The sequence below is a fragment of the Dryobates pubescens genome, chromosome 6 (assembly GCF_014839835.1).
Source record: "Dryobates pubescens isolate bDryPub1 chromosome 6, bDryPub1.pri, whole genome shotgun sequence".
Taxonomy (NCBI): Eukaryota; Metazoa; Chordata; class Aves; order Piciformes; family Picidae; genus Dryobates; species Dryobates pubescens.
The window spans coordinates 29,950,216-30,022,304 of record NC_071617.1 but is presented as its reverse complement, the minus strand read 5'-3'; the positions used below and the strand labels follow the sequence as shown (position 1 = coordinate 30,022,304).

Sequence of the window (72,089 nt, the reverse complement as noted above, 5' to 3'; positions counted from 1 at the left end):
AAAAAAAATAAGGAAGAAAAAAAAAAAAGATTGCATGGCTTGATTTCACTCTGGTCATCCTTAAGAGTGGATTGCTACAATTACAGAGGAAACATTGTCTTTTGACTACAATTCCTTGCCCATTAAAGGATGAAAAGTCATGCTGCTTTGTAGACACAGCTGTCCTTCGAAAGCTGTACTGTGTAGAAGTTTATTCTTCTCACAGGTATGAACTGAATAGCCATCAGGTCACCAACAAATGTCATGGGTATGCCGTTAACCTGATGATGTGCCTATCTATATTCTGTGTAGCTTTTCTCCTTTCTCCATCTCTGGGTTTCTCCCTTCTTGGGGCTCCATTTTCCTATGTTTTCCTACATAACCCATGTCATTACCTTCCAGAGACAAGGCAAAATTGAATTCTTAATTCCATCTTCTCCTCTTACCCACTAATAGGTGTCTTTAAGTACTGTCTTCTCCAGGAAAACTTCTCAACTGTTTTTGCCTCCTGGACTACACTTGCTAGCAAAGTGGTACCTCAGGAACATACTGCCAGAATTACTCCCCACTCCCACAGACCACTAGTCTTAGCAATACTTAAAGAGCAGTATGTAAATTACATTTCTCTGGAATCTTGAACTTTGTAGTAGAATAGACATTTGCTGCAGGCAGCTGCAGTACAAGTCAAACCAATTTGTTTCACGTGGATTAATAATTCGATACAATTATTTTTCAAGGACACTTACTAGGGCTATTTTTGAATATTCACTCATTTCACAGCCTTAAATGCATGCATGATGAATGTAGCTGCACTTACATTTCTGAGTTGGCTTTGTTTAATTCCAACTCTGTTTTTTTGAGGCAGAGACTCTATAAAGATGAGCAGAGGTCAAATCATCAGCTGTTGGTTTCTCCCTTTACCTTAGTTCAGTGAGCTCAAATCCCATAAACCCTACTGCAAAAGCTGAAAGGAAAACCTCAGCATTTAGCTATTTAGCTGTGTTGGAAATGTATTTATATACACACACACACACACACACACACATATATATAGTACAAGGTTTATCTTGCAAATTTGTTAAATAGATCTGCTGGGCACCTTTCTTTTAGAAAGACTCTTTAGACACAATGAATAGCTAGCTGTTGACTGGACAAGTTGTTTCATCAGTGACAGCTAGCTCCAAGTGACTGGTTGTATGCCCACCAAGTTAATTAAAGTATCAGTGCTATCACTGGGTGACGGGTGTCAAGCTGCTTGACAGGCAGTGCCATATGGACATCCTGACCCAAGACAGGAGATGGGCCACATTGGTAGGCCCTCCATCAGAAGCAGAAGCATCCTTCTCTGGCATGAGCATGGAACCTCCTTTCCATGAAGGCTCTGGTGGGCAGAATTTCAGTTGTCTCCAGCACTGTCTTAAATTCTTCTGCATTAACTGGCAAGCAAAACTCACTCCTTTGATCAATGCATTTGCATAGTGCATCCATCCATATTTCTCTTTTTCTTTCTTTCCCTCCCTCCCTCCCTCCCTCCCTTCCTCCCTCCATTCCTTCCTTCCTTCCTTCTTTCTTTCTTTCTTTTTCTTTCTTTCTTTCTTTCTTTCTTTCTTTCTTTCTTTCTTTCTTTCTTTCTTTCTTTCTTTCTTTCTTTCTTTCTTTCTTTCTTTCTTTCTTTCTTTCTTTCTTTCTTTCTTTCTTTCTTTCTTTCTTTCTTTCTTTCTTTCTCTTTCTTTCTTTCTTTCTTTCTTTCTCTTTCTTTCTTTCTCTCTTTCTTTCTCTCTTTCTTTCTTTCTTTCTCTCTTCTTTCTCTCTTTCTTTCTTTCTTTCTCTTCTTTCTTTCTTCTTTCTTCTCTTTCTTTCTTTCTTTCTCTTTCTTTCTTTCTCTCTTTCTTTCTTTCTTTCTTTCTTCCTTTCTTTCTTCCTTCCTTTCTTTCTTCCTTTCTTTCTTTCTTCCTTTCTTTCTTCCTTTCTTCCTTTCTCTCTTCCTTACTTTCTTTCTTTTTCTTTCTTTCTTTTTCTCTTTCTTTCTTTCTTTCTCCCTTTCTTTTTCTCTATCTTTCTTTCTCTCTTTCTTTCTTTCTTTCTCTCTTTCTTTCTTTCTTTCTCTTTCTTTCTTTCTCTCTTTCTTTCTCTCTTTCTTTCTTTCTTTCTTTCTCTCTTTCTTTCTTTCTTTTTCTTTCTTTCTTTCCTTCCTTCTTTCCTTCTTTCCTTCTTTCTCTCCTCCTATTCCTGTTTTCCTGCTACCACAAGAAAGTCTATGACTTGTGGCTGTGATATTATGAAGCCAGAAGATACAGTGACATTTCTTCATCCCTCATGGTATTCTCAGCAATCTGCAAATGTTATTTTGATAACTGATTTCAAAAGCTGTTAATGTTTCAGTTTAGGTTATGACATATACACTAAAGGTATAAAGCTAATCATGATGTATTTTCAGTACATCTCCAGGAATTTCTGGGAAATGAGATGGAAAGATGAAAGATGAAAAAATGTAGCCATTCAGCACACATCTGCGGCAGGGAGCACTTCAGAAGAGCCCCAGTGCAGTCTCAGCAGACTGCAAAAGCAAGAGGTGAATGTCAGCAGCTGGTAGGAAAACTAGGCTGGTGTGTGATCAGCTCTGGCAATGCTGAGGCCCCCCAGTCCACCATAAAGAGACATTAGCTACAGGCTAAGGCATCCAGCAAGCCTGGATATTTCTGCTTCCCTTTCAGGGTGCCATGTCACTCTGCTAAAGGGGACATCCTCAGGCTAATATACATATATGTGTGTATACACACACACACACACACATATATATATATAAATATATATAAATAAATCAGACTCCTTTAGCATAGAGATAGATAGATAGATAGATAGATAGATAGATAGATAGATAGATAGATATGCTAAAGGAGTCTGATTTGGATACCAGGCTAGCCTGTGTGTTTAACTGAAGTCACAAACTTTCTGATACCTTGGAGTGCTAGATTCATACACACTACTATGAATGATGGTGACACAGCAGAGAAAATCTGCCTCCATCTCCTCCAGTGCCTGGGGTCAGATGCTGTGTCCAGAACAAGAAGATCCACTATACTACAAGAGGCCCTGAAGAAATTATGAAGTCTCTTGGGCCTCCATGAATTGGAGTGCATAAAATAAAATGCTAGACAAAGTCTAAGGTTCAAGGCTTTCTTTTCCTCCAGATGTTTCTGTTTCCACTGTGCTTGATACTTGAATCATGCCATGACTCCTTCTAAAATCACCTCTTTAACACCAACCTGATTTTCATATTCTGATTTCAGTCATCCTCTAAAATAACTAAAAGCTAGTGGCAACCAGTTCAGGAACTCACAATCCTAACTGCTATCCCTGATAGAGGAATTTGCTGGGGTTTTTTGCCACACAGAAGCACCTGGAAATCACAGCACACTTAACATGAATCAGTTATTATCTCCAAAGAGTACATCTCTCAACAAGTCGTGTCAAAGACTTAATCAATGTAAAAAATTGTTCTTCAGTGTGGCAAAAGTGTTTTCTAGATAACCCAGGGGAAAAAGTCAATTCAGGTAAGAGATGTATTAATATTTTTTTTTGCATGCTTACAGTTCTGAGTTCATTTATGGAATTTAATAGCTATTTACTTCACAGATCCAAAAGGTATGGGCCAAATGATCACTGATGTTAGTTCACTGCAGTAAAAGGAATTGAACCAGGGTGACTCATCTGTGACAGTCTAACAACTCAACAATTTAAAATATATATATATATATATATATATATATATATATATATATATATATATATATATATATATATATACTGTGGACAGTGTGTTTGGGTTTTAGAGGATGAGATGAAGTGTGGAGAAACTTCAAGCAACGATTCTGGGTGATGATGTAGACATGAACACAATGAACATGTTTTTTGAATCTAGAGTCTTATGAGGCTTATTGGATTGAACAAACAAATCAAAGGAGCATCGATGCATAGTGAGTATTATAATCCAGGCAATGTAGGGCAGAGTTAGAGAAGCAGTCTGCCCTGGGATTGCAAATGTTACGTAAAGTGTCTCATCTGATGCAAGTCCTGGAGAATGAATGCTAAAGGCTCTGAGGCAGCCTCCATATTCTACATCAGCCTGGTGATGCTGGCAGCCTGCTGCCGAAAACAAAGCCAAAAGGGCAAGGTTTGTAACTTGAATGAAAAGCTACAGATTCTGTCCAGGTGTCTGCATGCTCAGGACAGAATCCAGCACAGAGACAGCTGTGTAATGCAGGACCTACTCTCTTTGTCCTACCCAAAAAGTAAGAGGTGATCCACTCTAGAAGCCTTCTTAACCTGCCAAGTCTAACCTTAAAAATGGCAAGAACTGTCTTAGAGCAGGAGAGACTCGAACAGGTGGCTGAGCTGAGACAGCATGCATTTACTACACTGTCTTCAGTTCAAAACAGAACTGCTCCCAGAGATTTTACATGTCCTGACATAAGAGCACTTTCTCCTTGCTCTTCTTGAAGAATTTTAGAAGTTTTAAACCCTGCATTTGTCTTGTATCACCAACTACCCTTTATTTCCTTTCCTAACTGTCAGAAATATCTATAAATAAGAACAGAATACCATGAGGAGACTCCTGCAGGTGCTTCTTTGCTTTGTCCCCACTTCTTGTCCCATTCAATGCCACCCCACACCCTTCCTCCTTATATGGTGACAGAAGAGCAGAGCAGGCGGGCAGGAGCTGCATGGGGAGTGTGAGAAGGGAGAAAGACCTCCAATCCTCAGGCTTGCTAGCTCTGCTAACAGGATGAATTGTTTTTCAGGACAAGAGACACGTGAGCAAGAAAAACTGCTGGCTCAGGAGAGTGGCTATGCTTGACAGATCTTTTTAATGCCCTAGATATTTCTGGGTCTCTGGAAAAGGACTCTGCTCCTTTCATGTAAGATGTCCATAAACAGTCTTAGCTTGTAAAGGGAGAAGGAAAGGGATAGCAGGAAGGGGATATGATGTTCCAGTCCCTCCTGCTTGCTCCTTCCGAATCATGGTGGCATATGCTCCTCTGTTGTGGTTTACATGAGTGTAGTGGTTCACTGATCCCTGGAAAGCAGCCCTGCAAAACAAAATGTGCTCCCAAGCCTTAGCTGAACACATGGCTTCAGGGTACAGCAGTGCCCTGGAGACATGCAGCTCATCCTGATGAGCCTGGTCACTTCTGCAGATCTGAAGAAGAGATGCTAAGAGCTAATCAACCAGTAATTAGCACTTAGAAAAAATGCCTCTGTACTGAGCAGCCACCCTGCTCTCAGTGGGCACAATTATGCCAGCAGTGTGGCATACACCCACAGCATCAGGTGATCCATTTAGTACCCCAGCATTTATTTCTGCTTTACCCCAGCTTGCTGATCTGGTAACATGCACTCTCGCCTTGCTGTGCCATGCCACTCAAGGTAAACCTACAGGCAGCCATGCAGACATATTTTGGATCCTATGTAACAAGAGCAGCAAGTTAGCAAGCTGTTTGAGAACTGGGCTCCAGACCCAGCTGCTACCGGGTGGGATCCAGCACTTCATTTGGCCAGACTCATATATGTGTTTTTCACCAACACCATCTAGCACATCCCTCCCTGCCTCAGCCAAGACCATAGTCCTGCTGTGCTGTGTATTACAGCTTTGGGCACTGCAGGGATCACTCCCTTTCCAGCAAGTATTATATGGAAAAGCATGCTGAGGAGTGGTGCAGAGTCATAGGGAGCACTGTTCATGGCTCTGAACTCCTGTAAGTGCATGATCCTAGCTCATTGGGGGAGATGGTGTACAGGATAACAGGAAGGTACAAGAGATAACTATGGACTGACTGGCCTGCTGAGAATATTCTTTCTGATACTAGAAGTCTGTTTCTCTAGGCATAAATATCAATATCCTATATTTCCTTGATTTCAGTAAATCATTTGACACTGTCTCCCAAAACATCCTTGCAGCTAAGCTGAGGCAGTGGGGTCTGGATGATCAGGTAGTGAAGTGGATTGACAACTGGCTGAAGGGAAGAAGTCAGAGAGTCGTGGTCAATGGGACAGAGTCTAGTTGCAGGCCTGTATCTAGTGAAGTCCCTCAGGGGTCAGTACTGGAACCAGTGCTGTTCAATATATTCATCAACGACCTGGATCAGGGCATTGAGTGCACTGTCAGCAAGTTTGCTGATGACACCAAACTGGGTGGAGTGGCTGACACACCAGAGGGTTGTGCTGCCATTCAGCAGGACTTGGACAGGCTGGAGAGTTGGGCAGGGAGAAATTTAATGAAGTTCAACAAGGGCAAGGGTAGAGCCTTTCACCTGGGAAAGAACAACCCCATGGACCAGTATAGGTTGGGGACTGACCTGCTGGAGAGCAGTGAAGGGGAAAAGGACCTGGGGGCCCTGGTGGATGGGAGGTTGACCATGAGCCAGCAATGTGCTCTTGTGGCCAAGGTGGCCAATGCCATTCTGGGGTGTATTAGAAGGGGTGTGGTCAGTAGGTCGAGAGAGGTTCTCCTCCCTCTCTATTCTGCCCTGGTGAGGCCACATCTGGAATATTGTGTCCAGTTCTGGGCCCCTCAGTTCAAGAAGGACAGGGAGCTGCTGGAAAGATTCCAGTGCAGAGCCACAACACTGATTCAGGCAATGGAACATCTTCCTTCTGAGGAGAAACTGAGGGAGCTGGGGCTCTTCAGCTTGGAGAAGACGAAACTAAGAGGTGACCTCATTCATGCTTATAAATATGTAAATGGTGAGTGCCGAGAGGATGGAGCCAGGCTCTTCTCAGTGATGCCTAATGACAGGACAAAGGGCAAAGGGCAGAACTTGAGGCATAGGAAGTTCCATGGAAACAGGAAGAAGAAGTATTTCACTGTGAGGGTCACAGAACACTGGACCATGCTGCCCAAGGGGGTTGTGGTGTCTCCCTCTTTGGAGATATTCAAGACCCTCCTGGATGAGTTCCTGTGTGATTTGCTATAGGTGATCCTGTTCTGACAGGGGCGTTGGACTTGATGACCTTTCAAGGTTCCTTCTAGTCCCTAACATTCTGTGATTCTGTGAAAAGACTGCCTAATCTAAGTTCTGAATCTGTGTTTTTGTTAGGTTTGGTGTCACAAGGACCACATTTGTCTCACAGGCACAGCACATCCAGGCTTTTCAAGAGCATGAAAGTTTAGCTGCAGAGAGTACATGATGTGTTCATTTTTATTTTATTAATGGCAATTTGGTTTGAGACTTTAAAAATAGGCAGGATGTGTTGTTGCTTCTCTGCATAGAGTAAGAAGGAGGGAGACCTCTGCTCTATGTTTATTTCACTGGAAAGAGTAGAAAGGTTGTCATAGACCAAAATCTCCCACATACTCTCCTGGGAAGGCAGTACTACTTCTCCTGGGTCTATGGAGCTGCAAAAGCACCAGGCATACAGGTAAAGATAAATAATATATCATAATTACTTATGATTACATTCAGTATTCATTTGCACAGTATAAGCTAAACTCTCAACTGTCATCATACAGAGAGCAGAGTGCTGTTCAAAAATTCCTGCTGGAATAAACCCAAAATATCTATACACCCATTTCCCCTAAAAGTGTGATTTCCTTCCCTAAAAATTTCACAGAAGTATGCTGCTTTCTTTCACATGTTCAGTAGGGAGCAATCCTAAATAGCTTGGGTTTGTCTTGTCTTGATAATTCCATTCAGATTGCATTGGTTTCATGCACCCAATTTTGACTCATATTAAAATATTAATATGATGTCACACAGAATGCTATATTTATGAGTACATATACTAAATATATTCATAGTTTGTGTTTCAACATTATTGAAATGTTCCAGTAGAATCAGACTAAAGTATTTATCATTTCATCTATTTTCTGAATGGTAATTAAATTTCATTTTGATACAGAATACAATTTCTTTTTACATTTTCATATTACCTGTCAAAAGAAATTGAATTTCTGTCCAATTTTTATCACACATCTTTCCCACAGATGTTGGGAACTTTCTGAAAAACACTTCTTCCTCTGAATGTACATCTTTATGTTTAGGACCTTCATCTGCTGAGGAGCCTCTGCCTTTGGCAGAGAGGCCCCTTTTAGGCTGAAGCCTGTCATGGGTTCAGTTGAATCTGATGATGAGTATTCAGTACCACGCTGACATCATGTCAGCTTTATAATGAAACTGCTGTCTGGCGTGAAGTATCATGGGGCTTGTAGTTTGGATTGCAACATTGAGAGGCTTCTGGTTTCCTTTATCTGCTTTGGGTTTACGGTTTTGCGGTGTTGGTCTTTTCCAATGTCTCGGCTGCCGGCTTGGGGGTGTCAGACTTGTTTTATGGCTGGCTTCTGCTGCTGCTTCTGCTTTTGCTTGTCTGTGAAATAAGCTCAGGTAATTGTACATTGCATTATCCCATTAAACTGTTCTTATCTCAACCCACAGGGATTTTTGTGTGATTCTCTTGCCTCCCATCATGGGAGTGAGCCTTCTTAGAGCAGACTGTGTTAAACCAGGACAAACCACTTATAATAATAAAAGTTGTTAGCATTCCTTTGTAATGTATTGATTATTGATCTATTTGACTTGCACATCTATCAGTTTGAAGTCTGAGCTCAATTACATCTAATAATAAATAGGTGCATACTCATATACACCTACATCTGCCTCTCCCTCTCTTAACAATGGTAATATTTCCCACATTCCAAAAGTTACCATATTGTCATGGATTCAGTTGAACCTGCTGCTGTTATTCATACCATGCTGCAGTCATACCACTTACAAAAATGAAAGTGCTAACTGGAGCAAAGTATTATGGGGCTTGAAGTTCAGATTGCAACATGGGAGGCTTCTTGTTCTGGGTGCTGCTTCTGGGTTCTGGCTTCTTGGTGTTGGCTCTTTTCTGCAGGCATGGTGCTGGAAAGAGTGGGAGGTGGGTAGCACTGGTTATGATTTTCTGGTTTATGCCCTTTTTTTCCTGTATTTCACTGTGTTTCTTTTGCAAATAGGCTAAGATAAGGTAATCATGCATTATAAGATTAATTAGACTATTAGCTAAGGTAATTATGCATTGTGATTATGACATCTCATGTTACGTTAAGATCTTATATCTTTATCTCAACACTGAATTTTGTGTGCTACTTTTCCTCTCACTCTTGTGTTGGGGGAACAGGTAGGTTAGCCCTTGTGCTGAACCATGACACATTTGCCATACAAAAAAAGATCAGTTTTCCAATCCTTGGACCTTCTAAACCTGTTATTTTTGAAATTTCTTCCACTTCTATTCAATTTCAGATTGGACTACAACTAGACCTATTCTTTCCTCTTCTTCTCTACGCCTGTAATTGCAAATTAGAACTCCTCATTTCTTTGCTGAACTGAAAGCCAACATGAATGCTGAAACCTGAGATATTACAAATTGAATTGCAAATAAATTTCTGTATATGGTTACCTTATTTATCAGAGATTCAACTTTTTAATAATCCATCATGTAGTTAGAGAATTAAAGAGCAAGGAAAATCTGAAAAAGCAAACAAAAAGGATGGAGACCAATTACCAAAATAAAACAGACTAATGCACTCTAAGATGAATGATGTTTACTTAAAAATTATATTTTATTGAATCAGGCATAATTTGACCTGTATTGGAAACAGAATGAATTATGGTGGTTTTGCTGGGATAATGCCAGAAAGCAGCCTGGCTGTGTTACTGAGCTCAAATGAATCAGCAGTGCAGGTGTCCAGCTGCAGGGAGTGCCTTCTCCTGGTGCTTGTTTCAATGGGAGGCAGTGACACCGTCTGTCTGAGGTGTGAACAGATCAGTGATTTGCTCAGCCAGGTGGTGGAGCTGAAAGAGGAGGTGGTAAGGTTGAGAAGAATCAGAGAATTCAAGAGTGAAATGGATTGGTTGGGTCATATCATGCAAAGGCAGCAGGTCAAGGTTCTTTAAGAAGCAGAGAATCCTCTCCCTTCATGTCACCAGGCTGAAGGAAGTGGTCTAAGAAAAGGGGGAGAATTGAGACAGGTCCCTGCTTGGGGAGGCAGGTGAACCCCTTCCTAGCCCAATATACAGGGTTGACCTTCATCACAGGGAAGGCTGCAGTCTTCCTGGAGCCCAAATCAGGGATATCACTAGACAACTCCCCAGCATGATGCAGTCACCAGCCTACTATCTGTTACTGATATTCCAGTGGGGAGGAATCTTCATTCCGTAGACTGAGGAGAATGAAGAGAGATTTCAAGGCCTTGGGATGGGTGGTGAAAGAGTCTGGGGCACAAGTGTCTTTTTGCTTCCCTACTTCCAGTACCCAGCCGTGATACAGAAGGGAGTAGAAGAATCCAGTCCATAAATACCTGGCTCCAGGACTGGTGCTACAGGCAGGGCTTTGGGTTCTTGGATAATGGCTGGTTTTATAGGACACCAGGACCTAGTGTATAGCAGTACATGGGAAAGGCTTACCTCACAGGGGGAAAAGGATTCTAGGACAAGAATTATCAGGGCTCATTCATAGAGCTATAAATTAGATTCAAAGGGAGATGGGGTTGTTGCTGGGTCTGCACCAGTGGAGCAGTGTTCTGGTATTAATGAAGACCAGAAGGCCTCCCACCCTGCCAGGGTAGAATCATCATGCTCAGCTTTCTCCCTGCAATGCCTGTACACCAACACACACAGCATGGGGAAAGAACAGGAGGACTTAGAAATCCATGTGCAGCCAAGGGGTTGTGACCTGGTGGGAGTTACAGAGACATGGTGGGAAATGTAGGGATGCAACTAGAAAGGATAAGGCCTCCTCAGAATTCAGCCTTGCAAAGGAGGTCAAGGACAACAGAAAGGGCTTCAAATACATTGCAGGAAAAACTAGCACTAGAGACAATGTAGGTCCACTGCTAAATGAGGTGGATGCCTTGGTGACAGAGGACACAAAGAAGGCTGAGTTACTAAATGCCTTCTTTGTCTCCATCTATACTGCTGGAGACTGTCCTCAGGAGTCCCAGACCCCTGAGGCCCCAGAGGAAGACATGACAAAGGAGGAGTTTTCCTTGGTTGATGAGGACTGGATTGATGAGGACTGGGTTAGGGAACAGTTAAGTAATCTGGACATCCATAAATCCTTGGGTCCTCATGGCATGAACCAATAGGTGCTGAGGGAGCTGATGGAGGTCATTGGCAGACCACCCTCCACAATCTCTGGTAAGTCATGGCAGACAGGAGAGATGCCTGGGGACTGGAGGAAGGCAAACATCATTCCAGTCTTCAAAAATGGTAAAAAGGAGGACCCAGGTAATTACAGACTGGTCAGCCTCAACTCCATCACTGGAAAGGTAATGGAACAACTTATCCTTGGTGCTGTCCTTGGGCATATCAAGGACAACAGGGTCATTAAGAGCAGTCAACATGGTTTTGCTAAGGGGAATTCAGGTTTGACCAACCTGATGGCCTTTTATGAGGACATAAACAGGTGGATAGATGACAGCAGAGCAGTGGAAGTGGTTTACCTGGATTTCAGTAAAGCATTTGACACCACCTCCAACAGAATCCGAGCAGCTAAACTGAGGCAGTGGGGTCTGGATGATCAGGTAGTGAGGTGGATTGAGAACTGGCTGAAGGAAAAAAGTCAGATAGTTGTGGTCAATGGGACAGAGTCTAGTTGCAGGCCTGTAACTAGTGGAGTCCCTCAGGGGTCAGTACTGGGACCAGTGATGTTCAATATATTCATCAAAGACCTGGATGAGGGCACAGAGTGCACCAGAGGGTTGTGCCGCCCTTCAGCAGGACTTGGACAGGCTGGAGAGTTGGGCAAGAGTAGAGTCTTTCACCTGGGAAAGAACAACCCCATGGACCAGTATAGGTTGGGGACTGACCTGCTGGAGAGCAGTGAAGAGGAAAAGGACCTGGGGGCCCTGGTGGATGGGAGGTTGACCATGAGCCAGCAATGTGCTCTTGTGGCCAAGGTGGCCAATGCCATTCTGGGGTGTATTAGAAGGGGTGTCAGTAGGTTGAGAGAGGTTCTCCTCCCTCTCTATTCTGCCCTGGTGAGGCCACATCTGGAATATTGTGTCCAGTTCTGGGTCCCTCAGTTCAAGAAGGACAGGGAGCTGCTGGAAAGATTCCAGCACAAACACACAACACTGATTCAGGCAATGGAACATCTTCCTTCTGAGGAGAGACTGAGGGAGCTTGGGCTCTTCGTCTCAGAGGAGAGGAGATGAAGATTCATGTTTATAAATACATAAAGGGTGAATACCAAGTAACAAATTATAGAAAGTCAAGAGGCCATTTTGTCACTGTGTTGTCAGTGTGCAAGCACTGATCATCTGTCTTGCCAAGGACAGTCCCGGGAGGTGGGGAAGTACCTGCACACTCAGGAAACCAAATGCAGCCTTCGCACAAGACCACTATGGTAAGGAAGGTCTTGTGTTGTGTCTGTTTGCCATCTTGCAATTTCTAATGACAAATAGGTGAATGCAGGCATTGTCTCTTAAAGATGCTGAGAAAACAAATAACAAATATACTAGTTGCATAAGGTGCCAGGGTGAGAAAGGCAATTATGAATGGAGATTAATTTAGTCTTAGTTATGTCTTTCATACCTCTGTGATGCTAGCAGAGTTGCTGACTTCTGAGTAAAATTAGTTTTTCAGCCAAGAGAAATTAATTCTGCCTTGTATGCTGTAACAGGAACACATATGTGACTGTGTATATACCTGTGATATATGTGTCTGGATTTTATAGCTAGTGTTCTCAGGACCAAGAGATGCCTGGCCAATAAACAACAAAGGAAGAGCACAGCTTTTTGCTTCTAGAAGACAGGCCATCTTCTGGAAAGCTATAACTAGCTCTAGGGGGGTTTAGTGTGCCAAAGCATGTGAGGGGGTGGAAGTGACCTGATGTTACTTTGGAACGGAACATGGTTGAATGACACAAACTGATCTTGCAACTGCCAAGATAAGGATGTGCGTCAGCATAAGAATAGCTTGTTCTTAATGGGTCATGTTTAGTCAGTGAGAGGTCTTTTGGAGGCACTATAGACTATGACCATAAGTGCTAATATTTAATAGTAGAACTTGAGATTGGTCTTGAAGCTCTCAACTACAGAAATTTTCATGGTACTTATTTTTGCTGGAGGGATGAGAGCAGCCTGTAGAACTCACACTGGAATTTTTAGACCTTTATAGTGTTTTTATAAGCTACAGACCCATTCCTGTCTGTTCAGAGAGTCTCTCATGGCCTTGATTCACCATCTGTAATTTCCTTATGGTGCTGAACTTTAAGACATTGGTTTCTTTCACAACTTAATCAGGCTCTTTGGGGGGGAAAAAAAAAGGAAGAAAGTGCAAATGAATATCTTACTGTTTTGAAACTGTTGTTCTGGCTCACTTATGTACTACCTGTAGGTATATTCACCCAGGCTTTTCTAGGAAAAACAATGACAATTTAAAAATCAATGGTTTTTCTATAGACCCAGAAGTGAAATCCTGTTTGTTTAGTTGTTGTTATTGGTGTGTGTGTGGGTTGTTTGTTTGTTGGTTTGCTTTGAGTTTGGTTGGGCTTTGAGTTGTGGGTTTGGTTGGGCTTTGGGTTGTGGGTTTGGAGTTTTTTTGAGGGGGGAAGGGCAGGAGAAATTGAGTAAACAAAGAAATTAAAATGGTATCCTTTTTTTTGGGCAGGGGGGGATGGTGGTTTCAAAAGCTTTAAAATATTTCCACACATTTTTCACAATTATCATGACAACGGACTGCATTTCAGTATAAGAAAACTCTTTAGACCCAACATAAGTATGCTGACATTAGAAAATGAATTGTGTTGATGCATTTTGTGATCAATTGTGAAAATTTTTGGTGGGGAAAAAAAAAAATTGTCAGAACTAACACTTCTACAAGCAGTTTCATCTTGAATGAATCAACATTATTTGATAGGAAACCAGATTTTCTAAATGCAGATATTTTGAGTGATAAAAAACTCTATTATATATTCAATTTATATATATATATATTTATATTATATTATATATTTTTTTAAAATCTAATTCAAGTAAGCACAGTTTTGATCAAGTAATTTTGGGGAGTTTTCAATACTCAGCCCAGTCTGACTTTTTGGGGGTTTTTTAAAGTTTAATCACAATTTATTTGGCTGCCTGAATCCTTCAGCTATAAGTAATTTGAGATAAATCAGTTTAGAAATTAAAGCCATTAATTACTCAGCAGCGGATGAAAAGAACTTGCTTTTTTTGCACCTGGTTGAGTCCAAACATCTCTTTTCAAAGCTAAAGCTCTAAATCTACTCAGAGGAGAATTAGATCAGTTTTTGAAAATACCAGTAATTTTCAGTTTTCCTATTCACAAAAAGTTGTTTGTTTATGGGTTTAGATTGATCCACTGCCCAGTGAAATGTCTCTTTCAATGCAAAATGCTCCTGGGTTAACAGCAGCATGAAAGAAGATGAATGGTATGGAATACAGCCTCTGGAGGGGAGGGAGGTAGTCAGGAATCACAACCAGAGCTGGCGCATCTGCTGAATCTGGCACATCCAGGATCCCATCCTTGCTTATAAAGCCAGAAAAGCAGCATGATTTTTCTATTCCTTGGGTAGGTGGTGAGGTTAGTTTATGAACATTTCTTAAACATTTAGATTTTGCCCAGTGGAGGGACTGCTATAGCTCAATGTTTTATAAAATACTGAGATTAAGTGATTAAGGCTCTTGCAAGGTTACATAATCTTCATCAAGGGCAGTATTTAAAGAAAAACAGTTAATATTTTTAATGTCAAAATCAAGAAAATTACTTGCATTCACACACTTCTGTGTGTTTTACAGGTAGTATTTTTGTCAGATCATATATCTGTAAATGGAACATTTGAAACTTGCTTGCCTGTATTGACTTTTAATTGATCTCTCTGAGAGGTACCCATGTGTGGTGGTGAGAGGTTCAGTTCTCTCCCCCACACACAAAGAAACCACGTCTAACTCAGTTGGAGAAGCAAAATGGGTAAGAGCTATATTTACAAGCAGGATGAAGTGCAGATGATTATATACACAATATACAGTATTTACAATATATACAAAAATACATGGCAAAGAACGTAACACAGAAAAACCTTTCCCTCCTCCAAGAAGAGTGGTTCCCCCCAGCTATACCCCCTTCTCTCCCTACCTCCCTTTTTTCCCAAAAAGGGTTAGAAAGAGAAAAGGTAATTATTAAGGAGGAAATTCTGTTAGCTGGAAGCATATGCAAGAATTAGTTTCTTATCTGGTTAGTTGAAGTTCAGCACCCACGAGCACAGACAGAATACAGCTGTTGCTCAGAGAGACTGGAACAGACAGACTGAACTGACTGAGATTCAAACTGAACTAAAGCTAAAAATTTAAAGTTGCATTCTACCAATCTACCAATGAAATTCGTTTAGACTTAGCTTTGTTTTCATTATTACACCAAAACATTCAGCCAGAGTGTTCCAGGAACTGTCCCTTTCTTAAAGGCATAGCCTAAAATGGTCACACCATGTTGCATACTATAACATATTAAGTCAAAGCCACAGTGGAAGTGGCAATCTGTGATACTCTAGTGCATTGCTCAGGAATGTGTCAGAAAGTGTTGGCTGTTGCCTGTAAGTAAGGGAACAGTGTTGTGCTTGATTTACAATGAAACTGATTTTAGCTCCTGCAGATGTGGCCCACTGTTTTGAATGTCATGCTGTAAAAGGCAAGTGAGCTCTGCATTTCTGATTGTTCATCCTTGATGATCCTTATCATTTGCTGTAGCTGACCACTGTCCTGTCTATACCCCAAATATGCATTAAAGTCATTAGTATAGTGTGGTAGTTTCAGGCTGTGCCTAGAAAATTTTCTACAGGTCTTGAACAGAAAGTGATAGAACGTAAATAAATTGCCATTGGATGTAAAGGGGGAAATAATGATAAATTCTAAATAATCCCATTGGTCAGATAACTAACATAGTTTGGTAAACTAACTTTCTCTCTTTCCAGCTTCCTTGCTCTGGCAAATACTAAGTTGTGCTTCTGCTGGCTTTACTGACCCTGAATGCGTTCTTGTCGTGGTTAAGTAACTAACAGTAACTCTCCACTCTTTCTCTTGTCTGGTGTACCGGGGGGAAGGGAAGTGAGCAGGGAGGAGGAAGCTATTAGTAGCCTCCTGGTTTGCCCAGGGGGGTTCTTGTGTGGTTTATAAATTGTAAATATTGTATATTTTGTACATATTCATTGCATTTCATATTTAGATTGTAGTTTTGCTTGTAAATACAGCTTCATTTGCTTTCTAACTGAGCTGGTCTGGCAATTTTATGTTGGGGGTAATTTCAACCCACCACGTATAGACTATGGGGGAAAAAATGTGATTCAGTCAGTTTAAGATTAGAAAACTCTTCCTCCCTTCAAGATGCATTACAGAGGCAAAACTGGTTTCACCCTGGTTTGATGTTAGGCATGTCTGGCATGTCTGACATGTCTGTCAAAAGCACCTGTCATATTGCATTACTTTTGACTAAACTTTGCTCCTTCAGCTTCTCTCTTAATTCTTTGTGTTTAAGGAGAACATGAAGGAATAACTCAATTTACAGTTTTTCTAAATTCCTGGCTTCTAAGCTAGTTTGAGGGCTCCAAACTGGGGAAGGAAATTGATCATGCTGAGCTATAGACAATGCTTTTTTTTTTTTTTTTTCATTTGGAGAACCAAGAAATCTGTGGAAAAAACACCCCTGCAACAACTATTTGGCATTTGTTTGGCATCTGTCTGAAAAGATACTGATATGGTGAATGGATGAAAGGCATAACGGCATGGGGTGCATGGCAGGTGCATTTGATTGCATAACTTGGAGCTGTTTGTCAATAATTTCCTGCATGACAGAGATAGTGCTGGAAAATGTTAGAAGCTGAGTCATATTTGTCTCCTGCACACAGAGGCATCTTAGGCATTTCTGCTACAAGCTGATTTGAAAGCCACTGTTGCTCCCCTTCAGTCTACTGAACTAGCATGACTTATGCTTGGGATCAGCTCAAGCACAGTAAAGAACCAGCACCTTCCTGTAATGGCCATGAATGGACAACACAGTACACAATCTAAGGGCCCCTCCTGGGGAAGTGGTAATTTGGATACGTGTGTTTGTTAGCAGAGCTGCCGGTCCCAATGTCAGTGGTGACCCCAAAGTCTCCCCTGGCAAGTTTGCTATTGAAAACTGGGCTAGGTAATTCCAAAATAAATGCTGAAGAGGTATGTTTCTGGGTGCACAGAAAAGGCTGGATCCAGCAGCAAGTTCTGTGCCACTCAGTGGCCTCCATGGGGGTAGGAATCACAGAAACGCTCAGGCTGGAAAAGACTCTCAGGATCACCAAGTCCGACCACTAACCGCACCCTACAAGCCTCACCCCATAACCATATCCCCAAGCACTACATCTAAACAATCTTCTAAACACATCCAGGGTTGGTGACTCAACCATCTCCCTGGGCAGCACATTCCAATGCTTGACCACTATTTCTGTGAATTTTTTTTCCCCTACTGTCCAGTCTAAACCTACCCAGTCACAGCTTGAGGCTGTGCCCTCTTGCTCTATCACTAATTACCTGAGAGAAGAGACCAGCACCAACATCTCTACAACCTCCTTTCAGGTAGTCATGGTGAGCAATGAGGTCTCCCCTCAGCCTCCTCTTTTTCAAACTAGACAGTCCCAGCTTCTTCAATTGCTCTTCATAAGATTTATTCTCCAGGCCCTTCACCAGCTTCATTGCCCTCCTCTGCACTGGTTCCAGCATCTCCACATCTCTCCTGTATTGAGGTGCCCAAAACTGGATACAATACTCAAGGTGTGGCCTCACCAGTGCTGAGTACAAGGACACAATCACCTCCCTACTCCTGCTGGACACAGCATTTGTGATAGAAGCCAGGATGCCATTGGCTTTCTTGGCCACCTGGGCACACTGCTTGCTCATATTTGGTTGCTTGTCAATTAGAACCCCCAGGTCCCTTTCTGCCAGACAGCTTTCCAGCCACCCTTCCCTAAGCCTGTAGTGTTGCTTGGGGGTTTTTTTGGCCCAAGTGCAGGGCCTGGCATTTGGCCTTGTTGAAGCTCATCCCATTAACATTGGCCCATGGATTCAATCTATCCAAGTCCCTCTGTAGAGCCTCCCTACCCTCGTGCACATCAACACTCCCACCCAACTTGGTGTCATCTGCAAACTTACTGATGACACACTCTATGCCTTCATCAAGATCATCAATAAAGATGTTAAACAGATGTGGTCCCAACACTGAGCCCTGAGGAACTCCACTTGTGACCAGCTGCCAGCTGGATTTAACTCCATTGACCACCACTGGACCCATTTGCCCAGCCAGTGCTTTATCCATCAGAGCCTATGCTCACCCAACCCATGAGCAACCAGTTTGTCCACGAGGATTCTGTGGAGAACAGTGTCAAAGGCTTTTCAGAAGTCTAGGTAGACAATATTCACAACCTTTCCCTCATACAAGGACCATACCTATATATTCAATAGAGCCCAGAAAAATGCATGAGAGATGTTCCACAGTCTCAGAATTCACTTATTTGTACAAAGAGACTGAAATGATGAGCGAGCGATAATTACCAAAATCCAGATGCATTTTGACCTGTGTTACACAGATAATATTTGCTCCTTGTTCCTTGTACTCTTAGGAGATGTTGCTGCAGAAATATTAATATCAAAGTTAAATACTAACTGTATAGTGGAGTCACCATCCCAGGGGGTATTTAAAAGACATACAGTTGTGGTATTTAAGGACATGGTTTAGGAGTGACTTGGTAGTGCTAGGTTAACAATAACACTTGATGATCTGAAAGGTGTCTTCCAAGTAGGATAATTTGATAATTCTATGGCTTTACTGTGGCAAAAAATATTGGACAATATTGCTGAATGCGGCAGCTATGGTGGGGACAGTATTTCCCTATTGCTGAGGTAGCCATGGATGAGCTCAGTCCCCCACATAATTCAAAGCAGCTCATGGGCTGACATACCTTTCCTCTTCTTTGGATCATCCCAGTTTCATCCCATGGAGACTCCCTCTTCACTGACCAGCCCCAGCAGAGGCATCCCTGGCTGATGACAAACCCCTGGCCATCACAGGGGGAATGGCATGGCTTACTTCAGCGCTTCCTCCAGCCTGCTTTTCCCCGTTCCAAGGCCTCAGTTGGGCTGTGGTGGTTACAGCCCCTGGGATGCCATTACTGCCTTGTCTATCTTGTTGCCATTAGTGTGACTGTGAGGAATGACTGTAGCCAGAAAAAGGCATTAGCAGAGGTCATTAATGAAAGGTTCTGTGTATTCTTAGAAAATCACAGCATTAGTGGGGTGACTTAAAATATTTATTAACATGGGAAATTATGTCAATTTGCAGATTTCTCTCATTACTCTTTTTTTTTGGGGGGGTGGGGGTGGGTTAGCTTGTTGCAAGGCTACCAAGCAGCCCTGTGAGGAATCCAGCAGTGGTGTCTTCAGTCATGAAAAGTGCTTTAAAAAAACATTATGGTAATGCTCAGCAGTAAATGCTGTTTGTCCGCAAAAGTAGACAAAAATTGTGACAAAGAGAACAAGAAAGTAGCACAGAAAAGCATTTCTTCACTCCATCTGCAAATGTTCTTAAAATACAAAATCAAGATGGCTTCAAGCAGCAAAATTCAGATGGTGAACAGTCCCCAGGTACAAACACAGTAATGGGCTAGTCAAATGAGAAGATAAAATTGTTGTCATTAGCTTTCCTTTTGCTTGCCAGGGATGTTTCAAAAGAAATCAATCAAGCATGGTTAAGGAACAGATATTTGGGGCAAATTTTGAGCTAATTTTTACAATTAATATTTAATATTCATTTGCATTTCTCTGTAGGTACTGATGACTGGATGCCACCCTCTCTTAAGATAGTTTATTGACTTTCAAATGTCTTTGCTAACTACTTTCTTTAGCATCATTTGGAGTCATGGCAGATGGCCTCTGCAGATGCTACTGATGCCTATCTACAACCACAGGTTGGAAAAGTAGAGAATGTATAGAGTCATGTTGAAGGAGGGCCTTTCAATCTGTGTTCTCAAGGCCCATGTAGGATCTGCCTCATGTAGGATCAGGGTCGTGGGTTTGAGCCCCACGCTGGGCACCAAAAATGTGGTGGATTGAGAGAGGGCCTAGCTCTCCCTCCCCCACAGAGAAAGAAACCACAGCTAAACTCAGTTGGAGAAGCAAAGCTATATTTACAAGCATATATATAATGCAAGTTATATATAACACAGTATATACAGTATTTTACAATATATATATACAGAAATATACAGCAAAGAAAAATAACACAACAAAATTCCCTCCTCAAGAGGAGGAGGGTTTTCCTCCCTGTAACCCCCTCCCTCCCCACCTACCTCTCTTTTTTCCCAAAAAGGGGTTAGAGAGAGAAAGAAAGGCAGTTATTAAGGAAAAGAGATGTTATTAGGCTTCAAAAGAACGTGCAGGAATTAGTTTTGCTTATCTCAAGGTCAGCTCCGGCTAGTTTGCTGAGAAGAAGACAGGCTGAGAAGCAGAACAGGCTGGAACGGCAGAACAGGCTGAAACTCTAAAAAATTCCAACTGCCCTAAAACTTAAAGTTGCATTCTGCCCATCTACCAATGAAATTCATTTGGAATATCATGTTTTCATTTTGATACAAAAACATTCAGCCAGAGTGTTCCCAACACTGTCTCTTTCTTAAAGGCACAGCCTCAAACGGTCATAACTGCTACCAGAAAAATCCTCTTACACCCTCTCCCATGTCCACCTGAGCACAAGTGCCCACTCATAGTGAGTCTAGGTATTGATGGGCAAGTGCGCTTGTTTAATTTTGTTTAATTTTGGGGTTTGTTTGTTTTAATTAAAGCAATGCAGAAGTTGTTAAGAGTTATCTGATGAAAAGAAAAATAATGACAGTCTTCAGATTGGTGAGAACAATTTAGATGATTTGCAAAAATAGGCGAAAGAGCGTTTGTCATTTGTGTGTGAAGCCAAGCAGAAATTGCTAAGTGGTTGTGTAGCTTTGCATATGGTTTTTTTGTGGTAGTCTTAGCTTAAGTCAATAATTCTGTTGAGATAAGTACCTGAAATTCCAGAGGCAAATCAATGAAGTAAAAGGCAAGTATCTAAACTCCAAAACTGAAAGAAACCCTCAGTGTACTATCTGCAGGTTACAACCTATAAAGAAATTGGCAGTTAGTTCTGAGCAGAATTTGACTTACACTGAAAAACTACCAAAGTATAAGAATCTACTACACAATAAAAATGTTCAAAAGTATTAGATATTATTGCTGTTTTCCTCAATCAGCATAATGATGAATCATTTTCCTTTCCTGAATCTAAAAATACAAGGGTAATAGGGAGCAAACAGAGATGGAAATACTTGTATAAGCATGGACTTCAGACATCTTCTGTTAAACTAGTCACATCCATTGTTCTTTTCAATGGGGGACCACAATGAAGGAAGCACAGTATGTAATCATCATCATCATCACCTTAAAATGTAAAGTGAGGACCACAGAGCCTATAATACATACTGAGTCATTAAGGGAACCCAGGAGCTGAAGTCAGAGGGAAAATACAGACCCTGGATTATACCTCACAAATCCAATAGTACGTGGCAGGTTTCCACTAATGCAAGCAAAACCATTTCATTATTGATAAGCAGAATGCATTCTATATTAGTAGCTGGAGTCAACACAATGGCTAAATTAACAGGCATGTTTACCATACACACCCCAAAACTGGATCAAAACCAATAGAAGATGACAATCTTCACTTCAGAAAGTGTTTGCAAATCTGGATATGTGACTTATGTGCATCTTGGTCAACCATCTTCTTCAGTTAGAGAAAGGACAAAGACATCATCTGATAACATGTCTTCCCAAAGAAAAGTGTAATTATCTGTGGAGGTGCAGAAGTTCCACACTATTCTCTCATTCATTTAAGTAGAATTCCTCATGGGACTAAGTGCTCATCAGAAGGAATAAAGATTAATGAAGCCTGCCCCTGAGAGATCTTCATGCTATTGTCAGATGGATTTTATTCTTGTAGAATTTATTAAAAAGAAAAGATATCTGAAACTGGAGTATTGTTGCCTAGGTTTAATTAGATATTTAAGTAACACAGGAAGTGCATGGCCCTGGACTAGAAGTGTATCAGTTTTTGAATCAAATTGATAGAGAAATTATTCCTTTGCACAAATGGCATGGTTATTATTATTGTTGTTAATGAAAATGCTCTCCAGAAACTTTTTTTGATGATGTGTTCATGCACTATTACTTTTTTTTAAACAGAAACTTTCTGTGCTGTTTTTCCACTACAGATTTTATTGGGTTACAATGTATAAGGAATTAAAAATATTTTTGATGTTAAGCAGATTAAAAGGAGGCCCAAGAGACAGCATTGTAGTACAGTAGAGTAAAAATGAAGCTCACCACGTCTTTCAGGGAGTTCTGGAAATGAGCTGTTATGCTCTATGCAGCTGGAAATGTGAGACACCTCTCCTTTCTTTAAAGTGGTTAAAACTTTATTTTTTACACCTTATGCCAAAAAATTTCTTTCAGAACTGTTGCTCCTGTTGTCCTGCCCAAAATCCTGAGGCCTCAGGAAGACCTCTCTTCTGAGTGACCTCTAGGAATAACAGAGTACTCAAGTGTCTAAACTGAGTCGAACTGAAACCCATTTCAAAATGCCCATAACATCCAGTGAAAAACAATGTTTCCCCAGAATTTTAAAATGTTACACAAAGCTCATCAACACTTCTGAAAATCAGTACAGTTCCACCTTAAAGGGCTAGACAACAAGAACACCCAACATCCTGTATTAATCATTTCTGAAGCCCTGGATTGCAGTAATGCAATTTGAGAACCTGTCAGCCATTGAAAAGATGAAGTTGGACCCTGATCAGTTTGGTTTTTAAGCTGAGGAATGTGCATGGGTGCTGGAGTAGCTCTGTCTAAAAACTGCTGCTGCGTGTCCTGCTTTTAATGGCCTCCATGGCTTTCCGCATATGGCCAGTGGGATGCTGGTGGCATGGCAGGTTGTGCTTCCCAGAGCTTCATTAAGAGAAAAGAGACTTACAGCTGTGGTCATAAAATGAATATGCAGCTGAAACGAGAGGAAAAGTGCAGTGAAAAATGAGGACAAGTTTTAAGCCCTCAGAAACTAATTGGCACCACAGCTAACTTCATTCACTAACACATGGGCATAAAACCAAACTGCTTTATCATCATGACAGTACTGAGGGTTTTTAAATGCTGTCCTTTTAGGCTTTTATCCCTTTTATTATTTTTCCCCTACAGTTTTATTCTTGCCTTTTGTCTGAACATTGATTTTCATTTCCCCATTTTCTCTAAGTTCTAGCATTTTTGCTTTTCTCTGCCTTCTTATTTCAAACAATTAAAGCCACATTTATATTTTTTCCCTTTTAAATGCTGCCTTGGTTACCCACTGTTGCAAACACTGTTTTTCTCTCTGTCAGATTCTCACCTTCCACCTAGTTCACTAACTCTTACCCACCCAAATATAAAGCTTTGTTTTGCTGGGTTTTGGGTTTGGTGGGTGTTTGTTTGGTTTTGTTGGTTTTGTCTTTGGGTGTTGGGTTTTTTTGGTTGGGTTTTGTTGGGTGGGGTGTTTTTTTTGGGGGGGTGTGGGGGGTTGGTGGTGTGGGGTTTTTTGTTTGTTTGGTTGGTTGGTTGGTTGGTTGGTTGGTTGGTTGGTTGGTTGGTTGGTTGTTGTTGTTGTTTTCTGTTTTGGTGGGTTTTGTGGTTCAAAGCCGTCCCAAGGATAAATAACCATTCCAGATCTCTATGTTTCCCAGTAGGGATGAGAGGGCATTTGATGAGCAGCTGGACCAGAGCTTTCCATTTAGTTTTCCCTGAAGCAAATCCAGTTTCTCTACTCAGATGCCACTTGTGAAACAAACCAACAGGTGAAAAGTGGAGACAAATCATGGAATTCTCTTAAAAACCTCACTACTTGTCCAAATCAAAATGTTAGACACAGCGAAAGCAACTGCTGAGATTCATGGTTTTAAGCTAATAACCCTGTGAGAGTTCACAATAGTTTGAGAAGAAAAATATGTACACAAGGTACTAGTTCTGACATGGAAACGTTCCATTTCTTTGCCATCTGAAATTTAAGTTAAAGTCATCCAAACTGAAAGAGTCTTTGGCTGTCTGCATGGCATAGCACAAGTCATCACTAGCACAGCACATCAACATATTATAATGAGCTCTGTCTTTTCATGCAGGAAAAACAGTTCTTCAGTGATGGACCAGGTGCATTTCTGTGATGAAATAAGAGAAGGCTCTACAAAGAAATGCTAGCTCTTTCCCCTGTAATTCTGTTGATCATATAACAACACACATATGAGGATTTTTCTGACATGTTACTAAAGAACTGCTCCAGTCAAAAGAGTTTAAAAAAATAATTCTCAAGCTCCCTGTCAGCCATTACGTTGCTTCAAAGAGATCACATGGTATTTTTCTTTCCTTGCCTTTTAGAAATATATATTAACACTACACAAGGAGATGTTTGAGCAAATGGAAGTTGGGAGAATAACAATACCTTTGATTAAATACCACAATTTTATTACTGACAAGGACAATTTGGTGGCAGCAGGCTCCATGTGCCTTTACATAGATGGATTTGGCATGCAGCACATCCAAAAAGCCAAAGCTGGGGAATGAAAAGGTGTTCCAAATGACTCACAACTCCACATTTTTCTGAAATCAGTTTTCAAGCTCTCTCAAAATGATGTACTGTGTACAAATCAGCTGGGTCAGAGGTAAGCAGTGGCATAAAGAGAAAACAGAGCAGACTGAATGATAGATCTCACCAACCAGAAATTGTGGCTTCAGTCATCAGTATAAGCCCATCAGAAATGGAGGGATTTTTTCCTCCTATTCAGTCATTCTTTGCCTTCTCTGCTGGCAGCTCTCACCACTAACAAAGAAAACAGTTTGCTGTGGGACAAACTAAGATACCTACCTCTGCTACCTCTCTGAAGAGCTATTTCCCTTCTGAATTAATTGCCACCCAAAGAGGAACAGTTTCTAATATGGCATTTTAAGATGAAGTGCCAAGCTTGGTCATGAGAGCCAGCCCAGGGACGTAGTAGGTATCCAGAGTGTATTCTATGTTGTCCCCATTTGAATGACTAGCCCTCAAAAACAGAGATTCATACTGTACTCAGATGGGCCATAAGATGCTACTAAGACTTGATCTGGGCTGAACATTTAGCCTCTCCAGCCTGTTTTCTCTCAGCCATACCTAATGTAAGGTATCGCTAATATCTTCTCCATCTGTTTCGTTGTGGCCTTCAGCAGCTCTATATCTCTCTGGCTGACTCAGGTGTTTTACTGCTCTAATCTGAACCCCAAATATCAGAGGTCACCCCTGCACCATAGCTCCTTTATAAGGCTTCTATAAGTTTTAATAGAAAACTCTTAAATCAATACATTTATCATGACATGGAAAAGAAGGAAGTCATGTCATTAAAATCTGCTTATGACAAAGGGGAAAGAGGATAGGCATGAAGAGTCAATTTTCATAATGAAGGGAAATTCCCAACTTTAATTTCAAAGGTTGTGTGCTGGGACTTATGAAACAGTTACAGGTAACAGAAAATTAATGTGCATGTACAGATGCAAACTTTTTGTGATGATAAAAAATGCTTTGGTAAAATCAGTTCTAAAGCTGAATGCAAAACAGGGCTGAGGGATTTCACAATCCCACAACGAATAGCTGCAAGATAAGACGGCAGATGAAACATAAGGTCAGTTGTATCCCACAGAGGGAATACACTTCTAAGTATACAACAAAGTGAATGGACTAACATAGTTATTGACATTGGGGAAAAAGAATAAGAATCACAAATAGAAGCCATCATTAATTAGGCAAATAGACTATGTGCTCACATTATAGAATAGAATAGAATAGAATAAACCAGGTTGGAAGAGACCTTCGAGATCATCATGTCCAACCTATCATCCAACACTACCCAATCAACTAAACCATGGAACCAAGCATCCTGTCAAGCCTCGCCCTGAACACCCCCAGGGACGGCGACCCCACCACCTCCTCAGGCAGCCCATTCCAGTGGGCAATCACTCTCTCTGTGTAAAACTTCCTCCTAACCTCCAGCCTAAACCTCCCCTGACGCAGCCTGAGACTGTGTCCTCTTGTTCTGGTACTGGTTGCCTGGGAGAAGAGACCAACCTCCGCCTCACTACAATATCCCTTCAGGTAGTTGTAGAGAGCAATAAGGTCACCCCTGAGTCTCCTCCTCTCCAGACTAAGCAACCCCAGCTCCCTCAATCTCTCCTCATAGGGCTTGTGCTCCAAGCCCCTCACCAACCTTGTTGCCCTTTTCTGGACACGCTCCAGCAAGTCAACATCCTTCCTAAACTGAGGGGCCCAGAACTGGACACAGTACTCAAGGTGCAGCCTAACCAGTGCAGTGTACAGGGGCACAATGACCTCCCTGCTCCTGCTGGCCACACTGTTCCTGATGCAGGCCAGGATGCCATTGGCCCTCCTGGCTGCCTGGGCACACTGCAGGCTCATGTTCAGCCTACCATCAACCAGCACCCCGAGGTCCCTTTCCACCTGACTGCTCTCCAGCCACTCTGACCCCAGCCTGTAGCTCTGCATGGGGTTGCTGTGGCCAATGTGCAGAACCCGGCACTTGGATGTGTTAAATCTCATGCCGTTGGACTCTGCCCATCTGTCCAGCCTGTCGAGGTCCCTCTGCTTTTCAGATATTATTTTTTTTCCAGAAAAGATATGGACAAAGGAAATAAGTCTGCTCAAAGCTATGAAAATAGCTTAGTGCTTTTTCACTTGCAAAAGAGATGACTGCGGGAAAAACAGGATTAAAGTTTATGAAATGACAATGTTTTAGCAAAGGACAACAGATCTTCATTGCTTCTCATAATAAAGTATGAAAGTGCAGCACAACAAAATATCTCTCAGCAAATAAAAGAGAAAGAAGTGCCGTTTTGCACAGCAGGTAGCTAAACCATAGAACGCTTTGCCACAAGTGTTAAGGAGACAAACGCATGAATGGGTTAAAAAAATCTGCTGGATGTATTCATTAATGCAGAACTCGCTGAAGGGTTATTTATCATATGCTACAGTTAAGTCTTCAAGGTGACAAAAACTTTCACTTGTTGGTGCCTCAACAGCTGAGACATCAAGAAATAGAAGAAAAATGCTATGTGTCTGCCCTTTTTCTTACTTTATTCCTTTAAGTATCTGCTATTGGCCAATATCAGCCATCACACTGAGTTAGAGGAGTCTATGCTCTGGCTCATTATGGGCATCCTACTGCAATTAAGGAGCAAAGGTTGTAAAGAAATTATTGACCAAAAGCACCTTTGTACATTGAATGAAGAGAAATAAACACTGTGTCCAGCTCAGGTACTTCAAATAGGAAATCAATACAGCCTTCAAAGAGATTACATGGATGGCAATGGTATTGGAAGCGTAGAAAGTGTGTTTCCACTGCAGAACCATCAAAGGAAAATTCTAGCCAAGGAAGAATCTTGTTCAATTCTTGTGTGGCCCAGATATTTGGATGCTGGCTTTAATGTAAGCTCCTGTGCAAGCCATCCTGCTCAGGGCAATTTTGTGAATCAGCTTCAGTGATCAGATATTCTGCTGCAAGAAGGATGAGCTGATGATGATTTCAAATGAGCTATAAATATACTGAAGGATATGTGATTGAGATCAGCTATTATGCAGAACAATAACAACTTCTGCAGGAGGAAAAATAGAGCACACAAAATTATGATTTTGTTAGTAGGTGAGGCTTTATGTCAGGTGTAGAAAGCAGATGGCGACAGAAGGAAATATGGGCTACATGTATTTATTGCCATGGGCATGTTCTGAATGCAGCAAGCCAAAACCACCATAAGAGACAGGAGAAAATCTGTTTACATAACTATAGGGGGAAGAAAAAGGAAGCAAGAAATGATCCAAATAGGATTCTGCATTTCAGGACATAAGGTGGGAAGTGTTAGTCACAGCATCAGGCAGACTCATCTTTAATCCAGTGAGAGGTGTGAAGGCACTGGCTCTGCTTTCCACAGCTATCTGGTACAGTGAGTTTCAAAAGAGTGCAGTGAAAGATCATGAAATGAAACTATGAATGGCAAGGCACATCAGATGGAGAAGTTAATCTTCCCCTTTGCTACTGAATTACAATGAAATATCTCTAAAGTACTGCAAAGTCTGGAAACTTCACCCACTAGCTTCTTATGAAAACTGCAATCAATTTAATTCCATCCAACCAAAGACTTAAGAAGCCACAACATTTATTTTTTTTTCCTGGAAGGAATGCTACCCAGAATCTTGCACATTCATGAGGTTTCTAAGCACCAAGTAATATCAAAAAATCTATGAAAATGCAAAAGTAGGTGACATGTAAATTCAGATAATCAGAGTAACAGATTCGTGTTTTTAAGTCCTCTATTTCAAAGTTGTTATGTCCCAAACTTTGGTATCAAATTAAGATGTGAAGGCAAAAGCTACAAAATTATTCAAAACCTGGGAACTCTTACCATTTATACCACTAACAGAAATTTCAGCTCAGGGTTTATTTATAGGCTAGCATTCTGAATCCAGATATGACTGACAGATATTACAGCTTTACTTAACTGATTTTGTAGAACTGACAACATTAGCCATATCAGCTAAGTTTCACTACTGTATGTCATATTAAAAATGTCACTTTTACTACCCAAAAAGGAAATGTTTTCTGCATCATACAAGGACGAACCTGATGTTTTTCCCTTCCAGTTGTTGTACAAAAAGTCCTTGAGAATGCAAAAAGAAGGCTCGGCATTTCTTTAGCTTCAGAAACCATGCTTAGAAAAAGTAGTGCCTTACTGAGTTCATTTGTGTCATGACTAACTTCCTCATTTTTTAATAAATTGAGGTGGGAGCATTTCTTCCAAAGGCACTGTGTCCTGTATACATCTGTATAACCTATAAACATGTCAAAGAAGTGAGGACCAGTCCCTAAGGCCATCTCCATGTTGTATGCCTCATCTGGTCCATCAGGCATTCTCCATTCACTGTAAATGAGATCCAAGTCTGTCATACGTTGCAAAACTGAAATTACCCTGCCAAGGGAGGTCACTGATCACAGATTCCTGGGGCAAGTACTTTTGTTGTTTGCTTTCCACAGAGGGAGCTGAAACATTTACAGCAACAGGAAGGATCCATTCTTCACAATAAATCAATAGTGGATGTTGATGAACAAAATGATGAACATGAACCTTAATGAGCTTTCAAAAAGGTCAAGTGCCAAGTCCTGCGTTTGGGTCACAACAAACTCATGCAACTCTGCAGGCTTGGGGAAGAGTAACGGAAAGCTGCCTGGTGGAAAAGGACTTGGGGATGTTCATTGACAGCTGACTGAATATGAGCCAGTTGTTTGTCCAGCTGGGCACCAAGGCCAATGGCATCCTGTGTCAGAAAGAGTGTGGCCAGCAGGACTAGAGAGGTGATTTTCACTCTTTACTCAGCACTGGAGAGACGGCACCTTCAAATGCTGTGTTCAGTTTTGGGCCCCTCACTACAAGAAAGACATTGGGGCGCACGAGTGGGTCCAGAGAATGGCAACAAAGCTGGTAAAGGGTCTAGAGAACAAGGAGCATCTGAGAGAACCAGGATTGTTTAGTCTGTAGAAAGGAAGGCTGACTTTACTGCTCTGTACAGCTACCTGAAAAGAGGCTGTAAGATGGGTGTTAGTCTATTTTTTCAGTAGCAAGTGACAAGATAAGAGTAAACAGCTCTAGATTGCACCAGGGGAGGTTTAGGTTGGGTATCAGGAAAAAATTTTTTACTAAAGGGCTGTCAAGCACTGGAAGAGGCTGCCCAGGAAAGTAGTGGAATCATTAACCCTGGAGGTATTTAAAAGACATCTAAACATAGTGCTTAAGGACATGGTTTAGCAGGAATTGGCAGCATTAATGGTTGGACTCAATGATCCTAATGGTCTTTTCTAGCCTAAATGATTTTATGATTCTGTGAATGTGAGTATATAGGGGTGACAGCTAAGGAAAGGGATGGGGAGGTTCAGATTAGATTGACAGTGACCACAAAATCCATCCTTTTACATATGATATATGGGTCCTATGGCATCAACAGGTGAAGTCAGATGGCTTTTGGAGCACTGGTCTTGAAGTACAAAGGAATCTTGTAAAGTTAACATACAAAGATTTGCTGCCTCCTCCACAAAAGATACAGTACTGCACTTGCAGCTCCCAACACTGACTATAGCTGCCCCCCTAAAAGAGTGAAAATACATGCAGAGGTATAGTCTCTCCTCTTCATTACTGGAAAAGTTGCTCACCTTTGCCTTTCTCAGTTTCAGAAACACAGATCTGGTGCACTGCACTGCATTGTGAAAGTGAGAATGTGTCACATTCCATCACAGCAACAGTGGTTTCTTAAAATGGGTAATTGAGTGAAGGAGGCTGAGGTTTCCAAGGCCAAGGCATTGCTACTTAGGTCAAGGAAGTACACAGCCTTTCTATTTATAGCCACATATATCATAATCCATTAAGGGGATGTTTCTGGACAGAATACCATTCTAGAATTTACTGGTTTAGGTGGACAATATCACAGACAGACTCCCCAGGGTTTCTCTTCTGTCATCTAGTATTTATCTGGCATTTAAAAAAAATAATAATTAAAAATCTGCTGCAGACTGCAAGCAAGGCAAGTTTCATCCTAAACAGACAAAGAATTACATAATTACAGGCAACAAAAAGCAGACTTATCTGGGAAGTGTCAGGCATCCTTACTTACAGGCACTGACTGTGCTACAATATGCTCTTTCATGTTTCTTCTCCTTTTTATTGTTTCCCCTGCGTAACTTTGTGCCCTGATTTTGCACTGGCTTCATTAGTCAGGCATTAGTCTTCTGTAAAATCACTGGGGCTGCAGAATTTTAAAATTTAGATTAAAAAGAAGGACTTTGCCAACCTAATATGAATGACTTGTCAAGAAAGCTAAGCTTGGCATGTGAAGGCAGCTTTCTTTGGCTATCCAAAATCATTTCTACAGTAACTGGCTTCTTTTGCGCCTTTTTGAAGGATGTATCCCTAGTGTAGTACTATACAACTGTTGTTTTATGCTACTCGACAGAATAAGCAAACTGCAGGAAAAATAGTGTCTAAGCCACACTGAGGGAAAAAACCAACAAACATCTACTAGAACTTTCTTAAGACACTTTTGTTAAAAATTAAGAGGTGAGGATAATGTAAAGAACCGTTTAAATCAATAAAGGCCAGGATTCTCACAAACTGCAAAGTCATTCTAGTCAATCAAAGGAAAACCAATCTGTACCTGTTGTGGAGGGAATGTTTTTAGGAGCTGTTCTAAAGAGATGTCGAAAAGCCACAGCTCTGGATTTTGGCCTGCTGCCCTTCAGATTTGGGCCCATTTGTGTGTTGACCTGGAAGGTTATGCCCTCTGCCTTTGAGAAAGAGGGCATAACAGCCAGAACAGGGATTCAGGTATTTCTTTAGCTCTTTTTCCTGAAGGCTTTGTGAGGGATTAAACAATTAGATGGAGTAAAGTGTAGCTCATGTAAGTATTCACAGAAGCAGGCTCTGCTGAGCCCTGGGCATGGAGCATCTGCTCAAGGCAGAACAACCTGCATATGCAAAGGCAGTGATCCTGCCCATTTCCCATACAAGGAGAGAAGCCTTGCATGTACCAGGAAACAGAGGAGCTGTAATCATACACCTTTCCCTCTCTATGAAAAAGAATTAAATCCCAGCTATTTTCTAGTCTGATGGTCAAAGGATATTGCCTGTTAAGGACTAATTATGGTAATGCAATAGAAGATAGATGTATTAGCAGTGAACGGATCGATAATCCTTACAGCTGTGCTTTCAGAAACTCCCTATCCAGTTATTTTACAGAAGCCTTTATAAGAACACAGAAAACTGTACTGGGTGATGTACTGATCCTAGGGTAGTATGACAGCTTAAAACATCCACAGGACCAAAACCCACCAAAAGAACAGGGTGGTCACACATCCATTGCATGTGATATTCTTCTTGTAACAACTGCTGTGGGTCAGCTCCGTTGAACATCTGCATTTGTGCCTCACTACTTTGCTCAAATCTGAAAGTCCTTAAGCCTTGGTTTAAGGAGAGGAGAGATGGAAAGGTCTGAAGTGGGTCATAGCCTTTGTCATCCACAGATGGAGAGTGCACTCCATGAACTGCCTTATGCTGGGAAATGAGAGATCTGTGTCTTTGAGGGATGTGTTGAAAGAAGAGATTGAGAAAGAAGACAGCAACCAAAGAAACCTTTCCAAAGCAAGCAATGTTTGCTTTAGGTTCCCTTACATATGGTGGGACCTTCATTACCTTTCACTCCTGCAGAAGTCATAGACTTATGTCGACATCTAAGAGCAGTTATCCTTCAATGCTCTCTTGCTAGCAGAATTCTTCAGTGACTTGAGCTCCTCCTAGCTTGTTGACTGGCTTACTCATTATGCTTTACACAGATTAATTGCATGCTGACAGACACTAATGAGGACACTAATGAACTAATTAACATTTTTGGTAGCTGAGCTTCCTGGGAATGCAGTGGGTGCTCTCTTCACACATGTCACTAGGACAGCCTATGCTCCCAGCTTAATCAGAGATTTTCACCTGTTTTCTCCTTGGTAAACCTTAATGGAATAGAAGAATCATGGGAACTGAAATTTGGAAGAGATACACTGCACAGTCCTTGAGTCATGGATCCCAAGGATGTGCATCCATCAATGGGACAAGCAGTGATGGGGAAGAGAAACAAGAGGTCAGCCATCTGAGTACAGCCATGCATATCCCATAAACCATCCTAAGACAAAAGGCTTAATTCCTGTGGAAGCAAGTTTTAGAGGAATTATATGTTTCTCTTGCCTATTGGTCACAGCAAGAATGAGGAATTAAATGCCTGATACATGACATATGATAGACAAATTAATTAGGTGTAAAAGGACATCTTTCAGAATTGTTTGCATGTTTTAGGCAAGAAATATCTTGCCAAAAATGGAATGGGTATTATCATCAAGGAAATGCTGATACAACTATACTATAACAATGAGAGATTCTGGGTGTTAAAAGAGCTCTGGTTAATTCAGAAATGGGAAAATGTGCATAAAGCCTTCTGATGGACTGTATCTCTGTAAAGTTAAAAAAACCCAACATATGGGACAGAGCTGCTAAATTCCAATATGTGACCTGTCCTTTGGAAGAAGATACCATATACGGCAAAGTCCAGCTCTTATCCTATTTTAGTCTGTAGCTGCAATGGAGATGTTTCCCTTGGTTAAAATGGATTTTAAAACTATCTAAGATCATTATTCACAGGATCCATTGGGCTATCTGGGATATTCTGTGAATATTAAAGTGAAGAATTGGAATGGAAGAATGCAGAGAAAAGGGAGCAAAAACTTCTGGAAAAGAGGAAAGGGAAAAAAAAGACAATTAGGGAATCTCAGAAGATGTCTGTTGGCAAGAGAGAGACACACCACACAAATACAAGTGGGAAAAGGCAACAACTTGAAAGAAGAGAATGTTTCTATTCACCTCTCTGCACTTCCTGATAATGTCAGCAGGACAAGGCATTAGCTATGGTAAGAATGTCTTGTGGTTGTAGAAGGAGAGTATGTTGGTACACCTCAGAAAATAGGCAAAGAATGACTGCATGTGTTTTGTATGGTTTGAACAACTGATTGTTTGATAAAAAAGACCGGAGATCCCCAACCAGCTATGTATTAGCTTTCAGGGCAAGGGAGACAGAAATAAAAGTGGTAAGTTTTAGCATAGTTGCACTTCTTCTGAGGGTCATGAAGCTCTGATACTAAGACAGGACTGCAATTTGTTAAAAATGTGCTCCCGTCTCCTACGTGGCAGTGTCCTATCAATCACTGTGGCAGTGTTAGGACTTCTGTGTGCTCGTGCAAGAATGCCTTGTCACAGCATTGCCATGTGACTTTGAGGAAAGGACAGTCTCAAAGCAGGGGTGTTTTTAAAGAGATTATATAAAAACTTCAGGAATTGTTACCTTAAAACCAACCCTTATCTCAAAGAAGAGGGCTGAATAAAATGAAAATTGTAAATAATATTGTAAATAGTAGATTGCAATATCACTTAATAAAATGCCATTTTTTTTCCCCACTATAGTTGGATTTTTTTCTGAATTATTTTGTTACTAAGATAAACCAGAAAGCTAAGAAACTGGTAAAGCTCTGTGATACTACAGGTCCATTCTTCACTGTAGCACTTACTCTATGTACACAGATATTGTTACAATTTCTGCACCTTGGTTTCCCTGTGAGGTAAGGAATAGGCAGGTGTTCTTGTTAATAGCATCATTATTACTTTATGATAGTGAGATGAGGCTTAAATGGCATTAGGAGTTTTCAGATCCACTCATAGTAAATACTAAAAAAAATGGGGTTCCACAGAAGACCATAAAGAAGCTGCAAGAAACAGTACACGATGATGCTCTTGCACGATGACCTTTCTTCACCACATACAATTCCTTTGAAGTAAGTTGAGACTGGGATTTTTGTTTCTCCTGAGTTAGTATTCCTTCTCATCTTTTGTTGCTGCACATATTACATCCAGACTTTCTTAGCTGCACAACCAAGAGGGTGAAGGGAGTTACTCTGCTTCACCCCATGTCACACAAGACAACAACATGCCAGCTGGTACTATCTGGGAGCTGATCTCCCTTCATCTGCAATGGTAAATCTGTGCTTTCTTGCTTTATATTCAAGCTGTGGAGAGGCAGAAATAACTGGGCCAAAGTTCTTAAGGGCAGGATCGTGCAGCTTTTATTCCCTTGTTGCATAAGATGTTATGTGAGTGCCTGAAACACCAAGTTGAGACTTATCTAGAATTTAATGATGCAATTGCCCCATTCCATAGCAAACTGCAGGAATCACTAATTACATCTCTTAGAGGCCAAGCTAGTCAGCTTATGTAAAAAGAGAGGCTGGGAAAAATAATTACTGTTAACAAGTGAACTGCAGACTTTCCCAGTGTGCAGAAGCTGCAAACCAAAATCTGAATGAGATGGAGAATAACAAACAGCAAATGTTGTTAGAGGATGTGGAGATTCCTGTGCCTTCTCTTAAAAAAAAAAAAAAATAAAAAAAAAATCAAAGAGGTCAATGGAAAAAATGTGAGCACAGACTTCTGCCCTAGGGTCACACAGACAAATTGGGATGCAGATGACACACCATTTTCTGCAGATGCACTGAGCTGAAGGAACAAATTAAATTATTGCCATCAACCAGGCCAACTGAAGTCCAGTTCAAAGTCCCCTTTCCCTTTCCCATCTATCTACTTCCAGCTGGTACTGTCAGCTCAGATGTTGTGAAAAAAAAATCTCCTTCTCTGGTGAGAAGTGAATGTGTGCTGTAAAGACTGTCTTGAAATAAAACTGGGCCACCTGCCAAACTTGGATTCAGAGCTCTAAGTTGTTCTAAAATAAGCACAAATACCTTCCTCTATGTGGTGAAAGCTCAGCCCATGGCTGTCTTAATCTTTTCCACCGCTCTTGGATTCTCTTTGCTCACCTCCAGTGCCTCACCCCATAACTGTACCCTCCTTCCCAAGACTCACCAGTACTTTCACAGGGCAGGGTGCATCCTAACACCAGTTCAGTCTTTGAACAGTGTGCTGTAGAAGAGATTTGTGAGCTACACACCTACCACTTCCCACAAGAACACATCTATTGCTCCAGCATCACTGCTATCTAGTGCCACAGTGCACATCAAGCTGTCTTTCCTTCAAATGGAAAGAAGCCTTCAACTATCTTGTATAAAAGCCTCCACACCAGCAGTTGCTCTGAAAGGGTGGCTTGATAGGATGCAGGACTGAGAAGGGTACCACACGGCAAAATCCTTATAAGCACATGGTTATGTCAGTCATTGCAATATTTATGCCTGAAGCTGGATTGAACTGTAAGCCCAAGTCATGGTCTTTTGTTTCATTAATGGGGACACTTTGGGTGAAAAGAGATTTTTTTGATATCTCAGGTTATTAATTTGCTTTGAGACATCTGAGTCCTTTTGAGTGGTAGCTTGGGAGAGATTTCAGTAGGGTATTTATCAGAGATTCAGTAAATATCCTTATTGGGTTTAGACAGCATCAAAGACAGAAAGCAGGGCCAGCCGAGCTGTCAGTCAGACTTTCTGTAGCAAATGCTATCATTCTAAAAGATAAAAAGAACCCAAAAGCTGATCTGGCAGTGATTTTAATTTACAGAGTAGACTAGAGGAAATATTTAGGAGAGGGATGTTGCAGAATATGAGAGAGCTGGAACAGTAAAGCAGAACTGAAATCTCACCTGCCATACTTTATGAGACAATAGGAGAAAACATCAGTGAGTTATATTGCTAGCAAGGTGACCCAAAGTGCTTTCATGGTTGAACTCACAACTTGCACAAAATAGTCATGGTTTAGGGCCTGTGAATCAGAAATAAATTTAAACCTTGTGTTTTTTTACACTGCCAGCAGTACTCCTTTCTTTCTTCTATATTCTCCTGTCCTTGCTGAGTGTGACACTTAGAGCCTGTGATCTGCAGGACTGTTCGAGAACAGAAGCAGGTGTGATGATAGCTTTAGTCTATTTATATCTACACAAAATGTACCTCAACCTTGAAAATTCTCCCAGGCTCTTTTCTCTCATTTTCAAACAATGACATTATTGTGGATGGCAACATACCCAGTTGGGAATCACTTACTATAGCCATGTGAAATAGAGCTTCAGATGGATGCAGAACCAATCAGACAATTGAGATAGATCTAGTGGTACCTGGTCAAGTGGAATCAAGCTGTGAATAGCAAGGGAGAGTCATTGCAGAGCACCAGATGACACAGCACTGCCACGAATTTTGAAGGCAACAACTTAGAGGTGGGCTTCAGAAAGGCTTAAGAGTATTGCAGACTCATTGTTTTCCTCATGAGCCTCTCCATGATTCAGAGAGGAGCTATCCTTTGAGTTCAGTCCATTTTCTTCAGCATTTCCAGATATCCTGTAACTCTTTCAGGTTCGTTTCATGTGGTTTCTTTAATTCAAATGCTTCACAGCATTCTTGGGCATCTTAGCAGCATGTGCATAGGTTACTGTGTAAGTTCAGACCACTTTAGCTTCTTCATTATCCTTCTTCCACTGTTTTTGCTCACTTACTTTCCTTAGAGACACAAATATGCTAAAAACACTAAGTAGTGCTCAGTATGTTCCTGAGGCTTTACCAGTGCCACAACCTTTTAAAAACAGCAATCTAGAAAGCACTCTCAAAAAGCACCTCTCAGCCCAGCTCTGGGCTGCACCCCATATCTGGGATATGTGAACCTGATCTGAGGACAGGAAGTCCTCCTAACTTCTGTAAATGTCCATCAAATGTCTGCCTAGCCCCCTGTATATGCCCCTAAGGATTCATCCTGCTACTGAAAAACAGCTCTTAGCCATTCTGGTATTTGTCTATGACAAACAAAAGTGAAACAGGAACTCAAGGAAACAAGTGCTGCATTGTGAAACTTAAAATACAAATCACCAGCAAGCAGCATGTGCGGGAGCATTGGCTGCAGCTGACACAACTGCCTCCCTCACACTGGCAGCTCCCTCACAGTGAGGTGACTGAGGGGCAGCCACCTCTGTTAGATTAGCAGATAAGGCCACAAGCATTGTCGTGTGCCCCCTGATACCCTGTCTTCCACCTCTGCACTTAACACAGGTGTGGGGAACCCTGGCAGAGGACACCTTATATGTAAAGCCACTCATGCCAAATTTACAGAGTAGGACCACACATATTTGTTCAGAAAGGCCAGTGTGGGATAGCTGCCTAGCTTACCATGGGATGGGAATGCAAGCTGATTTAGCACACTGAGACCAAGGTCATTTACAGTCAGCAGGTGTTTGTGCTAAATAAGATCCGTGAAGCTGGCCTGCCAACGGCCCAAGCGGGAAGCCTTGTGAAGACAAGACAGCCCTGCTTTGGCTAACACTGATGAAGCAAGGCCCAAATAACATAAACATACAACATCACAACAGGTTTTGAGGGCCAGGGTGCCTGAGAAAAGACTTTTGCCTCACCAACTGCAATTTTAATATTAAAATTAACACCCCCAGCATGATAATGAGCAAAATAGATTACATGCAAACCATATGACTATGTTACTCAACTCTCTTCCCAAATCATGCTAAACATCATCTAGAAGGCAGGGACAGCCGGGCCTAGGGTCACTTCTCCCAGGCAACCAGTACCAGAACAAGAGGACACAGTCTCAGGCTGCGTCAGGGGAGGTTTAGGCTGGAGGTTAGGAGGAAGTTTTACACAGAGAGAGTGATTGCCCATTGGAATGGGCTGCCTGAGGAGGTGGTGGGGTCGCCGACGCTGGGGGTGTTCAGGGCGAGGCTTGACAGGATGCTTGGTTGTATGGTTTAGTTGATTAGGTGGTGTCGGATGATAGGTTGGACACGATGATCTCGAAGGTCTCTTCCAACCTGGTTAATTCTATTCTATTCTAAAACCCACAAGAGGAGCACTTCTTGGTGTGCAGGGGCACTATCACTGGCAAGAGCACGACCAGCAAGAGGTGCAGGACCAGCAGCAAAATGTGCAGCAGCTTATGGGAGGGAAAAGACAGAGATAAGGGTGGTCGACAGGCTGTGTTCCTTTACCTGCACACAAAACAGGGACACCTTTCTTGGTAAGATTTTCACCTTCAATATACAGCTGAACTTTGCTGCATTTCTATTACATATTGGAACTGCTGCAAAGATTTGCGCCTCTGACCTTGCCAGATGTTAGCAGGATTTATTGACCTGAGATCATCTTGCAGTTAATGTCTTTATCACTGGCAATCCCCAAACTGTTTAGTCTGTCACGTTAGTAAATTAAAGTATTTGATTGTTCAAACCTTTTGAACCTGCATCAGTGAAAGTCCTTACTGGGACCCTGGGAAAAAAGAGAGGCAAACATTAGTTTTGTCATAGTTCCAGTAAGAGTCCTGGACTCTGAGACAGGCAGACACTGGGATCTTACCCTTCATGCAACACCATTAACTCTGATCAGTAAGGGAGGAACAGAAGTTCTTCACAGAAGATATTTAGCGCTCCTGTCTCTAAACATTTTTTTTTCCAGAAACTGGGTCAGACTGGGCATTGTCTTCTTGGCACAATGATTTTATTTTTTTAATAACAAATGTTGATCACTTCATCATAGTAAGTCCTTTTAATTTGTATAAAAAAAGTCATATCTTGCCTCATGAGAAATTCTTCTGAGCGGTGCTCCTTATTGTATAGCAGTTATCCTGCTGTGAAGGGATAGACTTCCTGACCAAACAGGTAATTTCTATTGCTAATTTCTTTGCTTATACCTCAGGAGGGAGCATGCTAAAAATTCTTTTTAATAAAAGGAGCTTTCTTAACTTAGTGCACATAATTACACCACTGGTAAAGCACTGATACATTCTGCTTTTTAAATAAATGACCCATGATTTAGCCTGCCTTGCTTTTCAGATGTTGAATGTGATCTACCTTGCAGGGATCTGATTCTTAAGAAGCCTCAAGCACTACTTCCAAATATGTGAAGTGTTAGAATCTAAACAAAAAGCACTGCAAAATTAGTCGAGTGAAATTTTCATCTGCAATTACAATACCTTTCCATATTGCAGTTGTGGTCAGGGGGAACATTTATAACAATGGCATTTGGCTGCACAATTGTCTGGACAAGATCCATTCATTAACTTTAGCTGGCAGAGGACAAGAAGAGAATGGTGGAAGCAACAGAAAATATGAGCTGATATCCAGTCATATATTGCCACGTGTAAATTAATCAGTAGCCTAAGTGAGAATCTGACAAAGCTGGCCTAAGGAAAGAATGAGGATTGCAAATCATAGCCTTGGGTTTTTTTCTCTCCGGCTCTAACTGTACAGTATAAGACAATGACAGTGACTCACAGCCTTATGTGTAGTTCAGGGTACCATATGTCTCAGTCTCTTTCCACTGAAAAATTTTGCCTGGGCAGAATAAGAGGATCCTTCACATTTGCCTATAATTTCTAAGCAGCTGGCATTATTTCTCACTAGCTCTGACCAAGTTACTGTCTGCAAGGATGAGATATATCTTCAGATCATCAATAGATCAGATGTACAGCACTTGACCTGCAGAGCCAGCACACAAACATATGCATAGTTTAGCATATGTGCTCATAAAACCTACCCTTCTCAGGAGCATAAGCTGATAAGCACACCTGTACACATTCAGTTGAGTGTGGTTTATCCTAGAAGCACTGAATACTCTCTCTGACACATTGCACTTGATTCTCACAACTGCTGGTGTATCGTGTTAATTTAACAAAGCGGCTTAAACAGGTTTCTTCCCAGTGACTAATCATGCCAAAGCTCACCTACCACTGCACTAACTGGAAGCTGTAGCATGACTAACACAAAAAGCAAGTGGCAAGTGACATATTTGCTTGAGTTCTATGGTGAGTTCTTATAACTGTCAAGATGTACACATTTTTTCACAAATATTTGAATAGAGATCTTTCCCTAGCAGTCAGTGAAATTAAAGTTCTTTATCTACAAGTGTATTTTTGGCAATTTCAGGGCAAAGATAACATATCCTTATATAGCTGCATCAGAAAACTGCTTTAAATCCTTCTGAAGACTGAATTTCTCTAGTCTGAGAATGCATATGAATCTGTAATCTGCACAGCACTTGAATTAACATCTGCCTGAACCTGGTCAAGACCTCATGGACATTACCAACAGAGAGAGATGATCAGGCACTGTGATAAAACCAGACCATTCTCTTTAAAAATTGCCTTGCTGTGGTGTAGGAGAGCTTTGTGTGGAGACATGTCATGTTAATAACATGCTTTGCTCAGACATCTGCTGTCCTTAACAACTTGACATGCCATAGTCATTGACCAGTTCCACAGTGGAGCTGGGGAGAAGGTTGATGTCTGGCTGGGGAGGTAAATGGCACCCATAGGGCAGCCACAGGTCCAGAGACAGGCCTTGCCAGGTGAGGCCAGGTAGCAATGGAGTGCCTTGCCAGCATTCTTCCCTGTGAGCTCTGCCAGTGGCAGACAGCTTTAAATCACCTCTAAAGAGCTAAGTAGCACTCCCCTACTGATCCTATTTACTTTTTGGGCTGGAACCCAGTACCCAGCAGCCAGGAGAGGCTGCCAGCATTTTGTGACGTTGCTCCCACTCCCCCAGGAGGAGATGGGAGCCAGAGGAAGATGAGGTGAGGAAGACAGCTTGGCCTCTTTGGCATACAGGGAAAAAAAATTTAAAAAAAAAAGCTCAGGATGAACAGGAAGGATCTTGCCAGGAGAGCAGTAAGAAAAGATTATTCATTTTTCACTTCCACTTTGATTCTGATCACTTGTTCTGTTACAGACTGAAGTGCCAGTGCATACTTCAGCATAGAAAATGGGAGGCTGAGATGGAGCTTGAGCTCACTCGTTGCTAAGAGAGTAACCTAATTTGGAGCAGATGGTGTTTATTGTTACTTCCCATCTGCATGGGGATTAAGAATTCTTCTCAGAATAAAATGATGCAGCCTGACAGCACCCTGGTAGGAAGGGGCAAAATTAATTCCAATCAAATACAGCTTTTCACATAAACACATTTTTTTCCCTGCATTTTCAGGTAAGCTTAATTTAGACAGAGTTTAGGATTTATTTTTTTCCCCAAAGATAATATCCTTCTAAGTTTATAGCTCTGCAGAGTAATTTAAAAATGTACAGCAATGGAGTCAAATAAAGGTTAAGTGCATTGCCTCTGATCAAAAAAGGAACTTAAGGTCAGAGCTGAGACTGAAGTTTCAGGTCTCCAAGGTCTTAGACCAAGATGCAGTCCCACAAAAGAAGTGACAGAACATCTTGTAAGGATCTCTCCTTGGCCCAAGTACTAATAAAACAGAGCTATCAGTATGTTGGCTAAAACTCCAGATGTCTCTCTTACATGGTGGCAGCCAGAGGGTGGTGCTCAATAGCTTCAACTCCAGATGGAGAGCAGTGAACAAGTGGTACCCCTCAGGGGTCCGTACTGGGATCTGTGCAGTTTAATATTTTTATCAGTGATACAGACAGTGGGATTGAGTGCACCAGCAGCAAGTGTGCAGATGACACCAAGCTGAGTGGTGCTGTTGATATGCCAGAGGGACCTGGACAAGCTGGAGAGGTGGGCCCAGGTGAACCTCATGAGGTTAAACAAGAACAAGTGCAGGGTTCTGCACCTGGAGTGGAACAATCCTATCAATACAGACTGGGGGGTGAGGGGGATGAGCAGCCCTGTGGAAAAGGACTTGGAGGTGCTGATAGACGAGAAGCTGGACATGAGCAGGCAGTGTAAGCTTGCAGCCCAGAAGGCCAATCACATCCTGGGCTGCATCAAAAGATGTGTTGCCAGCAGATCCAGAGAGGTGATTCTGCCACTTCGCTCTGGTGAGACCTCACCTGGAGTACTGCCCTCACTCTGGAGCCCTCAGTATAGGAAGGACATGGACCTGATGGAGCAGGTCCAGAGCAGGGCCATGAAAATAATCAGGGCATAGGAGCATCTCTGCTACAAGGAGAGGCTGAAGGAGCTGGGGTTGTTCAGCCTGGAGAAGAGGAGGCTCTGGGGAAACCTAATAGTGACTTTCCAGTACCTGAAAGGGGCCTACAAGAAGGATGGAGAGAGACTGTTTACAAAGGCTGATAGTGATAGGACAAGAGTCAATGGCTTCAAACTAGAGAAGAGCAGATTTAGACTGGATGTTAGGAACAAGTTCTTTACTATGAAGATGATGGAACACTGGAACAGGTTGCCCAGGGAGATGGTTGGGGCCCCATCCATGGAGATTTTCAAGGAGAGGCTTGACAGGGCTCTTGTGCAACCTGATCTAGTTGAGGATGCCCCTGATTATTGCAGAGCGTTTGGACTAGATGACCTTTGGAGGTCCCTTCCAACCCAGACCATTTTATGATTCTATTCTATGATTCAGCTCCCACTGGCTGATGTTTCCTCATGGCTCAGCATGTATTTTTATACATACTAGGAAATTAATTGTATGTTCTATTGAGATAATAAATCTGAAGTCATAAGAGTTATACAAAAGCATTAGTACATCAAGCCTCATTATAGCCTGCCTATACTATAAAATTCACACCCACCACTATCACTTTTGGTTGTGCCTGGGCTTTAATGAGCACACAAATGCTAACATGACTACAACCTCGAAACAGATGAAACATTAAAATGGAAATGCAAGGAACTGGCAGTGGACAAAGCAAAAAAAAAAAAAAAAAGAAAGTATCCAAAACAGAGATAGCAAAAGAACACAGACTGAAATGATAATATGAACAAATATGTGTTTGTGCATAAAGGCAATTTGTCTTAACACACAGGCCTGTTCCCAGAATGCAACAGTTATACAGTATCTACAGTATGTACAGTGCACTTCTACTCTCTGTATGCTTCCTTCTAGATTCATTTTTTGACTGGCATGCCCTATTTTCCTTCCTGCAGTTTGTCCTAGAAGAACAATCAAATTTTAGCTATTTTTCTCTCATTTCTAGAAATCAGACAGCTCTTGGAAAATAGCAGATTGACTACATCAGGAGATTTCTGTCATTCCCAGCAAAAGGAGTGTGACTGAGGCCAGTGGACCTGACCAAAACACCTGTTTAGACTGCAGTAGAGAACCATCCCTTGTATTACAGCTGCACGGTTGATCTGTGTATTCACAACAAATCTGAAGCAGCTGGGATATCATAGTATCATAGTATCAGTCAGAGTTGGAAGGGACCACAAGGATCATCTAGTTCCAACCCTCCTGCCATGGGCAGGGACACCCCACACTAGATCAGGCTGGCCAGAGCCTCAGCCAGCCTGTTCTTAAACACCTCCAGGGACGGCGCCCCAACCACCTCCCTGGACAACCCATTCCAGAGCTTCACCACTCTCATGGTGAAGAACTTCCTCTTCACATCCAGCCTGAATCTCCCCACCTCCAGCTTCATTCCATTATGTCTGATATCTGGCACACCTCCTGCATAAATAGAAACCTCTGTCTAGGATTTCTTGAACAGAAGTCTGGAAGTCCTACACACATATGCAGCAGGTATTCTAGTAGTTCTAATTTAATGCAAAAATCATGGCAGCATTAAGTCATTTGTAATGTTGTCTTCTTGAGACTTGCAGTACAAAAGGCACAGCAGTAGTGGCACCTATATGGTGATGCTGGCCCAAAGTATACTCACCAAAATCTTCAGATGTGTATTTTTTCCTCTTAACTGTTTTACACAACAATGACACATCTGAAAGTTTTTCAGTATTTCCTCTTTTGAGGTGTTATTAGGGGGACTTTTTGTGTCAGAGTCTACACTTACGTGTAATATCCATTATACATACACCACGACTCATGGAATTTTTCCATGTGGAGCTTCTCTTCCAGCTTGGTTATCCTCATGCCTCTTAACTGAGTTATGCAATAAACTGCAGGCTTTGTTCCCCATAGTCTTATAACAGAAGATCCATCTGCTTATATAAAAAGTTCTCAAGTTCAACAAAATTGGGTGACCCCAACTAGATCTATGCCTACTGCACACGGATGAAATTTTCTTCTATTTTACATAGAAATGTTTCTCTCATAGAAATGTGGTGCTCTTCAAGTAATTTTTTACCACTTGGAAAAAGTGCACAGATTTTTATGTTTCTGTGAACCATTACTGACATCCAGTGGCTACCAATGCAAACGCTAAAAATTCATAACCTTTACTGTCAAGGGGCACCTAAGCTTCCATCTCTTTATCTAAAAAATAGCTTTAAGAAAGAGGAGAAAGGCAGGAAAAGTGACTGCAGGCTTTAGGTATGTGGTGCAATGACTGACAGTTAATCAGAGGAATCAGCATTCACTCATGGACTTCAGTGCTCAGGACTGGAACCAGGGACATAAGCTCTGCTACCTTTAATCATGTATTGAATTCCATTCCCCAAAGAAAACAAAGGCACTCAGTAGGACTTTAATATTAGGAAAATACCCTCTTCTGCCTTGAACTTCTGCTTATTTATTGGTGCTCACTGTTTTTAACATCCACTTAAAGCAGCTAACACAGAATTTTTCTTCCACAATTTTGCCAGAGAGCCAAGTGATACATTGATGGAGACATTGTTTTAGGAAGACAAGGTATTCAATGCATCAACACTGGCACCTTAGTTTGTCTAATGCTATCCAGATTTTTGGAGCTTCTTGGTACCTGGAGTGCTAATACAAATTAATTGTAGCATCTCTGTCCCCATATGTTGTACACTGCCACATATTTCTCCTTGATCATAAATTGTACATGATCCCTTCAGCTTTTTAAAATAACAAAACCTGAGAGAAATCTTCGGAATGTGGCAGAAAGCAAAACTAGATGCTTTCCTTCAAATTTAACTGACATGTACTGTAATGGAAGTATTTCCAAGAGAGTAGATTAGTCATTGACAGCCTTCAGGAAAGCGATGATACGATTATACTGAACATCACTTGTCACATCATTATGCATCCTTTGAAATGTTCTTTATTTGAGAATAAGAGAGGATGCTGGAATCTTTAAAAATCAGCACCCACATAAAAGCTAAAAGTAGCTTTCCTACTCTCTGTCACCTATATGAGCCCTATTCAGATTATAGAGACAGGCTTTCAGATGCCCTCTCTTCATTCATCTAATGGGTCTTTAATGATATATTATAAAAACCCTGCAGATTAAATAGTAACTGTAGTTTTCACAAGCAATCATTGTGTCATGTCTTTGTGTTTGGGAAAGGATGATGGGAAAGGAGTTTAAACTGTGTTTTTTTTAAGCCTGGAAATCTTCCAATGGCAGTGATGAGAGAAAAGGAAAGGGATGAAGGGGCTTGTACTAGAATTTCACTAAGTAATCTGAGTCCAAAAATAAGAGAGACTCATATGATCCTTTGGAATGGCTTTGATTATCTTATCCATCTTGGAGAAACAGTATGCACCACTGTCCTAGGTGAAGATGGCTGTTCAGAGATAGTGTGTGGAAATAACCCATGAGTCCTATTTATAGTTTTACTGTTAACGTACCTTTGAGTTCTTTGGATGGTCTTGAACCTGATCTTTTCCTACAGGGGACGGCTCTTCACGTTCCCAGTCTGTTCGACTTCTGTGACTTGGATGGCATGGCTGGAGCACTTGCTGGGGAAGACTGAGGCAAAAAAGTCATGGAGTACAACAGCTTTCTCCATACTCCAGGTAACTACGACTTCCATTTACTTCCAGAGAGGGCCCAAATTTTCCCTAGTCTTTATCTATGATGTAGTTGTAGAAGGACTTCTTGTCCTTAATGTCCCTGGCCTGCTTTAATTCTGTCAGCTTTCCTAACCTGATCCCTGGATGCTTGGACAATTTCTCTGTAGCAAGGCTACCTCTCCTTGCTTCCTCATCAATAAATCCAAGTGGAAGCATACTTTTTATTTCCTGAAGGAGCTTAGTAATCAGAGCTTTGTAAACAAACCCATAAATGGCAAGGGTAAGTCTTTTTGGAGCAAAATCTGTTTTCACTACAAGACCTTAAAGAAGTAGGTTAAAAAAAATGGTTAGTTTTAATTTTAAGCATCTACCTCATTGAATTAAAAATACAGTTGAGCAGTAATGTAGTTTTGTTTCTGTACCAGAATGCAGACATTTAAATATCACATAGTAAGAAAACCTTTTTGATCCAGAGCTATCACAATAAAGTGCCAGTGTGGATTTATGTAGCGGTTTTCTCCTCTCTAGGTGACAACATATGAGAGCTGCCAACATTTGAGATCTCTGAGAGGGCTGGACACCCGCGAAATATGTCGGTCTTGAAGAGCTTTTCCAAAGCACAGAGCGAAAGCAAACAGTGGCAATTAGCACACAAGGAGCCAGCCAGCAGGTTCACATGCCCACCACATTCATCACTGAACTGTTTGACTCTTCGTATTTCTAACTCAGAGAAGTTCTAAGGAACTCAGCACTAGCTGTGAATCACTGGAATGACTGGTTACAGGCCAGCCAGGCTCTGTGGTGCCACCAGTGGAGTTCCTGTATCATAAATTGTGGAGAATTAACTCCAGCTCAGCCCAACCCAAATACATGTATGCATTGGCTCTGATGGAATGGTGGCTGCCCAAGAGGTCTGGTGGTCTCCAATGCAGCATACAACTGCAGGGCCACTGAACCCATGTCCATTGGGCCCCAAGAGTCATCTCTCTGCCTTTGCTCACTGGCAGCACTACAGTAGATCCATCCCTCACAACTGTTTGGCATGCTCTGGGTTCACTCCTTATTTAAGCATGTGGAGATAAAATTAAATTCCTCTAATGTGTGTGCAAGGAACGAGGTCATTTGCCATCTTCCATCCTGAGGCGGCAAACAGAAATGCAAGTGACAGCAGGGAGGCTTTTTAGAGCTAAATTTGTCTTCACTGAGGCATAAGCAACCTTGAACAAAAGATTTTGGAGACATAACAGAAAAGTGTTGCAAAGCAGAAGGATGAAGGAGGGTAAATTATGCTCTGACTCAATTTCTATTACTCAGAATAAGCTGGGCACAAATGGCAATTTAAACATAAAGACAAGCTTTTCTGGTTGTTAAGAGCAGTCAGACTCTGCCACAGCTTGCCTAGATAGGCCGTAGGGCCTCCACCCCTGGGGATCCCCAAACTCTGAGGCGACATGGCCTTGGCCCTCCACCTCTGGGTGACCCTGATCGGGTCCGGGACACTGCCCTGTACCATCCTCTGGATTCTCTTCCCCCTTCTGCAGTCCTGGGCCTCCATGGCTTGTGACGCTGCCCTAATGACTGGCCCTTGCCGCTTCATGTTGCTGGGTCAGTTTTATGTGCTGGGAGGCCTCCGTGGAGCACAAAGCAGCCACTTGAACAGCCCAGTCCACCTCCTCTGCCTTCACAGAGTGGTAGGAACCAGAGAAACTCCTCTGAGTTAAAGCTTGGGTTGGCCAGCTTTAAAGGCCCGAGCCCCGCAGGTCGGCGACCCATGCAAGCTTCGACAGCTACTCCGCCACGTCATCTTGAGATCCCCGCTGCCCTTCTCGGCCCGCTGCCGCCTGCAGCGCCGCTCGGAGCCCTGTAGGGTGCGCTGCCGCGACGGCAGGCGGCCGCGGCGCCTCTCTTGCACACGCTCAGGCCTACCCCGGCGCTGCCGGCCGGGGCCGTACTGGTGGACTCTGCTGCCGCGTTGCGCTTGGCGAGCCGCGGCCGGCCATGGAGGCGAAGAAGATGAACCTGCCGCGGGGCCCCGAGAACCTGTGCTTTGACAAGGACGAGTTCATGAAGGTGAGCGCGGACTGCCGAGGCAGTTGGGCTGCAGGAGGGCGCTATGGGCCTGATGGCCCCGGGGGGCTTTCGGTGGAGGGGAGTGGTGGGAGAAGTACTTAGTGTGTCACTGAAAAGGGGGATCCGGGCCACTTGCAAAGCCAGCCGGCTCGCTTCTCTGCGGCAGTGTTCAAGAAGGGGTTTTGTCCGGCTCTGATGGGACTAAAACGGAGTCCGAGCGGCGGAGGGGAGTGGGGAGGCCTGTCGCGGGGTAGACAGTCGGCAGGTTTGCTACTGCGTGATTGGGGTGACGCCGTCCCGGGCAGGGGCCAGCTGCCGCAGCTCACCTCTTGGAACAGACCTGACTCGCCCTACCTCCGAATCATACTCTGCGTGCTTTGGAGCCAGGTTGCAGATAGACTGACATTCAGGCCTCAGTTCTTGGAGAGCTTAAAGTACTTCTTAGTACTGTATTTCAACTTTTTTGTTGTTGATTTTATTTTTTTACTTTTTTTATTAAGGTGTACGCAGGGAATAGACAACCTTGTATTTTGGAGACCTGGTCTATTAGTTATGTTCATTTGAGGTTAAAGATCAAGACTTTGGAGCGTTGGAAACCAGTCTGTTAAGTAGACTTTTGCCCCCAGAGCTTTAGTTTGGCCAACTCACTGGCATGTGGAATACTTTATTTTGAGGGTGGGGAAGGGTGTATTCCTGGTTTGAACTTTTTACTTACATACTCTTTCCTGTTTCACTTTCAGCCAGATTTTGATGTTGATCACTTTGTATCAGACTGCAGGAAACGTGTGCAGTTGGAAGAGCTCAGAGAGGATCTGGAGCTCTATTACAAACTCCTTAAAACTGCTATGGTAGAACTCATAAATAAGGACTATGCAGATTTTGTTAATCTCTCAACAAATCTAGTAAGTATTATTAAGTTATACTGTGTAGTTCAGACTTTATGTAGTTTAGTTGGATTTTTATTTTTCATATTAAAAACATATTAATTTTTGTTATAGCATTGTTGGATTAAAGACATCTTAAAGTGTGACCTGTTTCACAGAATGAACTAAAAAGGCCATTCCTGTAGAAATCAATTACTGTACAAAATTGCAGTTGGCCTGTAATAAAAGCTTTGTCTTGAATAATTAATTATGAAGATAGACTCACAGCATGCTTTTTTTGTCAGTAGTTGTCAAAGTGAAGGAAATAAATCATTGGAATAGTAATGCCACAAATAAGGCCATTCAGAAGGATTCTTTTAGGAATCTTTAAGCTTACTGTACAATCAGTATGTCTTACACCTCACCAACATACCAAACTAATAGTTTTCATATTTTGTCTCTTCCTGCTTTCACTCCAGTTCATCCAGGTTACAACTATACAGGTTCAAAGACTGAGATTTAACATTTGTGTGAGGAGAAAAATTTCCAAAGGTCAAGACTTTCTTTAATTTTTGGCTTTTTGTGATAAGCAGTCTGACATATTCATGCCTTTTTTTGACATGATACATTTTTGAATTACGTTTAAAAGGAGACTGTAAAGGGGAGGTATCCCTGCTCAGTTCTCTTTTAGTATCTGTAAAATGTCAGTAATTCACATGTGAACTTACTCTTCATGGCAATTTCTTTAGGTTGGAATGGACAAGGCTCTTAATCAGCTCTCAGTACCCTTGGGACAGCTAAGGGAAGAGGTGATGGTATGTTCAAAACACTCATTATACACAGTTTAATAAACTTAGCTCAATTTCATGTGACCTATAGAATATCTTTTACTCATGTTAATAATTACTATAATAAACTTCTCTTTGAAAGTTGTTGACAGAGTAGTAGTAGGGGGAGGCTTTGACTACTTGTAGTAGTGGTAAATACACTTTTTTCATTGTTTATAGTACCTTTCAGCCAAGGGAAAGGAATCCCTAAATGTGATAAAGGAATGGATAAGTCTATGGTGAGATATTACATAGAATATAGAATACATAGAGTAAACCAGGTTGGAAGAGACCTTCAAGATCATCGCATCCAACCCATCAACCAATCCAACACCACCCAAACATCTAACCCACGGCACCAAGATTATTGAAACTGTTGTAATATTTGAGTAACTTAATGATGGTAGCAAATAACTCAGATGCAACACAGTGCCATAAAACAATTTTTAGATCAGTCCTGTGCTTTAACCATAAAAGATCAACCTTCTGGAAGATGGATTTCATTCTGACTCTTCCACAGTGACTTGGTAGTTAGTAAAGGGAAATTTTTTGTCCTCTTGGCAGCCTGTTCAAAGGAATGTTCGCTGCATAAATGTGCCTTAAAAATATCACAATCTTGATGTCTAAACAAAAAATAGGTTCATGTGGCATAGAAATGCTCATTAGGTGAAAAATGGTACTTAATTGTATTTCTAACTGCAAGACACAAAAGCATATTGGGTTTATTGCCTGTTTCTGGGGGAAAGGGTGCTTTGTTCTCTGTAATGTACTACAAGAACACTTCTGGTTGAAATAATGACACTTGTGATTGCTGTACTTAAGGAACAGGTTATCATTTTTCATTTATTTAGTCTTATTTCTTTCATGTAGAGGGGAGTTAATGTACTACGGGTTTTATTAGTCTTGCATTATTAATCTGCCTCCTGTTTTAGTTTTTCATTTTTGAGTTAAGGGTTGTTTTTTAGACCTGACTGGGCAGCCAGCTTTACATACTGACTTTCTTTCTCAGAGTCTTAAGTCGTGTGTCAGTGAGGGGATTCAAGCAGTAGATGACCGGATGACTAAACAAGAAGATATTAGAAGAAAAAAGGTAAAACAGATAAATTATTAGCTTGAAAAGATTCTCCTTATGATGACTTTTTTTTTTTGCCATTAACCTAGAAAAAAAGAAATTTCAGAAGGTCTAGGCTGTCTCAACCTTACCACTCTCTACAACCGCCTGAAGGGAGGTGGTTGTGAGGTGAGTGTTGGTCGCTTTTCCCAAGTAACTAGTGATAGAACAAGAGGTTGTACCAGCAGAGGTTTCAGCTGGACATTAGGAAAAACTTTTTCACTGAAAGGCTTGTCACACATTGGAACAGGCTGCCCAGGGAGGTGGTTGAGTCACTAGCCTTGGATTTGTTTAAAAGCCATGTAGATGCAGTGCTTGGGGATATGGCTTAGTGGTGGTCTTGGCAGAGTAGGATTAATGGTTGGGCTTGATGATCTTGAAGGTCTTTTCCAACCTATATGATTCTGTGCAGGATTTTAGAATCATAGAATCAACAAGGCTGGAAAAAACCTCAAAGATCATCAAGTCCAACCCGTCACCCAAGACCTCATGGCTACTAGACCATGGCACTAAGTGCCACATCCAGTCCCCTCTTGAACACCTCCACGGAGAGCGACTCCACCACATCCCTGGGCAGCCCCTTCCAATGCCTAACAACTCTCTCAGTGAAGAACTTTTCCTCACCTCGAGCCTTAAATTTTATACTTTCCAAAATTTATTATTGACATTTAAGTTGACACACTTCATTTTAATATCTTGTCAGAGTTCTTAGATAATGTAAATTGGCATTGGGATCAGATGTGAAAAATGTTTCTTTAATTACAGATGTGTGTTCTGAGGCTGATTCACGTTATTCAGTCCATTGAGAGAATTGAGAAGATTCTACGTTCCCAAGGAACTAAAGAATTGTCCTCATTAGAGGGAAACAGGTAAAAAAAATATGTAATGTTCAGGGTTTTTTGTAATTGATGGAACTAGATTAATTGTTGTAGATGAATTATTGTTGTAGATGAATTTACAGGCATTAGGATATGTCTTTAGAAATGTAACTCTGATGGAATAAGTCACTATTCTAGTATTTTTTCAGTTTTGATCTGCAAACTGGTCACTCACAGAACATGTATCTCCATCTCCCAAGTTCTGAATTACTTGTAGTGTTTTCAGTAAATATGATTTTTTGAAGTTTGCAAGCAATATATTTTTATTTTGTTTTCTTGGAAGTCACTCATCCTGTCATGTCTGTACTACTCTTTACAGTGCAGTTTATTCCAGTATCATGTGGAGGTAAAGTGGGAAATTACTTCCCTTGTTTTCTTTGCTTATACATAACTGAGAGGACTGCTGCAAAAATAGTCTAAAGGCAGGAAAGCCACAGTACTATTCCTGGTACAAGGAAGGGTTGTGCAAATTCCAGTCAGATCCCCAAGTTCTGTTTGTCTGTCATGAGAACTGTCTTCTCCCTCTGCTTTTGCTGAGGGATGGAAGATGCCTTTCAGCCAGGTTTGGAACTAGTGAACCAGCTGCATGCTTGAAATATTTGACTTGGATGCAAGTGCAGCTTGTTGGAGGAAAAAGACATTTTCATGAGCCTGTTTGAACATGAGGCAGTCTCTTCAATTTAGTGTAGACAGTAGACAGAAGAATAGGTTGATAACTCGAGGGACAAGCATCTGTAAATGTTTTCAGTCAGGGTGAGGCACTTTGCAGAGTTATGTTTGGAAGAAAGATTGTACTTGAGTGACTGAAAATTTGGCTAATTATTGGGACTGTGGCCCTGAGAAGGTTAGGACTGTTTCTGTAGATAGCTGTCATTAGTTTTACCACAACACAGAAGAGGGAAGCAAGAAATAAATTGAACAGTGAATAGCACTTAACTGCAGTTTCTGCACTCTGTAAGACCTACTTTTCATGTGACAGTAAACAGCACTGCTGTATAGCAAACAGTGCTTCGTGCTGCTAAGGTAAGATCTTGCATCCCTCTCAGCTTCTGCTTCATCAACTTCTTTATTTCTTTTATCTTCAAAATAAGTCTAATCATGTAGTCTGTTCCAGATCTTTATTGTGTGATCACAGTAATTGTACCTATCAGAGTTCCACAGACATAGATTGAACTGAAGTAAGCTGATTTGAGAAGACCTAACTCCCTGGTTTCATTTTCTATCATCTCTCTTTTAGCCCACTTTTAACTGGACAAGTTTTAGAAAGAATTGCCACAGAATTTAATCAACTACAATTTCACGCAGTGCAAAGCAAAGGAATGCCCCTTTTGGACAAAGTGAGACCAGTAAGTACTGCATGATGGCTGGCTTAACACTGTAGGACCAAACAAAACCAGTATAAGTGGCAGACAAAGGGATGTTTTCACAGAGTTTTATTGAATTTGTTTGTGAGGGAGAATGGGTATCAGTTGACTAGAAACATTGCTTCTACTTTATGCTTTGTTTGCTAGCTTCTTTAGGATAAACTCCTTACAATCTGAGTAGGAAATACTCTTGTATATATACATTTCTGTACTTGTGTATATTTACATTTTTGTCAGGGTAATGTATGTTGCAGTTTGCTTTCTGAGGCTTGGTTCTAAAGATTTATGTTGGTTTTGTTTGCTGCAGTGTACAGACCAGATATAAATGGAATGTACATACAGAGTGGCTGGCTTGAATGTATTTCATTTTGTGTTTTGGTGAAATTTGTTGCCTAACTGGCTGTTCAGACTGACATGCTAGTCTTCCTAATAATCTGTTTGTAATAACTGTCTACTTGTAAAAGATTAATTGATGTTTCAGGGGAGAGAGAACAAACAAAAAAAGTGGTCCTTAAAGGTAGATATGAATGTGGAGATGGGGTAGTGCTTTTGTTTTAAGCTGGTTAGTGCGGAGCTGTCACTCTTGATGGCTTTCAAGCTAGTGAGGTAGTTTGTAGTTCCAGTTTTTCACTATGTACTTAAGCCTGTTGGGAATACAGACATGTTTCAGCTCAGTATTTCCATAGTACCATGTTGATTAATGGACAATTTACAAGACTGTTCTGGTCACTAATTATCAAACATGTGTAATGACAGGAGTGATCACAAGCAACAGGGCCGTATTCATGGTGGGAGAACCTTTGTTGCATTGTTGTGTGCTTTCTTAGTGATGCTCACCAGGACTTCTGTCTTGTAACTTGTTGCTAAGGGTTTCGTGACTAGTTAGCAGTCGGGTTACTGAGTTTGCATGTTTGGAGCAAATTCTGTGGAATTGTTTCAGGATGGATGGACGCAAGACAGAACACAGAATAGCACAGGAGATGTTTGACTGGTTAAATTAGTAGTTTGGCTGTAACTACATCAATGTGTGTTGCTGAACTTGCTTCAAATAGAAGTTGTGAGGGACCATCTTGGGCCAGGAGTATGTCTGCAGGTAGTGTAACAATGAGTTGGATCTAGTCTAAGAGGTGTAGCAGGTGATAGGAAAAATAGATAGCTAAAGAAAGAACCTATGTTGACTGAAGCAGTGTGTGTTAATACTCATTTAGTGCTGACAATTATCAAAACTTGTGCACCTTTCAAATGAAGATGGAAGGCTGAGCTAGGTATTCCTGGAAGAATTTACTTCAGCAATGATGGCCAGACTTCGCTTTTGGTTGTTTGGGTTTTTTCTATTACTGTGTTTCTCTTCTTCTCCTAGCGTATAGCTGGAATAACAGCTATGTTGCAGCAGTCTCTGGAAGGGCTACTCTTGGAAGGCCTTCAGACTTCAAATGTTGATATAATACGTCACTGCCTTCGCACTTATGCAACAATTGACAAAACACGAGATGCAGAGGCACTAGTTGGTAAAGTGCTTGTAAAACCTTACATAGATGAGGTAAGATAAGATTCATCAGAAAATGAATGAATTTGCAGTTTTTCCTAATAACTTCCAGCTTTTATTAGTAGCTTCAAAATGTGTATGTGGAGAGAGCAACCTGAATCCCAACGCGAAGTCAAACAGCAACACAGTGTTGCTATTTGAGAAAACAGTGTGGAGGAATTCTCTGTCTACCTGTCACCAAATTCAGGTTATATCCAACTAGTATTTTTTCTTGCTTGCATTTTTCTTGCAGCGAGGAATCGAAAAACCAGACCTTAAACCAAGCATGTGACTGGAGTAAAATCCAATTTATTTTGAACCAGGGTGCATGTGTGGGTCTGGAGCGTATTTGGGGGTTTATTTCTCCATGGTTGGCTAACTAGGAGCCAGAGCTCCTGGCTTTTGGATGGGAGAGGAAGTCAAAGACCTCTCCACTTATGGAGAAACTTCCTTTGGGTGCTTGCTAATTCTGTAGCAACTGCTACAGTGAGGGACCAGTTGTCTTTTTCTCTTAGTTTTCACTGTATCTGTTCTTTTCCCCCTTCTGCACAAAAGTGCTCAGAGAGATGGAAGAATACCAAGAAAGAGAAGCTATTGCTCTTCTCCTGTATTGCTCCGCTATCACCTGCTTTCTCTTTATAGAAGATTTTTTCCCTTTTCACTGACTATGAGATACTGTGTAGACAAACTGCTTTGCTAGCTGCATTAAAGGCCCAGCACTGTCACAGAAAATTCTTAGCTATTGGCTTACCTGCATTTGGGACTGGACCAAAAACCTCTAAACTTAGAATAATTTTTTTACTTCTAGCTTTGACTAGCTTTTGCCAGGCACTTGTATAACTTCACAGACTGCTTCAGGTGACAATGATAGGTTCACTGGGTTGGGAGCTAGGCACAGTGGCTAATATTTTAAAAGCAAAGAACTCATTCTCAGTCCTGGGGCCAGTTGTGCCTGTTAGTGATGCATTAAGGGAAGCAATAGTGCCAGTTGGCAAGTTATACTTGGAAACTGTAGTGTAAGAGAAGTTATGCACTATCCCAGTGTTTGGGCTTATAATGTTAGGAGTTTTGTGTGAATAGCCTGTCTTGCATTGCAGTAGTTTATGTTCACTTCATTGATACTTGTCATTGAATTCTTCGTGGCAGGTCATTGTGGAACAGTATGTTCAATCTCATCCTAATGGCCTCCAGGCTATGTACAATAGGCTGTTGGAGTTTGTTCCTCATCATTGCCGTCTCTTGCGTGAAGTAACAGGTGGAGCTATTTCAAGGTAAATATCTTGGGGGTTTCTTTCAGTTGCACTCAGGTTACAGTAAGCTTTACATACTGTAAAGTGATTTGCATAATTAGGTTCCATGTGCAAAAATTACTTCTGTGGCCTTTCCTGAAGATTCATAGTGAAGTTTGGTTAACTTCTCATGTCTGTGTTTTTCGAAACAAAACACTGAACAAACTTTGTTTGTCCTGTGGCCTACACCTTCAGAGGAGGGAAAGGAAGTCTTGTATTTCAGTGGTACAATTGAGTACTGTTCTTAATACAGTGTGTTGGATACCTTCTTCCTTTTTGGGTCTGTGAAATATTACTGTACAATTCATCCAAGGAAAGAGGTGTAATACAGCCACTGAAAAATACACGTTTAAAAGTTACTGGGTTGTTAGTCCACATAAGAAGAGTGCAGATGGTTCCCAGAGACTGGACTGATTTATTCTAGGTACTAGAACTACAGGTTTAAATCATAGAATCATAGAATTGTTAAGGTTAGAAGGAACCTCAAGGATCATTTAGTTCCAAACCCCCTGCTATGGGCAGGCACACCTTGCACTAGATCAGGTTGCTCAGAGCCTCATGCAGCCTGGCCTTAAAAACCTCCAAGGGTGGGGCTTCCACCACCTCCCTGGGCAACCTGTCCCAGTGTCTCACCACCCTCATGGGGAAGAATTTCTTCCTAACATCCAATCTGAATCTACCCATTTCTAGTTTTGTTCCATTGCCCCTAGTCCTGTAATTACTTGACACCCTAAAAAGTCCCTTACCAGCCTTCTTGTAGGCCCCCTTCAGATACTGGAAGGCCACAATAAGGTCTCCTCTGAGCCTTCTCTTCTCTAGACTGAACAGCCCCAAGTCCCTCAGTCTGTGCTCATAAGAGAGGTGCTCCAGCCCTCTGATCATCCTTGTGGCCCTTCTCTGAACATGTTCCAGCACATCAAGATCATTCCTGTAATAGAGGCTCCAGAACTGGATGCAGTACTCCAGGTGGGGTCTCACCAGAGTGGAGTAGAGGGGGAGAATCACCTCTCTCAACCTGCTGGCTGTGCAGGTCTCTCTTGATGCAGCCCAGGATGTGATTGGCTTTCTGGGCTGCGTGTGCACACTGGTGGCTCTTGTTGAGCTTCTCATTCCCTAGCACCCCCAAATCCTTTTCTTCAGGGCTGCTCTGAAGCCAGTCGCTGGCCAGCCTATATTGGTGCTTGGGATTGCCCTGACCCAGATGCAAGACCTTGCATTTGGTCTTGTTGAACCTCATAAGGTTGTCATGGGCCCACCTCTCCATCCTGTCAGGGTCCCTCTGGATGGCCTGCCTTCCCTCCAGCGTGTCTGCTGCACTACACAGCTTGGTGGTGTCAGCAAACCTGCTGAGGCTGCACTCAATGCCACTGGCCATGTTGCCAACAAAGATGTTAAACAAGACTGGTCCCAGTACTGATCCCTGAGGGACTCCACTTGTCACTGGCCTCCACTTGGACATGGACACATTGACAGCCACCTTTTGGGTGTGGCTGTTAAGCCAATCTTTTATCCACTGAATGATCCATCCATCAAACCCATACTGCACCAGCTTGGAGACCAGGATGTCATTTTGAAGAAGTTCTGTTTCTTTCCATTGCATTAGTCAGATTCCTCCTGCTTGGTGTACCTTTCTGAAATGTGGAGCTGTTAAAACTTGAAATATATAAGAATAGGAGTTCTCAACTGAAATGTACTAATGTTCTAGAATGCTCTTGCAAAATATATAACTGATAGACTCTTAGAGAGTTGTAAAAAGTACTTTGCATTTCATGAGACTGTGGGATCAGGTACGAAATCTGAGGAAGAACAGTTGAAGGGAATCTGCACACCTACTTAAAAAAATTTAATTATGTTTTGTGTAATGCAGTGCATGTCTCTAGTTATCTCTACATCCAAACAGAAGCCTGGTGGTAAAGTATAACCATAGAATAATTGCAATTTTATTTCAGTGAAAAAGCTGATATTGTGCCTGGATATGATTTCTTAGTGAATTCAGTGTGGCCAGAAATAGTACATGGTTTAGAAGAGAAATTGCCATCACTGTTTAACCCTGGAAACCCAGATGTGTTTCATGAGGTAATTGATTTTGGTTTTTCCCATTTGTGATTCCTTCAATGTGCGTGTAAGAATTTAAATGAGTTGTGCTCTAGCACAGGTTTTGTTCCTGATTTATTTCTGTTTGTTGTATACCTTTATCTTGTGTGACTAACTGTTCTTAGTACTGTGCATCACTGTTGTTTCACCCTGGTGAGTCTGCTTGGAAATACTGGTGCATCTCTCTGTTCAGTTCTGCTTGTTCATTAAATCACAGAATCATTTCAGTTGGAAGAGACCTTTAAGGTCATTGAGTCCAACCATTATCTAACTCTACCAAGTCTGATGCTAAACCACGTCCGTTAGCACCACCTCTATGGTGCCTTTTAAATACCTCCAGGGATGGTGATAGTTCAGGGTACTTGCACATCTTTATGCTTTTTGGAATAGTCCTGCACTAGCTTTTCTTAACAAAAAAACCCCTGCTAGTTAAATGGTTTGGGTTTCGCTGCAATCCAGGACTTTTGCCTTGTATGATTAGGCGATGGGGCAGTGTCAGTGCCCAGTCAATGTGATACAAAATTCTACTGGGTCAGTGGTGGCCTTCCTTGTTTGCTGGGACTCCGTGCATGATCAGAAGACTCTTTCTCTTTTTGCAGAAGTACACTACTAGTATGGATTTTGTACAGAAATTTGAACGGCAGTGTGGCTCCCAGGCCAGCGTGAAACGGTTAAGATCTCATCCCTCTTACCACAGCTTTAACAACAAATGGAATTTACCAGTTTATTTTCAAATAAGGTTAGTGTGCATTTGTTTGTTCACTCTTTTAAAAGTAGAGTTCAGTCACAGCAAGATAGAATAGAATAGAATAGAAAGAATAGACCAGGTTGGAAGAGACCTTCAAGATCCTCGCATCCAACCCCTCAACCAATCCAACCCACCTAAACAACTAAACCATGGCACCAAGCACCCCGTCAAGTCTCCTCCTGAACACCTCCAACAACAGTGACTCCACCACCTCCCCGGGCAGCCCATTCCAATGGGCAATCACTCTCTCTGTATAGAACTTCCTCTTAACATCCAGCCTAAACCTCCCCTGGTGCAGCCTGAGACGGTGTTGTCTTGTTCTGGTGCTGTCTGCCTGGGAGAAGAGACCAACCTCTGCCTGTCTACAACCTCCCTTAAGGTAGTTGTAGAGAGCAATAAGGTCACCCCGAGTCTCCTCTTCTCCAGGCAATGATCTGGTTTAGGGTCAGTTCTCGGGGTTTGAGGTTTCACTTGCCGACAGATCAGAGTGGAAGCCAAGCTAAGAATGTAATCACTCAGTCAAGCAACTGGTTGACATACTTTCCAACAATTTAGCAAAACCACAGCGAGCTACCCTTCAATATGTCCTGTGCTGAATTTGATATGCTACTGATAAGACATTCAAGAACAGATCTAGATGAGCCTTGAAGTTTTGTTTCAAATTCTTTTTCCCGGAATCATTAAGTTTGGAAGAGACCTCTAGAATCATCAAGTCCAACCATCAACCTAACATCACAATGCCTACTAAATCATGACCGAAAGCGCCATGTCTACACGTTACTTTTTTTTAAACACCTCTAGGAGTGGTGACTCCACCACCTCTCTGGGCAGCCTGTTCCAGTGCTTGACCACTCTTTCAGTAAAGAAATTTTTCCTAACACCCAACCTAAACCTCTCCTGACACAACCTGCACTTGCACATCTGTTCCTGCAGCTGTGTAGTGAGCTGCTAGGAGGATCTGTTACCCTGGGAAAAAAATGGCTACCATTCCACTCCAGTCAGTTTCTCCAAACCACTTAACTGTACAAATATTTGTGCTGGCCAAAGGTAAAGGGCAGTACTCCACACTACAGTAGCACTGCTGAGTACACAGACTAAAGTTGTCTATGGATCTGTAGGGATTATAAACCTTTTAACAGATACATGCCATTAATAGGTCTGTGAGTCTGCCCCTTCTGTCTGAGGTGCAACTTTTCTAATAATTGACCATTTCACCAAACTTTGATGCTCTTGCTCACAGAATTGAAATGTAGCTTCAGCATATTTTTCCTGTTCAAAAATGTTCTTCACTATTAAGTATTTTGAGCTCTAATTTAAAAATAAAAAACCTTCTAAAAATTAATTTTCCATTAACCCAAGAATACCATAAATCTAAATAGTTCATTATTTCAGTAAATGGTTGGATAACAGCAGCTGTTCATTCTTTCACTGTATCTGGTAACTTCAGAAGTGCCCATGAATTCTTTAGTGCAAAGCTGTGAAAATAATGCAACATAATTATTACATCTATCAAGGAAGCTTTTTTTTTGGTGTACATTAATACCCTTAAGTCATACTGAATTTTTTCCTGAAGTATTTAGAATAGAATAGAATAAACCAGGTTGGAAGAGACCTTCAAGATCATCGAGTCCAACCTATTATCCAACCCACCTAATCAACTAAACCATTCAACCAAGCACCCCATCAAGTCTCCTCTTGAACACCTCCAATGATGGTGATTCCACCACCTCCCCAGGCAGCCCATTCCAATGGGCAATCACTCTCTCTGTGTAGAATTTCTTCCTAACCTCCAGCACTCACACTATGGCATTTATAGTTAAAATTGCTGGATTTTTGTTTTCTTTTGTCAATTAAAGGAAGTACCCAGACTATTCAGTCCTCAGTAAAGCCTTTACAACAATCCTTGCATGTACAGGCATTTCTTCTGTAGCAGTGCTGTTAGAAACAGCTCTTGTAACTCTCCCTTGCCATCCCTTCAGTTATCTCAGCACAACTGATTGTGGAGTTGTGAACACCATATTGGGGATTATTCTTTTTCCTATGTAAGAAACATTCATCAAAGATTGTCATTGTGAAAAATTTGATTCCATTCTTTAGTCTTTCTCACCCTAAGACTTTAAGACACTGCTCTGATGGTGAAAGTTGTGCATAGGCAGAAATAAGATTTTGATGCTATTTCACAAACATTTCTATAGGGGAACTCTACAGGGGAGCTCAAAATCATAGCTTCATTTGAGCATTTAAAGGGAAAACCTGATTCAAAACATTTTCCTGGCAATTTTTAGATGAGAGAAATGCTATGTTGCTTATCCAGTAAGCTTTAAATATGGAGAAATATCCATGGTTTTGAAATCAATTTTGCTGTTATACCTAAAAACTGTGGAGAAAGGATTAAAAAAAATTGAGGGATAGTATTTTTTCTTTTTTTAAGGGTCAAGGTATCCTGTGAGGAACTATTGATTTCTATCATGTACAGAATTGTTTGCAGAACCTTATGCCAATGTTCATTAGCAAACACCTAGAAAGCTGAAGCTTCCAGTGTCACATGACATGTGTGAAGGTCAGCTAAAGCAAGTATGAGGCAATGTGCTCACTTCTGGTTTCAAAACAGCAACAACAAATTTCCTTCCTCAGTAAATGTGAGGACTTGACACTTTGTGAGCTACCATTTCGATAATGTTTGCAACCATGACTTCAATTATTTCCCAAAGTGTAAGCTTCATACCTGCCTGTAAAGTGTCTATTTCAAGTATTTGCATGTTGATCTGGCTTACATCCCAGTTTATGTTGGACAAAAATGATGCTGCATTTAAAATCTGCATATGTGCATGGATAGTACATTGAAACAAAGAGTGAAAAAAATGTTTAGGCATCAATTCAGGCATTTGTTGAATTGTAATATTCAAAACTTTTCTGTCTCTCAGATTCAGAGAAATAGCTGGGGCCTTAGAAGAGGCACTATCAGATACACTAGAAGAAGCACCAGGTAAACAGTTATTGCAAAAAATAATTTCTCAGTTTTGAAGGAAATGTAGTAGCTGTGGTTACTCTCTATAGAGTACTTAGTAACATGCACCCTAAAGATTCTCTGATAAACTGATTAAACAGTGTAATACATTACAGAGAAGTCGGTATGAGAGTACTGTTCAGTGATCACTTAATAAAAACAGCTGTCCCTTCCAGTGCAAGGAGGAATTAAATGGACATTTGGCATGCTCTAGGTGACAACCAAAAGACTGTCCTATGTTACTGGGGCATATTTTTCTTAGTTGTTGTAGGAGTATGTAAAGGTGAAAATGGCTACCTGTTGGGAGCATTGAGGCTTGCTATGGTGTTGGTGTCTGCTCCAAAAGCATACATTGATTTATGAGCAGATGGAGAGGTACGCACAGGAAGGATTAGAGTGGAAGGGTGTATTTATTAGTCATATATTGTAATCAGAAAAACTTACTTTGGTTAACAAATATTTATGAAGTCCCTAAGAGCCACAGAAGTGTGTGTATGTTTACAAACAAGCTTTCTGAAGGTAGCAAGAGAATAAAATCCTAATGGAGACAAAATATGTATACCCTAACGCTTCAAGGCATTTGCCTTGAACTTGCAGACACATTCCTTACCTTTATCATTGTGTGCTATAAATACGTAGTGCATGAACTGCTTTAAATAGTATTTCTTCAAAATTTCATTATTCCTACTGTGTTTTAAATACCATATGTCTTAGATATAACTTACAGGAGCAGTAGTTCATTGCTAAAGAAGTATTACTGTTATGGCTTGCAAGCATGTCCAATATAACTTCTGAAGAAGACAGACAAAGATTATCCCGAAAATATTACCTCCTGAAGTGAATTGTTCAGCCAGGCTGTTCCTGCCTTTGTTGAAGGCAAATTCTCATTTGTTGCTTTTGCAAGCTACAGCTAGACTTAGTGGAATTCAAAATCTAAAGGAATGAGGAGTGTGGTGGTTGTAGGCCCTGCCTTTAAATATTTTAAGAGTTTGTTTCCAGACAATGCTTAATAAATCTTCCTTGCTGTCTTTGTGGTTGTCTCATTGAAAGACCTTTTGGTGTTTGGTTTGTTTTGGGGGTTTTTAGGGTGTTTTTTTTTGAATCTCAGGTAGTGCAATTATGCTGATGTTTAAATATGTGCTTAGGAACTTGAGCTTGTTTGTCTTGATTGTTTCTAGCTGGCAGCACATACTGTCTTTTGGCCACTCACATGGTCTGGACGAGTCTACTGAAGTGCTGGTCAGATCAGATGTTTTTACCGCTATTAGCGCATCGTCTGTGGAAACTTAGCCTGCAGATTTTGGCACGCTACTCTGTGTTCATTGGTGAGGTAAGAGAGCACCAGCTAATGATTTTGGTAATTGGGTACATCCATCAATAAGAGACTTTTTGAAACAAAGTATGTGACCTCATTTTGAGCACCTTTTTTTTCTCAGTTGTGAGTGAAGCATGTGCCTGACAGCAGAGAGCTTGGGAAGGTGGGAGAAAGTTTGTTTGCCAGCAGTGAGTGGTTATAATTTTTGTACTCCAGCACATGAAGGTAAACTGTGTTTCTGAGAAGCAAATAATGATTACATTTTTGGTGTTGCACATTCCTCCAGTGCAGTAATTCATTTGAATGACCCACAGGTGAAAATTGCTGTAGGACTAGACTGCCCTCTGCTACAGGGATTTGCTCCAAATCATCCAACTATTTAGGGGGGGAAAAAACTGTTTTGAAATTACCTCTTCTAGTGCAAATTAGGAATACTGATAGCTCGTGTGAGTGTGGCATTGTAATGCTGAGAACTTGCAAATCCTTTATATACTGTCTTACTGCCTTCATAACTGCTAGGGTTCACATCTCAATTTGATATGTATTTCAGGTCTCTGTAAGGCCCATTGCCAGTGAGAGTATGAAAGAAAGCAAAAAGTCTGTGACAGTTGCCAGAAAGGAATCTTCTTTAAGCCTCAACCCTAATGAGGACCAAGGGAATGAGTCTTCTCCAGAAAGTCAGCCATTGCCTTCTATATCTAGTGCTCAGTTGGTCTCTGTTGCTGCAGATGTGGACAAACTTCAAGATCAGGTTTGTGCTGGTGACTTTACTTAGAAAAGAATCTTGGTTGATCTTTATGATATTATTGTTGGCACGTTGTTAAAGGCATTAAATTGGTTAAAATCACTTTTTAACTTTTTTTAATCTTAAATGCTAAAACTGGAGTAGTCTGATATAGAAAATATCACCTGTAATAAATGGTCTACTCTGTGCATATTTGGAATGGCAAGTTACAGAGAAACCACTTCAGGTATTTCTCAGGTACTCTTCGTATCAGTACCTGCTGGCTTTAACTTCTAAAATAATAGGCTTCTCTTAATTTTCAGTGTGAAGCATCACTGTGCAAAAGTCTTATCTTTGCTAATAAAATCTTTGTTGCAGCTTGGAGCATGGTGCAATGAAGTATTTAACTTTAATAGTACGTTCTTTTTTAAGTGTTTACTGGTTTAGTCTTCGTGGCTGAAAATGGTTTTGTCATCACAATTGTCCTTTACTAATGACAGAGATGTATGGTATTTCTCCCAGTAGTGATGACTTCTGTGTCTGGTCAATAAGGCTGAAATTCCTCTAGTTTTGTGAAACTGTAAGTTGCATGTGGGTTGATAATACTTTGTTAATTCTGAATTATTTCCTCTGAGGACAATATTAAGATAGGGAAGTTAATGCATAGTCCTTCATTCTTATGAATATTGTGGTTTTGTACTGGTTTCTTGTAAATCCAGTAAAAATATAGAAAAGGTTGAAGGTGTGTTTTGATGTACTGGAAACTTAGAGAATGTAGGAAAAGTAATTGGAACAGGTTTATAACATGGCTGTATCTCTTTTGGATTATTTTTTTTTTTCCACAGATTCCTGATATCTTAGAAATTATTAAGCCGAAACTTGAAATGATTGGCTTCAAGAATTTATCTTCTATTGAAGGTAAAGCTGATGGATGAATTCAGTCTCTCTCCTCTTTCTCCCAAATCCTCTCTGCCAACTTAACAAAATGAGCTGTTGCACACAATTTCATTCATTACAATGAAAAATCTGAAAATACAATCTTCCTCTCTCTGGCCTGATGCATCATCTAGGAAGGAGAGCTCTCAAGTTTCGTATTTAAATACTGTAAATTCAGAAGCAGTTAAGTATTTGAGCCTCTTTTTTCTGTTGTTGGTTGATTGCTTTGGTTTTGTTGGGGTTTTTTGTAGTTTTGTGTTTGTTTTAATCTGATCATTCTTCATGTGAGCCATGAAGTCTGATTTTAATTTAAAGCCAAGCCTGTAGCTGGGTGAGTGAACCAGTCCCTATCTTTTTGATATTATCAGAAGGTCTGCACTGTGAATTCCATTTAAATCTTCTAAATCAGGATTATTGGTAAATGCCCAAGAGAGAGAGAGGAGCTTGTGCATATCCCCACTCAGTAGATGGTCTGTTGTCAATCATAACTTTGAATTGAGTGTGTTCCAGTCGCTCCATAGGGAATTCAGGTAATGTGAGAAAGACTTTTACAAAAGCAGTTTCCTTAATGGGTTGGAGCCTTTTGATTCAAGCCCTTTGCTACATTGGTAATGCTGAACAAACTGTGAACTTGGGGAGTGTTACTCTACCCCTTATTTCTTTCCTTCTCTCCATCTGTTTCTCTAGCTGCGGAATGGTTACCATTACTGGTGATATTTTACAAATGGCTGTGCATGTTTGTTCAGTAAGCATCCTGTATTTGGCACCAGCAGCCATCTAGATAGTGAAATTGGGACAATGAGGGGATTCATATAATTTATGTTGTGATTGGACAGGGTAGCTCAGTTTAAACGTTAGCATTTTTACTTAAATAGGAGCCTTGGAAGACTCAAAGACTTCTTTATCAGCTTGTGTGCCTACCTTGAATAAGAGGATTATCCAGGATCTCAGTGAGTCCTCCTTCACTTGCCTGAAGAGTGCACTGGAAGTTCCAAGGTTATATAGGAGAACCAATAAGGTCAGTGCTGGTTTCGAATGACAAAGTAGATCTCAGGAAGGCCTGTACTGCTAAGCAGTCAGTACATTTATGAGTTCTTGAGGCTTGCCCATGTGTACTTGACAGTCAAGAAACCTAATAAATACCTTGAGATAACTTCACAATTTACTGTTTACCTCATAGCTAAAGGAAAAACAAAAGGTGTTGTCAATTTTAGGTAGGATAACAATGATGAGAGTACAGCCTTGAGATGGAAGGAAGGGCAAGGAGTGCATTGCTGATGTGCAAAAGAAAAAGGATTAAGGATAGTAAGTGTGTTTCTCATATGTTATAGCATGTACCTTAAGATGCGGTGCTGCTGAGTGGCAGGCTTCTTTTGGGAGGATGACTCTTATGCCTGCTATGTCAAGAACTTCTTCCCAGTGAGCTACCTCCTTGGATTTGATTCAAGAAGTATCTTGCCCCAAAGGAACAAGATGAGAATGGCTAAAAAGAGTAATTTGTTGAGAAACTAATGTAATGCTGAAATGTGGTGCCAAAAACAGTTGGCCAATCTTGGCCTGTTCTACTATTGTGCCATGGCTTTGCCAGTCTGCCTAGTTATGTTGGTAGTTCACTTGATATATATCATTCAGGTGACAGAGAAAACTTTGAATAATGGGAACCACAGACAACCACATCCTTGCCTAATTTCAACACTGAAGGCAGGCTGAAATGGGCAAGACCACAGCTTTTTCCCATTCACCCCTCTCGTTCACTTCTTTGTGGAATGATTTTGGTTGAGGTTGCCTTGGTGCACCAAAATCAGAAGCACTTTCTTGGCTGTCTTGAAGAAACTGCACAGCCACCAGCAATGCTGTATTTTTTAAATGGCTAAATGGAAAAACTTAAAGCTGTTAAATCTACTGTGAACATTGCTAAATTTTCTCTAGGTGCTAAACATTTAGGGTCAGCTGGAAGAGAAATTGTTCCTACGGGAGTGGTTTATTACTTTATATTATTACTAGGGTTTCTTACTATCTTAGTTTAAAGACAACCTTAATCAGAAATTATATTTCAAAAGAAGAAACAACCTCAAGGCTAAAATTCATCTATGTAGTGACTAGATTTTCCCTAAGTAAAAATATTCTGCTGAAGATGGAACAGGGTTGAACAAAGTATCATAAGACCAGGGAGGGTAAAAAAACAAAACCAAAAATCCTACACTGTTTACCTGAAAGCAAACTGCATAGCAATTTAGTGGGCTACCATCATTTCTCAGTTGTCTATGGGTATTTATTACCCCAAGAGCATTCTTCTGAAAAATATATTGAGGATGCAGGAAGGTGTAATCATAGAATGGCAGAATGGAGGTTTGGGTTGTAAGGGACCTTAAAGATTATCTAGTTCCAACCCCGCTGCCATGGACAAGGACACCTTGCAGTAGACTGGGTAGGTTAAGGCCACATCCAACCTGGCCTTGAACACTTCCAGGGGCCATCTGCAACTTCCCATAATCATAGAAGGATCAATGTCTTCAGTTTAGTGAAGTATGATACAAAGCAGTTGGTATTTCAATGATTTGTTTTGGACACTGAGTCTGCTCAGCTTTCTCCAAACTAAGCGTGAGCAGAAAGTGCATTCAGGGTCATGCTGTGGTTATAGGAGTGGCTGGCTGGTGCATGCATCTTTAGTCATTTTGAATTTTGTTCTGTATTATATCACATAATACAACATTACTGAATGTTTGTGTGATGTCTTTCTAGTGCATGATGATCTCTTTGTTGGTTTGTCATGAATGAAGTATGTATCTCTTCGCATAAGTGCAAGCTTAGCATTTTATGCATATGTTAGAATTCAGTGTTGATACTTTCAGTAAGTAAATTACTTGTTCTTTTTCTCCACCTTGTTTCCCTGTCATCTTCCAGGAGGTTCCAACTAAAGCTTCACCTTATGTTGACAGCGCTCTTAAGCCCTTCTACCGACTGCAGAATGAATATAAAGATAGACTGAAGCAACCTATGATTCATCAGTGGTTGGAATGTGCCCTCTCTGAAAGCACGCAAAAGTAAGAGAACCAAACAGTACATTCTTTGCCTTAATTAAATACAACAGTGGCCATTGAATGGACACAGGAATAAAGCAGAGCACCATGTGTCAAGGCAACTGTAAAGAGAACAATAGTATACCCCTCCTTTGTTAGGGTTTTATTTCTTCAGATGTACTCTGGTGTTGTGTCTCCATCAGGGAAGAGAATCCAGAGAATTTTCTATTTGAGTTCTGTTTTCATGATTTGTTGTTACTACTTTTTTATCAGCTTGTTTTTTAAATGTCTTACCTTCACTTAACTGGAGAAGAGACAAAGATACTGAATTTCTTAAATGGAGGAGTATTGTAGTTTCTCCATTGAGAATACAGATGCAAGTAATTAATTTAATTTCCTACTGTGGCAATACTTTCTGGCACCCAAATGAGAAAAGCATAAACTGATAAAAAAAAATCACTGAGGACTAAGCTTGCTTAAATGACAGAAGAACTTTGAAGTACCATGGAAGCAGAAAATCTTCACGAGGAAGACTTTGACTTTAGTGGTGAGGTATCTTGAAACAGCTTCCATGGCACTGGCAAACACGTCTTTAGCTTTCCTGCTGTCTGTTACTTCCCTGTTTAAACATCAGAAAGATTCTTTCAACTTCCTTATTTGTTGCAGTAGTAGTTTGATCACTGTCATGGAGAGGCTCTTTGAAAATTACAGATTATAGCAAATCAGAGAACATGGCTTAGTCTGGTCACTTCTCTCATAGCTCCTCAAATTTGCTATTGTTGCTCAATTTTATCATCATAACAACTTGCTGTGCTCAGCAGCTGTTGGTTAATTTATATGATGTTATGCCTTTCCTATTTAAGCAGGGGATTTCGATCCATAAGGCTTTTTTGTTGTTGATTAGTCAATTTGTCTACCTTATTTGATGCTGTGCTTTCTCTGATGTGGATCTCATTATGTTGAAAGTGATGTTTTATTCCATCTATAGCATTTCCAACTTGGCTTCAGTGTTCTTCTGACTTCTTTTGCCAGCTTCCTGAGAGTTCTGTTTAGATCAGTTTCTTCATTTCAGAAATAGTAATTTCTGGCTGGTGTGCATCTGCACATTGCATGAATTAATGTACACATGTATCTCTTGTCTAAAACTGTGTATTTTTTTGGTTTGTCAGGGTGTTATTCTTGTCCTTTTTGTAAAAGGAATTTTACTTAATGCTGTTGTCATAAATAGAGACTGATTCATGCTGTTTGAAACTGAGCAATGGTAATTCCTTTGTCTCCGAGTACAAACATCTGGAGCGGGTCAGAAATATTGCAATGAAAGGAAGCTTCAGCACTGAATAGTAATCTTCAGATTGGCCTCTAGAACTAATGATGGAAATACTGAATAATTGATAATGATGGAAACATAAGTAGCTTCTTCCTTTCAAGTAAAATTATTCCTAACAGCATTGCTCAGCACTTTTCTCAGGGCCAGTAGAGTGCTGATGTGTATGAAGTAGGCTCTTCTGTAAAATGTGGGTTTTTTCTTTCTCATTAATGTCCCTGAATCTAGGTATTATGAAACTGTATCTGATGTACTAAGTTCTGTTAAGAAGATGGAAGAGAGCTTAAAAAGGTTGAAGCAAGCCAGAAGAACTGCAGCTTCAAACCCTGTTGGTACAAATGGGGGCATGAGTGATGATAACAAAATCCGACTGCAGCTGGCCCTAGATGTTGAGTATTTTGGAGAACAAGTAAGTTATGACAAACCTGTTTGTTTACTGTTGTTACTGGTTTTGGAAAGGAGTGAGATAGAGGAGGAGGAGGACAGGGAAGCTTGGCTTCCATTTTTGGTTTTGAAAGCCTGTTCAGTCCAGTTTTGAGTTCTGGGATTTTTGTTTTATTTTTTTGTATCACAGAGGTGACTTGAGGCCTTGGTGATCATCGATACCATTTGAGAAGTGTGTGCTTTCCTGTCCTTTCTGATACAAATGCAAAGCTTACATTCTTACTAGTCAAAATTCAAGTACTGCGTAGTGCATAGAAGCACAAAAAAGAAACACTGTATGGAGAGATCAGAGGGCAGGGACCTTCCTTATTTCTGATGGAAACATCTTTACGGATGTGCTTTTGTTTGCCTTCTGTGGATATTTCCAGCCTTGACTTACTGTATATTCAAGGATCTCTTCTCAAGAGCTTTGAAGATGTAAGCCTTATTTGTGCTGTGCAACTAAGTTCCTTTCAGTGCAACATATGAAACCTTGAACTGGGGGGTGGAGGGGGAAATCCAGAAAATGCATGCAGTATCTACATCAAATTTTACAAGCATTCTCTCCTACGTGTATAGTATTTGTTCAGTATATTGTTCAGCATACTGAATGTTATATATAGGAATAAACAAATTTCCCAGTGTAAGTCCCTATCATTAGTTGCTAAGCAGTTGTCACCAGTCTTGTTTATGAGCAGATGCTGTTGGTGCATTGTAACAGGTAGCTGAAGTCTGCCTGTGTGCGAGCAGATGCTTTTCTTGTATCTGAGACTTGTCAGAAAGGAAGATTTGGGTGGAAGTATGTAAATCTTAGTAATAAGAATTACTTGGCAGGTTTTGGCTGGGGCTGGGCTTTGCTTCTTTTCTTCCTATTGCATACACTAAGATTGCTGCAATTTGAATTGCAGATGAAGTGGAAATGATCCATCCATAATCATTTAGGAGCCGTTTTGGTACATGTGAACATTACACACTTGTTCCAGCAGCAGACACCTTGTCTGAGTCACTTCACTCCAGTTTTATTTAGATCCATATTTTATTTTTTCAGTTCATCTTAGTTTCTCGTGGCTGTATTTTTCTAATTGTGAGAGCAATAGATCTCCTGGGTAAGAAATGACTCGTAGCAACTTCTCTATTTGTAGAGTTTTTTCCATCACTTTAGAAGTTTGAGGCTAGAACCACAGGCTCTGGCAGCCTATTGAAATTCTTTCATCATCATGCTGTTGGCTGTTCTTGGAGGCATCCATATTTACTGTGAAGTTTTGCCCAGAAACCTCATTTGGGGTTTGAAAGCAATTCATTTAAAACAAACTTACAGCCAAGTTTCTCTTTTACTGTTTCAGTGGAAAACTTCCAACTGGCTTTAGTTACAAGTTGCCTAGAAGACGGTTAAATATTTCCCTGCAAGACACTACATTAACTGGAAAGACTTGAAGTTAGATGCAAATTCTTTTTTTGACAGTGTGCAGTATATGTAGTTGGGTTTCTTTGTCTCATATGGATGCAGGGCAGAATGTGTGCTTTGCTAAATCTTTAAAGGAGAATAATTAGTGGGCTTTTGATGTTTTAAAACACCCTAATGTTTCTTCTGTGTCTTTTTAGATACGAAAGATGGGATTGGAAGTGAGCAGCATAAAAAGCTTTTCGGCCCTTACAGAGCTGGTTCTAACTGCCAAGGATCAGGCTACAGCAGAACAGACCTAGACATTTTCAAAGGCATGTGTTTGATGATAAACAATGTCCCTAAAAGAAAGAGAATTCAACTCTTCTCTGTTTTACCAAATAAGTAGCAAAGAAGTGCTTCCTAATGTATCTTCTGTCAAGATGGACTTGTTTCACTAGAAGACTACTGGTGTTCTCCATTATATGGAAAGCAATCAAAAGTTCTGAACTTTCTACCGTAGAATAAAAGTGTCTTTTTATTTTTGTTGTACATGTTAAAATGGAGATGGATGAACTTAGATGATGAAAATAATATGTAATAAATTGTCTTCCTAACTTTTCATGTTCCATATGTTTTTGAATCACATGTATTCTTTGACTGTCAAAAAACTTCCTAAACTTTGTTCCGGCTCTTCTGGAATAAAGAAAGTGCTCACAGGAATAGAAGTCTGTTTCTTGTTAGCGTGTTGCACTTACGTGCTTTCCCCTCATCGTGGATATGGTTTGCTCTTGTCTTAGTTTCTAATATTTTTACTGATCTGTTTTTTTTTTGTGGACCTCATTGATGAGAAGTCCTGCATAAAAAAAATCTCTTGAAGTACTTTTAAAACACAGTCTAGGGATAGTAGGAGGTGAATTT

At 41.1% G+C, this 72,089-nt stretch overlaps 1 protein-coding gene across 2 annotated transcripts; it reads left to right on the top strand.

Moving 5' to 3' along the window:
• The first annotated feature begins 48,203 nt into the window (after nucleotides 1-48,203).
• COG2 (component of oligomeric golgi complex 2) lies at nucleotides 48,204-71,884 on the top strand. Of its 2 annotated transcripts, XM_009906308.2 has the most exons (18): nucleotides 48,204-48,339; nucleotides 49,080-49,241; nucleotides 49,952-50,017; nucleotides 51,039-51,119; nucleotides 51,906-52,009; nucleotides 53,256-53,364; nucleotides 54,743-54,922; nucleotides 56,054-56,178; nucleotides 58,146-58,272; nucleotides 58,890-59,029; nucleotides 61,963-62,024; nucleotides 63,224-63,375; nucleotides 63,911-64,111; nucleotides 64,930-65,002; nucleotides 65,896-66,038; nucleotides 67,925-68,064; nucleotides 69,593-69,773; nucleotides 71,390-71,884. In XM_009906308.2, the coding sequence occupies exons 1-18, from the start codon at nucleotides 48,268-48,270 to the stop codon at nucleotides 71,489-71,491; spliced, it is 2,220 nt and encodes a 739-aa protein (XP_009904610.2). In that variant the 5' UTR covers nucleotides 48,204-48,267; the 3' UTR covers nucleotides 71,492-71,884. The 2 variants fall into 2 exon arrangements, with proteins under 2 accessions (XP_009904610.2, XP_054018219.1); XM_054162244.1 differs by lacking the exons at nucleotides 58,146-58,272; nucleotides 58,890-59,029.
• The last annotated feature ends 205 nt before the right edge of the window (nucleotides 71,885-72,089 follow it).

Bases quoted from the DNA above. Each gene is read 5' to 3' on its own strand.
- COG2 (XM_009906308.2), top strand. From the start codon at position 48,268: ATGGAGGCGAAGAAGATGAACCTGCCGCGGGGCCCCGAGAACCTGTGC. The intron at 50,018-51,038 runs GTATGTTCAAAA...TTTCTTTCTCAG, and splicing joins AGCTAAGGGAAGAGGTGATG to AGTCTTAAGTCGTGTGTCAG. The intron at 65,003-65,895 runs GTAAAGCTGATG...TTACTTAAATAG, and splicing joins GAATTTATCTTCTATTGAAG to GAGCCTTGGAAGACTCAAAG.